This window comes from Cantharellus anzutake, assembly GCF_015039405.1.
Source record: "Cantharellus anzutake strain C23 chromosome Unknown EI90scaffold_83, whole genome shotgun sequence".
Classification (NCBI taxonomy): Eukaryota; Fungi; Basidiomycota; class Agaricomycetes; order Cantharellales; family Hydnaceae; genus Cantharellus; species Cantharellus anzutake.
The window spans coordinates 14,761-75,708 of record NW_024067033.1 but is presented as its reverse complement, the minus strand read 5'-3'; the positions used below and the strand labels follow the sequence as shown (position 1 = coordinate 75,708).

General features: G+C 49.2%; 7 protein-coding genes across 7 annotated transcripts; 3 read left to right on the top strand and 4 right to left on the bottom strand.

The window, feature by feature from the left end:
* Positions 1 to 699: 699 nt before the first annotated feature.
* Positions 700 to 2,982, top strand: EI90DRAFT_3080894 (uncharacterized protein; the record flags this gene model as incomplete). The annotated part of the gene is made up of 10 exons (XM_039061919.1): positions 700 to 816; positions 849 to 863; positions 964 to 1,121; positions 1,746 to 1,864; positions 1,902 to 2,060; positions 2,117 to 2,364; positions 2,436 to 2,570; positions 2,628 to 2,712; positions 2,763 to 2,803; positions 2,844 to 2,982. The coding sequence occupies exons 3-10, from the start codon at positions 968 to 970 to the stop codon at positions 2,980 to 2,982; spliced, it is 1,080 nt and encodes a 359-aa protein (XP_038910270.1). The 5' UTR covers positions 700 to 816; positions 849 to 863; positions 964 to 967.
* A 2,150-nt stretch (positions 2,983 to 5,132) lies between these two features.
* Positions 5,133 to 5,668, bottom strand: EI90DRAFT_3080880 (uncharacterized protein). The gene has a single exon (XM_039061918.1). The coding sequence runs from the start codon at positions 5,558 to 5,560 to the stop codon at positions 5,204 to 5,206; it is 357 nt and encodes a 118-aa protein (XP_038910269.1). The 5' UTR covers positions 5,561 to 5,668; the 3' UTR covers positions 5,133 to 5,203.
* A 9,090-nt stretch (positions 5,669 to 14,758) lies between these two features.
* Positions 14,759 to 17,319, bottom strand: EI90DRAFT_2609449 (uncharacterized protein). Its single transcript, XM_039053323.1, has 9 exons — positions 17,275 to 17,319; positions 16,985 to 17,194; positions 16,759 to 16,922; positions 16,218 to 16,706; positions 16,001 to 16,159; positions 15,686 to 15,943; positions 15,475 to 15,629; positions 15,324 to 15,417; positions 14,759 to 15,273 (listed from the first exon to the last, which is right to left on the bottom strand). The coding sequence occupies exons 2-9, from the start codon at positions 17,133 to 17,135 to the stop codon at positions 14,833 to 14,835; spliced, it is 1,911 nt and encodes a 636-aa protein (XP_038910268.1). The 5' UTR covers positions 17,136 to 17,194; positions 17,275 to 17,319; the 3' UTR covers positions 14,759 to 14,832.
* Positions 17,320 to 17,807: 488 nt separating this feature from the next.
* Positions 17,808 to 18,604, top strand: EI90DRAFT_3080848 (uncharacterized protein). Its single transcript, XM_039061917.1, has one exon. The coding sequence runs from the start codon at positions 17,897 to 17,899 to the stop codon at positions 18,230 to 18,232; it is 336 nt and encodes a 111-aa protein (XP_038910267.1). The 5' UTR covers positions 17,808 to 17,896; the 3' UTR covers positions 18,233 to 18,604.
* On the bottom strand, positions 18,383 to 19,307 carry EI90DRAFT_2609360 (uncharacterized protein). Its single transcript, XM_039053322.1, has one exon. The coding sequence runs from the start codon at positions 19,099 to 19,101 to the stop codon at positions 18,532 to 18,534; it is 570 nt and encodes a 189-aa protein (XP_038910266.1). The 5' UTR covers positions 19,102 to 19,307; the 3' UTR covers positions 18,383 to 18,531.
* Positions 19,096 to 19,495, bottom strand: EI90DRAFT_3080840 (uncharacterized protein). The gene has a single exon (XM_039061916.1). It carries the CDS (start codon positions 19,473 to 19,475, stop codon positions 19,320 to 19,322), a length of 156 nt encoding a protein of 51 aa, XP_038910265.1. The 5' UTR covers positions 19,476 to 19,495; the 3' UTR covers positions 19,096 to 19,319.
* Positions 19,496 to 20,429: 934 nt separating this feature from the next.
* EI90DRAFT_3020544 (uncharacterized protein) lies at positions 20,430 to 21,743 on the top strand (the record flags this gene model as incomplete). Its single annotated transcript, XM_039057513.1, has 5 exons — positions 20,430 to 20,562; positions 20,661 to 20,752; positions 20,805 to 21,203; positions 21,262 to 21,420; positions 21,510 to 21,743. 5 exons carry the CDS (start codon positions 20,430 to 20,432, stop codon positions 21,741 to 21,743), a joined length of 1,017 nt encoding a protein of 338 aa, XP_038910264.1.
* Between the last annotated feature and the right edge of the window lie 39,205 nt (positions 21,744 to 60,948).

Sequence of the window (60,948 nt, the reverse complement as noted above, 5' to 3'; positions counted from 1 at the left end):
CTAGCACTAGGAGAGCAGGTGATCCATTTCTATATAGGGAAAACAGCCACATGGGTTCGAATCCCACGCCACGCACTTACTTGATGACTAAGGAGAATGACAAGGACGCATGCTTGAACGTCGGAAAAAGAAAGCACATGGAGAGTGGTCCCTTGCGTCGTCTTATTTGGCAGATTCCGCCCGGGAAGGGGAAGAATGAAATCGGAATAGACAGGAGGAACCAAGCCACGACATGCTTCAGGCTTACATGCATGACACCGCACGGACGGAGCAGTAAGACGGATAGATCGATAATGAAACGAACAAGTAGAACACGAACAACGGTATGTCGTGCTCAGTGCGCACAACAAATCCTCCAGTTAACGTATCAGGTTCTGCAAGGGCCGACGGACCTGCGGCATCTGCCCGACAGGAATGGCCTTCAATTGCCTTCAACTGGAGATGCTCAATTTGGAAACCTCTTCCCAATGGCCGTCCGATACATCTTCTACTTGATTTCACCCGGAAACTACATGCAAGCGCATATCTCAGGCGCCCTCATGAAGCTTTGAGGAGTCGTGGTGTGAGTACTGATGCACATGCTCCGCCGTCCAGCTGTACCTTTCTCGGTACACTCAGTAATATTCCGCAGTGGGATTAAGTCCGACCTTCATAAGCAAATGAAGAGCTGCCAGCTTCCACGTGGCCGTTTCCCTAGTACACCTTTGCCGCGCGTCTTCTCGAATCTTCGCCTCTGCTCCGTAGACATTGCTCATCTCCCCCACCATTATCGAAGACTTTGACGGGATCAGACATCTCGGCAACGGACGGCTTCAACGCCACGCAACTTAGGGTCTCAAATTATTGAGGATAATCTGCAGTAGGTTGGTGCTCCCAACGGTAATGGCTTTGTCACGAGGCTGACAGGCCTAGCGCCTAGTTTCATTTCCAAGTCATCTTCCACCTTCGATCTCTTCCATCTAGAGACATGAACGTTCCTACATTGGTTCTTCCGGAGGACGAAGGCTCGGCCCAGACCTCTATTACACCTACTGCAACAACGCCAAGCCATCAGGACTCCGGGGATGCGGTTGCTGGCGCCGCTGGGAATACCATCGAAAATTCCATCGATCCCATCGATGGTGAGTGATTTATTTGCGGAGTCCTAGATACTTCCTGTTCAAACGTTCGACCTCCTTATCAGAAGCGATCTCTATGTTATTACCGTCTCAGCGTAGCACCGCCGAAGGATATTTCCATGACACGATCCCCTCCTTCGCTTCAAGCTCGACTTCGCCAAGCTTCGTGCCGGTAGCGATCGAGCCTCCTGCTTTCCCAGAACCAGCCTCGGTTGACGATTTCCTCTTCGAAGTAAGAATCAATACTATGATGCCTTGAATCCTCACTCATCCGAGTTTTAAAGCTTGATGAGGGAATCGAGCCCTCACTCGAGCCTCCCCTGCCCGATGACACATCTTCTACAACGCTCCGTGACCGGCTTAGCGTCCCATTTTCCTGGTCAACACCCACTTTATCCGATGGTTCATCCACAATCGCCCCATCGTTTACATCTTCTGCATCGTTCACATCGTCTTTAAGGAAGAAAGTTGCAAGCATTGCATCGGCAGGCGCTTTCTTCGCCGAATGCTTGGACTCGAAGCCATATCGAATCTTTTCTGTCCGAACGTTCTGCGAAAGCTTATTCAACAGTCGTCGTGCTGCTAATGCCAGGATCGTGTCTGTCCAACGATATGGGGATCTTCAAGGGGTGCCGCATCGATTCCTCATCCTGCATGTCACTCGAGCCGACGGAAGGGAATTCTATCTTCGGTTGGATCGCAGACGGGACCACAAAGTCCCGTTGTGGTTGTTTGGAGTACGGGATGTCTTTACCGCAGCTGAGAGGCGGTACTGCTCAATAGGCTGCTGTTTCTGGCAGACTCGACCACCTTCTTGATTTCACCAACACCAAGTCCGGCGTAGAGGCTGTCATGGTCTTCCCTACTCCTGCTCTTTTGATCGTGGCTGCGCAAATTCTGTATGCTATCGCAGCGGAAGCTCCTGATTACAAGCTAACCAAAGTGAGCGTCGGTGTCCGGCCCTGTTTCATCATCAGTTGACCATTAGTTCCATATAGGAAAATTGTTGGTTTTTCGCCTCCACCGCCCAGGAAATGTTAGTGCGGATGTTTGGGGCAAAGTATGAGAGAGGGTCTCTTAACCATCCCACAATCGGTTCTGAGAGACGAGAACGGATCAAAATCCTGACATATTCGCACATTACAAAAGGCATTAATAACAAATCAGAGACAATCCTAAGATTCGCTCGTTTAATCGCAGACTCAAAGCTAACGACGGCTGTGAAGTTCGTCCTTAACATCACCATGTGAGAGAGTGGCCCTCGTGTCGCATTCACTATAACTGATCCTGTTTGAACCATCAGTCCGCTTATCACAGTTCCCTACCCAACGCTTTCCAAATCTCCACATCCACTCAAGCACTTCTTGCTGTATTGCAGCGGACATTACACGAACACCTGCATGGAATCTATGGAATTAAAGGCGCACGGATCTTCTCAAACTATTTCACCGAGTTAGTAAATCTGAACGGCACTTTGTGCGAAATTCCTGTTAACTTTCTGTTTTCCAGTAAATTAGTTCAGATCATCCCATCGTTGGAACAACTTCGAGGGGGTGTTCCAATATCGAGTATCATAAACCTCTTGGAATTATCTGTATGTGAATCACGCTGTCGGAGTTGTGGACCATCTAATCTCCCCACCAGCTGCGGGAAGGTCTTGCAGTGCATCGCCGATCCTCAGTCATGTACGATTCGCTCAAAAGTGACCTCAATTCATTCTCCAAGCCCTCTCCGGGGAAGGACATGGTGCTCTTCTCGTTGGAGCTGCTTGGGAGATGTGCAGTGCTGGATCAGTTGCCAGCGCTATGGCGTTTCCAAGCAGATGCAGAAATTCCTGATCTCCAACCTGATTTTGAGAGGCTGATGACGACGCAGCTGAAGTTTGTGTGTTGCCATTGGATTACTCTCCTTTGTGAGTCGGACGGGTCCCACGATGGTGAAATAATAAAGGCCCTTTCCGACGCTGTTCCGGCCCTTCCCCACTGGATTGCGGCAATGGGAATCATGGGTGAAATTGACCAAGCGTGCCAAGGCATGAAAGAACTACAGCCATGGCTAGTACGTCAAATATTACTTGGATACTAGCGTAGGGCTCACTTTGGCGTTTTGAAGGTCGGCATTCAAGCAGTCAATAGTATAAGTCACGTAATTCGCGACCTGCTCTGTCTAGTCGAGCGATCCCGGAGTGCATTAGCGGCCTCGTCCTTATCTATACTTGGAAGTAGCCATCCATTTATTCCATCAGGTAGCGCGTTGGATGCAACATTTCCAAAGAAGTGGGCTGCTGAATGCCGTATTGTTTCTCATGGAATGGATAGCAGCCAATCATGGTCACTGCAAGCGGGGATAATCCAGAGCCCAAGTGAACCCTGCTCTGCGGCATTTTCTCCAGATGGCTGTCATCTAGTTTCAGTCTGTGCGGATGACATCGTGCGGATCTGGGATGCGGCGACGAGAGCGCTTCTTCGGGAAATGAAGGGACATACTGATGGGGCCGATTCCGTTGCATATTCACCAGATGGCATTCATCTGGCCTCGGCATCGGATGATTGTACTGTGCGGTTCTGGGATGCGGTAACGGGAGCATGCCTTCGAGAACTGAAGGGGCATACTGACGTGGTGAGATTTGTGACATTTTCCCCTGATGGCCTTCGTCTGGCCTCGGCCTCGCACGATCGCACTGTGCGAGTTTGGGATACAGCAACAGGGGAGCCCCTCCGGGAATTGAAGCATAACTTGGTCTATTCTGTTTCCTTTTCACCAGATGGGCGTTATCTAGCAGCAGATGGTATGCATGTGCGTATCTGGGATGTATCGACAGGAGCGCTTTTTCGAACACTGGAGGGACATGCCTTGGGCGTCCATTTTGTGAAGTTTTCACCAGATGGATGTTATCTGGCCTCAGGTTCGTCGGATAGTACCATACATGTCTGGCATGCGGCAACAGGAGTCCTGCTTCGAGCACTGAGTGGACATACTACTAGAATCAACTCCCTGGATTTTTCACCGGATGGCCGTGACTTGGCCTCGGCTTCAGATGACCACACAGTGCACATCTGGGATGCGGCAACAGGAGCACCTCTTCGAGAGCTGAATACTGGTCGGGTTTGGTCCGTGAATTTTTCGCCGGATGGTTGTTATCTGACCTCGGCATCTCGGGATGACACTCTACGTGTCTGGGATGTGACAATGGAAGCACCCCCTCGAGGGCCAAAGGCAACGAAAGGTCATGTTGGCACCATTTCCTGTGTGGAGTTTTCGCCTGATGGCTGCCATCTTGTTTCAGCCTCCAAGGGTGGCAGAGTGCGTGCCTGGGACATTGCCGACAGGAGGTGCATTGGGCAGAAACAGCTCAATTTTCGTCCCTACCATATTTTATTTTCCATCGATCCTTAACACTCCACATTCAAGGTCGGAAAGAGACGAAACATTTCAGCTTCCCGGAGTTGGGCGACGTATCCAACCCAAGTTCAACATCCTTCCGCAAATCTTCACCATCCCATCTCTTTCTTCATCACACTGCTCTTTGCATTGAGCGTGAAAACCTTGCCCTGCACATTTGTTGGCTACCCGACTACTTCAAGCCTAGCTCTGTAATCGCGGAACACGGTAATCATGTTAGCATTGGTGGAGAGAGAGGGATGATCGCATTCCTCAATTTAGATGGACTTGTACCCCCCTCCGTTTAGCACTTGCGTGGTATGACCACGTTGGTTTTAACTTTGCTGGGCATATACAAGGATCGCAACTGCCAATACTAATTTCCAACTTGGCTAATTTTTAACTTTTAGCGATCAGAGGCGAACCTTTCAGAGTTTATTACATATTAGCAGGCTCTTGGGATATGCATGTAATTGCTCCTTTTGACGTGTTGAATTGACATCATCATTTCCTTGCGTCATCCCAATGTCCCGTTCATGATGACCAATCCTGATTATCCGATTCCCTGTGGACCTGAAATCACTTAATGAACACTTAGCCTCTCATCGGGCATTATATAAGATCCGCACTCGGATACCTGAACAGGTAAATCTACCACTGGGCTAACTTACAGGGAGTGTGAGAGACGGTAAAAATGGAGGAAATCATGCATATGAATATTGAGAAGGGTACGTAAGACCCCAATTTGATGTGCAGAACCTAGGAATTTGTGTAGGATCCCTTGCGGATGGTCTGCAAGCGAATATGGGGTAGAATGGAGATGTTCCACCGAGGGGTGTCATGCAGCATCCATACCGTGCCACAGGTTTATAGGAGGGCACATAGTGATTGAGAGTGGACGATACTGGGACGAAGAGGTGGAGAATAACTAGGAGTGGACTCGTGTACCGGAGATTGGCCAGCTTGCATAGTGGGTCTATCATGGAGTATCCAGGAGGTGTTGAACCCAACGCCCCCGGGCTGATCAAGCACAGCATGCCGAGATTCGCGCTGGTGTTCATACACTCAGTCTGCTCGCAGCACACAGTGGACTTGACAGTGACAGAGGACGGGCTTGGCCCCTGTAGCCTTCGTGGGATCCGGCTCAGATCTCAAGTGCTTGGCATGGCTGTGGCTTTCAACTGGAGATTCTCGATTTGGGAACCTCTTGCCATTAAATGGCTGGCCGTCCAATACATGTGTGTTACTCGATTCCGCACAGACACTACATACAGGCGCACATCTCAGGCACGAAGCTTTGGTGTGAGTATGGATATGCTCTGCTGCCTAGCTGCAGTACACTCAGCAATAGGATCAAGTCCGACAGAGCTTCTTCCCTGCCTACATACATTACCAATGTAGTTCCACACCCTCACCGTGCATCTTCTCAAATCTTCGCCTCTCTGCTCCGTAGACATTGCCAATCTCCCCCCATCATTCTGATAAATATCAAGAATTTTAACTGGACTGGATATCCCGACCACAACTTCGACGCCACTTGAAGACTCAAATTGTTGAGGATAATCTGCAGTCGGTTGGTAGCTTTTGCTCTTTTTCCTGTTGGAGGAACAACCTCGAAGCATGTATTTACTATTGTTTTGTGGTAATACCTTCCTAAAAAAGAGTCCACTATATTCTCGTCCAGCCGCCCTCAACTTGTTTCTCTCTATATTTCCCTCTGCTTGGCTCCCAACGGTGATGGCCATATCACAATGTTGACAGCTCTGGCACCTAGTTCTATTTCCAAGTCATCATCTTCTGCCTCCAATTTCTTCTACCTGTCAGAACCGTGCAAAGCTTCGCCGATGATAGCCATCGGCAACCGAACATTGGCCACTAATGATACAGGCATCCTACTCATGACCAAGCTTTAGTGAGGATTAACCTCACTGATCTCGAGGCCAAGGCTACTTAGGCGAGTGGGCCGGGATTTCAGCTTCAACGACTCAGGGAGGAGTGTTGTGCCTCGTTCTCGACGCGGTCCCGATACTTCAGAAGGCAGAGGTAGCACACCAGTTAGAAAACACGGCAGACGAAAAAGTCGCCGAAGCCTTGGTGGAAGCACCAAGAAAAGACGCCTTGGGGAAATACACGAAAGTACCCAAGGAAAACAAGGACAAAGGGAAGAAGGACCAAAAGTCCATCGAAACCCAGTCCCCCTTGTTTGATGCGAAATTCCGCATCTCAAAAGACGCGGGAAAATACCCTGCAAACAGACCGCTCTCAATGAAGAGAATGCTAACGGCTCACATAAAAATAGCAGGCATAAAAGCCTATGTGCTATTCGATAGTGGAGCCGAAACGGATGCTTTATCGCCGGACTTTGTCTGCGCGGTCCACATCCCAATTCTCCAATTGGAGAACCCAGTCGTCCTTCAAATGGGGACGAAAGGAACAAGATCACAGATCCTGTTCGGAACCAATGTGGACGTTGAAATCAATGGCCACATAGAAAAACACTACTTCGATGTAATAAACATTGACAGATATGACGTCATCTTCGGTGCCCCCTGGTTAAACAAAAACCAGGTAAGCTTAGACTTCCGGTCCCACAAAGTGAGAACGGCAAACAAGGGCAACATAGACACCCTTGGAATAAGCGAAGACTGTGTGACGAGATCACGCGGATGGAAAACTTGAGCAAGAGCCCGAGAACAACCAAAAAAGAAGCCCCCCTGACAGGGAGGCGGGATCGAAACACACCTCAGGGTAATCACAAGAAAATACCCTGAAGGTTGGCCCAATCCTAGTCCGGAAGGACTAGAACTTCCAGACGTACCACACCTGGAAGGTCTCTCCATGAACAACCCCGAGTTTGAAATACTCAGGGAGTGGTGGAGAGAAAAATTTGAAACCGTAATGGTGCCAGCGCCATTAGAAATGCCCCCCCTGAGGGAGGTGAACCATCGAATCCTGTTGAAGGATCCGAACAAGAAATTTCAGGAAAACACCCCAGGATGTCCCGCAGCACTGCAGGAAGCACTAGCGACCAAAATAGATCGCTATGTAAAAGCAGGATGGCCCCAGCTGCAGTCGTGTCGTCCCCGTGATCGCATCCGGCCTTGGGGCTGCGCCCGCTTCGGGTATGGAGGGTGGTCGTGCAGCACTTGACCTCTGGGCCATCGTCTGCGTGCCTGCACTCTGACCTCCGGGCTGCGCTCCTCCGGGTATGCGGGTGGTAGCGCCAAGGTAGCGGCAATAGTGGGAGAGTCCCAGGGGATCCGGTAGGGTCTACACCCCGCTCCTCACCCTCCCTCTAATGCCACTTCGCCCCGAAGTGGCTAAACCTCAAAAACCCCCTCTCCCCTCCTCTGCACATGGTGGTCCGTTGCCTAGGACACTGGGCTCCTCTTCAGGGGTGGATGGGGAAAGTATGGAAAGGAAAAAATTTTTCGGGGTGGGTAGCGGGTATGCGGTAAAGATAGTCGGGCCCGAGACTGGGCCATGCGGGGTCGCATGTGGAAAACAACTCTCCCCCAAGTGCATCTTGCACACTGGGGAGTCCGGGTGCGTGGACAGTGGGGCTACCTGATGTGGGCTGAGCACCACCCTCCCTCTGTGCCGCATTCCCAAGCGGTCACAGCAGGGGACCTTGGGCTCCTTCGTCAACTCCTATCCTTCCTGTCAGGGCCCGGCCTTTGTCCGGGGGCGGCCCTACCTCAGAACTGGACACTTGCGGTGTCCCAGGCAGCCAGGTGCTGGATCTTACCCCAAGCTCCTCGAACTCAAGTTCGTAACGTGACTAAGGGTAGGAGCCGAGCATGTTCCCGCGATGTGGAAAAGGTGTCACGTGGGTTAAGGCGAGTTGCTCGCCTTGACCCACGTGATTTTTCCTGCGGGTTCGCGTGCGGGCTGTAGTTGCGAAAGGTGTGTGAAGATGGGAGGATCAGGGAAGTGGGGGGAGGTCAGGGAAGGTGGTTCTGGGGTTGTATGGTCAGGTGTGGTTGCCCTGACACTTCCCTTCTCATGTCCATCCTCCATTGAAATTCTAATGTCAAACTCTCTCCTGGGTGCCCGGCACCGCAGGGAGTCGGGTCCGTGAGCCATAGCGGGTCCGTGATGCGGCTGGGATACACAACCCTCCCTCTATGCCGCATGCCTAAGCGGCCATAGCAGGGATCCTGGGCACTCTCACCAGCGGCATCCATTCCCTCTCATGCTCATTCTCCGTCATGAATCCAAAAAATGCGCTTGCGTGTGCATGCGACTCTCAGTCGCAAGTGAAAGCGGGGGTGGGTGGTCTCATCCAGGTTATCTTGGGCATCTGCGGTTACGAGGCTGGCAGCGGGTGGGTGACCCCGTTTCCAGAGTGCTTTTCGGCCAGTTCGTTGGCAGCAGTCGGGCGGCTTTGTCTCCCTAGCGCATTCAGCGAGGTGTCCGGGTAGCGGTGGGATAATGTGGGGGACCGGGTGGGTAGTCTCTAGTGGGTCATCATTCTTGCATCTGCAGTTACGAGGCTGGCAGTGGGTAGGTGACCCCGTTTCCAGAGTGCCTTTCGGCCGGTACGTCGGCAGCAGTCGGGCGGCTATGTCTCCTTAGCGCGTTCAGCGAGGTGTCTGGGAAGCGGTGGGATGACCCTCAACTCAACCTCACAGATTGGAACACAATCTGTGGGACAGCGTTGCAAGGGGCTGGGATAGGGAATGGGAGTGTGGTTGTATCGCAGGTAATGAATGTGTAATGGTCTGGGGGAAGTGATGACGTGGCATGGCTGCCACTCGAAAATCGCGTGTTCGGCCCGTGCCCAGCTCCGACTCAGTCCGGGCTCTCATGGCCCATGCGGGACATCCTAGGTGGGCAGGGGCGAAGGTTGAAACCTTCTTCTGCTGTCAGGGGACGGACCCTGGGTCCCCATGACCCCTCTCTCTATAGCCCACAGCCCAACCCGTAACAGCCTAGTCTCAAGGCAAAGAGCTACTGTGGGTAAGAAAGTGATATAAACAAAGGGGCAAGTAGATACACTTGCCTACTGTGGGTAAGAAAGTGAGAAGAAGGTTAACTTCTCACTTTCCCACAGTGGCCCCAATATGGCGAAAACTTCCGGGGATACCCGGAAGTCACATGAGGTGGGATCCGGGGTCGGATCATGCGGCGCACGGAGCGTGCGGCACAGGAAGTGTGCGGGAAGTGGAGCGGGTCCGGACGCGGGTCCGGGTCCAGGCTAAGTCAGGGTATGTGCCCTGACACGCACCCCCGCCTCCGCTGGGCAATACACTCGCCTGCCCTGCAGAGCCCACCTTCGGGCCTATCCCTCCTTTCCATTTCTGGGTTAACGCCTGCCTTTCCGCTAACCCCGCGAACCGACTTGTTGGTAATATTCAGTCGGCTAATGTTTAAACCCCGTTAGCTCCGCTCCGTTCGGCTCCGCCAATTGCGGACCCATCCCCGCTGTAACCATATATATATCCCACTTGTACATAGGTTACACCCCAGTAGTAAAATCAACTAGAGTTACCCCCCTAGGTTCTAATTGCCAGTCAGTAAGTTAGGGCATGGACGTGTCACTAGGCACAGCGCTCTTGGCAGAAGTCGCTGAGGCCGAAGCCCTCCGTTACGGAGACATTCCTTTGTCTCAAATCTGGTCTCTGACAAATGAGGGGGGAATGAGGGGGGATATAGAGGGAAATGAGGAAAATTTGAAAAATAGGGACTTCTAAAAAGTTGAAAAAAATAATTAGGGAAAAAATCAAAAAAATTCAGGAACTGTAGTGCCTTTGAAGTGCTTTCAGGATATATAATTATTTGCAAAATCAAGGAAGAAATGATGGAGAAAAATGGAAAATACTTTTGGAGACCCGAGAAATAATGAGAACTGAATTGATGGGAAAGTCTGAAAATTGAATAGGAAAGTGAGGGGAAGCCTTGTAGCATTGTTATTTTCTGCTGTTCTGATTTTTCCCGATTCTTCTTGGTCTCATTCCCAGCTGCTCCTCAATACTCCAGGAAGCTCCTGAAAGCTCCTGGGAGGGTCCAGGAGCAGCTGGGAGTGAGACCAAGAACAATCAGGAAAAATCAGAACAGCAGAAAATAACAATGCTTACAAGGCTTCCCCTCACTTTCCTATTCAATTTTCAGACTTTCCCATCAATTCAGTTCTCATTATTTCTCGGGTCTCCGAAAGTATTTTCCATTTTTCTCCATCATTTCTTCCTCAATTTTGCAAATAATTATATGTCCTGAAAGCACTTTAAAGGCACTATAGTTCCTGAATTTTTTTTTGATTTTTCCCTAATTTTTTTTTCAACTTTTTAGAGACCAAAATTTTCCTCCCACTGCTCCTGGCACATTACATACTCCTCACCACTCCCAGCTGCTCCTGAACCCCCTCCCAGGACTATTGGCTCCAGGAGTGCCCAATCTGCTGTTTTGTCTCCCACATGCTCCAGCCACTCTTGATGCTCTGGAGCATAACGGACTTTTGCTGATGTGTGATGCCGACACAAGTCTGCAAAGGGATGCAGGAATCAGCATGGTGCTGATGAGTCTGCAACAGAGGGTGGTCTGTCAGTGCTGTCATAAAAGGACAGCATGATGGCCAGCAAGATACGGAGGGGAGTGTTGACCTGACCAGAGGTGTCAAGGACAACCAGAAATGGACAGAGGTTGCAGAAGGTGCGGAAGCGGTGCATGGTCGATAGAACAGACATCGGGTTGGGGCTGGTATGGATGGGTTCAGGTTGGCGGAATCGCCTGTCGGCATTGATTCGCCGCTGACGGAGCCCTGGGATTTGTCAGTTGTGACAAGTGGCCACTATGTATCGAATGGTCCCTGCACGAAGGGCAGCAAGGACTGCTTGACGGTCACTGTCATCCATTTCTGCGTGAAATGGAGATACCATTTTTGTCGCTGCTTTGCAACACTGGGTCACATCCATCCAAGGTAGTCCCTCTGCTAGTTCCACCACAAGCCACTGACAAAGTGTCATCACTTTTTCAATGGTACGGCACGCAAACAAGGTCGGGGTCAGATCAATCGGTGAATTGATAACTTGTGGAATGACCCAAGCAAGGTCCGGAAATGTTGTGCTTTCGGTGGAATTGAGAAGGAACCGAGCACAATATTTCAAGTCAGGGCAGTCAATCGGTAGTTTAATGTTATGGAACTGATTCTTCTTGAACCCTAGGATCCCCTGGACTTTGGTGCGGGAGTCCTCATGAAGGGAAGCTGACATCGCAAGGAAAGTGATGCGTGTGGGTAATCGCATGCGCAGTTCACATAGTCTCAAGTAGTCCTTTCGGAATGACAATCCCCATTGAAGTACAAGGTGGACTTCATCTATGAAGACAAACCCGAGCTTCCGTATGAAACATTCATTGCGGAATAGTTTGGCCACTGGTGGGCTCTGAAGCATCTCTGGGCCCATCCCAATCACATCCCATATTCCATCGCTAATTTCCCTCCACAGATCCCGTCCTTCTCTGGCAGCCATTGAGGCTAGGATGCTTGCACTCACTCCGATGAAGCGGACACCCTTCTGACGTGCCTTGAACTCCTAGATTTCTATTTGGTCCGTAAGTGCGGCATGATATTGAAGACAGATACTGACTTGGTCAATTATTAGTGACTCGGTTGGGTAGATGACAATGGCAATGTGATCCTTTCCTGCGACTTCGCGGGCAATAACCGGTGCTAGGGTGAGGATTGACTTCCCGCTTCCAGTCCTAAATGTAAGGAACACTTCCTGTCCTTTGAATAGGTCGAGGGAATGTGAAATTTGCCATGGTCGGGGCTCCTTAATTCCCAGCCATTCCGCCAATATTGCACCCATCCATTCTTCGGAGCGAGTCTCAAATCGTCTCAAACTCTGACGGAGCTCATCAAGCTTCTTGTCATACTCATTACACTTGAGAGATGATGCATCATGGAGGATCAAAGCACTCATATGGCAAATTTTCGGCGTGAGGAGAAATGAGAACCCGAGATGTCCCGACACGTGATCTTTTGTATTGGATAACAAACTGGGAAATGGATACAAGAGACCCTTTACGAGCCTTCGCAACAATTCAATAAAAATCCGCATAGTGAACCCATCAAGTTAGTCCCAGACTAAGTCCGCTCCTAGTTATTCTCCACCTCTTCATCCCAGTCTCGTCACTCTCAATCACTATGTGCCCTCCTATAAACCTGTGGCACGGTATGGACGCTGCGTGACACCCCTCGGTCCATTCTACCCCGTCATATTCGCTTACAGACCATCCGCAAGGGACCCTACACAAATTCCTAGGTTCTGCACATCAAATTGGGGTCTTACATACCCCTCTCAATATTCATGTGCATGATTTCCTCCATTTTTACCGTCTCTCACTCTCCCTGTAAATTAGCCCAGTAGTAGATTTACCTGTTCAGGTATCCTAGTGCGGACCTTATATAATGCCCGATGAGAGGCTAAGTGTTCATTCATGAGGTGCAGGTCCCCAGGGAATCGGATAATCAGGGTTGGTCATCATGAACGGGGCATTGGGATGACACAAGGAAATGATGATATCAATTCAACACGTCAAAAGGAGCAATTACATGCATATGCCAAGAGCCCGTTAATATGTAGTAAACTGGTTCGCCTCCGGTCGCTAAAAGTTAAAAATTAAAAACACCGGTTAAGTTAGAAATTAGTATTGGCAGTTGCGATCCTTGTATATGCCCAGCAAACGTGGTCGTCATACCACGCAAGTGCTAAATGGAGGGGGGTACAAGTCCGTCTAAATTGATGAATGCAATCATCCCTCCCTCTCCACCAATGCTGACATGGTTACCGTGTTCCGCGATTGGACAGCTAGGCTTGAAGTAGTCGGGTAGCCAACAGATGTGCAGGGAAAGGTTTTCGCGCTTGATGCAAAGAGCATTATGATCAAGAAAGAGATGGGATGGTAAAGATTTGCGGAAAGATGTTGAAATTGGGTTGGATATCCCGCTTAACTTTGGAAAGCTGAAATGTTTTGTGTCTTTCTGACCTCGGACGCGAAGTGTTGAGGCATCGGTGGAAAATAGCATTTGGTAGGGACGAAAGTTCTCATTGAGCTGTGTCTGCTCAATGCAACTCCTGTCGGCAATGTCCCAGGCACACACTCTGCCATCCTTGGAAGCCGAAACAAGATGGCGTCCATCAGGCGAAAATTCCACACAGGAAATGGTGTCAACATGACCTTTCGTTGCCTTTGGCCCTCGAGTGGGTGATTCCATCGTTGCATCCCAGACATGTACAGTGCCATCCAAAGATGCCGAGGCCAGATAACAACCATCTGGCGAAAAATTCACGGAGGAAACCCAACTAGTATGCCCTTTCAGCTCTCGAAGAGGCGCTCCTGTTGCCACATCCCAGATGCGCACTGTGCTGTCGTCTGAGGCCGAGGCCAGATGATGGCCATCCGGCGAGAAATCCAAGGAGTTGACATCACTGGTATGTCCCTTCAGCTCTTGAAGCGGGACTCCTGTTGCCACATTCCAAACATGTATGGTATTATCCGATAAGGCTGAGGCCAGATAACATCCATCTGGCGAAAACTTCACAAAATAGACGCTGGAGGCATGTTCCTCCAGTGTTCGAAAAAGCGCTCCTGTCGATGCATCCCAGATATGCACGTTGGTACCATCTGAGGCTAGATAACGCCCATCTGGTGAAAAGGAAACAGAATAGGGAATGGCATCATGATCCTTCAATTCCCGGAGGAGCTCGCCTGTTGCTGTATCCCAAACTCGCACAGTGCGATCGTACGAGGCCGAGGCCAGACGAAGGCCATCAGGGGAAAATGTCACAAAGCTCACCACGCCAGTATGCCCCTTCAGTTCTCGAAGGCATGCTCCCGTTACCGCATCCCAGGACCGCACAGTACAATCATCCAATGCCGAGGCCAGATGAATGCCATCTGGTGAATATGCAACGGAATTGGCCTCACGAGGATGTCCCTTCATTTCCCGAAGAAGCACTCTCGTCGCCGCATCCCAGATCCGCACAACACCATCCGCACAGGCTGAGACTAGATGACAGCCATCTGGAGAAAATACCACAGAGCTGGGTCCACTTGGGCTGTGGATTATCCCCGCTTGCGGTGACCATGGTTGGCTGCTATCCATTCCATAAGAAACAATACGGCATTCAACAGCCCACTTCTTTGGAAATGTTGCATCTAACGGGCTACCTGATGGAATAAATGGATGGCTACTTCCAAGTATAGATAAGGACGAGGCCGCTAATGCACTCCGGGATCGCTCGACTAGACAGAGCAGGTCACGAATTACGTGACTTATACTATTGACTGCTTGAATGCCGACCTTCAAAACGCCAAAGTGAGCCATACGCTAGTATCCAAGTAATTTTTGACGTACTAGCCATCGCTGTAGTTCTTTCATGCCTTGGCACGCTTGGTCAATTTCACCCATGATTCCCATTGCCGCAATCCAGTGGAGAAGGGCTGGGACAGTGCCGGAAAGGGCCTTCATTATTTCATCGTCCTGGGACTTGCCCGACTTACAAAGGAGAGTAATCCAATGACGGCACACAAACTTCAGCTGCGTCGTCATCAGCCTCTCAAACTCCGGTTGGAAATCAGGAATTTCTGCATCTACTTGGAAATGCCATAGCGTTGGCAACCGATCCAGCACTGCACATCGCCCAAGCAGCTTCAATGCAAAAAGTACCATGTCTTTCCGCGGGGAGAGCTCAAAAAATGGAACCAGGTCATCTTTGAGCGAATCATAGGTAACTGAGGAACGCCGATGCAGTGTAAGACCCTCCTGCAGCTAATGGACAGATGAGACGGTTCGCGACTCCGACAGCAAGATCTGCACACCGATGAATCCAAGAAGCCTATGATAGATGATATCGAAGTGATGATATCATCTTCTTGAGGTTGTTCCGGGGACGGGAGCATCTGACTCAATTCACTGGAAGACAGAAGTTAGCATTGCGTGAAAAGTGCAGTCCACACCATGTTTACTAACTCGGCGAAACTGTTTGCGAATATCCGTGCACCTTGAATCCCATAACATCCATGGAGGTGTTCGTGTAACGCCTGCTGCAGCGCAGCGTGGATTCCTTGGATGGACGAGAGGACTTGAAATGCATTGGGTGGGGAAAACCTCTGATATGCAGACTCCTGCCTCAAACCGATCAGTTACGGTGATTAGCATGGCACACGGGCCATTCTCTCACATGGTGATGTTTTATAGCGTCAAGGACGGACTTAACAGTCTTCGCCAACGTTGAGTCTGCGATTAAACGAGAGAATTTTAGAATTGTCTCTGAATTGTCATTAATTTCTTTCGCAATGTGCGGATATGTCAAAACTTTGATGGGGTTTCGTCTCTTAGCACCGATTGTGGGATGGTTAAGAAGCCCTTTCTCATACTTCGCCCCAAACATCCGCATCAACATTTCCTGAATGATGGAAGCGAAAAACCAACAGTTTTCCTACACGTAGTGAGTGGATCAACAGATGATAGCACAGGGTCAGACACTGGCACTTACTTTGGTTAGCTTGTAACCAGGAGATTCCGCTGCAACAGCATACAGAATTTGCGCAGCCGCGATCAAAGGAGCAGGAGTAGGGAAGACCATGACAGCCTCTACGCCGGACTTGGTGTTGGTGAAATCAAGAAGGTGGTCGAGTCTGCCAGAAACAGCAGCCTATCGAGTAGCACCGCCTCTTAGCTGCGGTAAAGACATCAAAGGGTTTGTTAAATACCGTATCTATCGCGTGTGACGTTCCCAAATCCCGTACTCCAAACAACCACAACGGGACTTTGTGGTCCCGTCTGCGATCCAACCGAAGATAGAATTCCCTTCCGTCGGCTCGAGTGACATGCAGGATGAGAAATCGATGCGGCACCCCTTGAAGATCGCCATATCGTCGAACGGACACAATCCTGGCATTTGCAGCACGACGACTGTTGAATAAACTTTCGCAGAACGTTCGGACAGAAAAGATTCGATATGGCTTCGAGTCCAAGCATTCGGCGAGGAAAGCGCCTGCCGACGCAATGCTTGCAACTTTCTTCCTTAAAGACGATGTGAACGATGCAGAAGATGTAAAAGATGGGGCGATTGTGGATGAACCATCGGATAAAGTGGGTGTTGACCCGGAAAATGGGACGTTAAGTTGGTCACGAAGCGTTGTAGAAGATGTGTCATCGGGCAGAGGAGGCTCGAGTGAGGGCTCGATTCCCTCATCAAGCTTTAAAACTCGGATGAGTGAGGATTCAAGGCATCATAATATTGATTCTTACTTCGAAGAGAAAATCGTCGACCGAGGCAGGTTCTGGGAAATCAGGAGGCTCGGTCGCTACCGGCAAAACGCTTGGCGAAGTCGAGCTTGAAGCGAAGGAGGGGATCGTGTCATGGAAATATCCTTCGGGGCCACGCTGAGACGGTAATAACATAGCGATCGCTTCTGATAAGGAGGTCGACGGCTTGAACAAGAAGGACCCAAGGCTCTGAAAATAGCTGACTCACTATCGACGGAATTGGTGGCATATTCGGTGGTGTTTCCAGCGCCAGTAACAACATTTCCGGAGTCCTGGTGGTTTGGCGTTGTTGCAGTGGACGTACTAGAAGTCTGGGCCGAGCCCTCGTCCTCCGGAAGAACCAATGTAGGAACGTCCATGTCTCTAGATAGAAGAGATCGAAGGTGGAGGATGATTTGGAAATGGAACTAGGCACGCGCTAGGCTTGTCAGCATTGTGACAAAGCCATCACCGTTGGGAGCCGCAGCGGAGGAAAAAAAGAGCAAGGTATCAACCTACTGCAAATTATCTGAGACCTTAAGTTGTGTGGCGTTGAGGCCGTCCGTCGCCGAGGTGTCCGATCCCGTCAAAATTATTATCAGGAATGGTGGGGGAGATCAGCAATGTCTACGAAGCAGAGGCGAAGACGTGCGGCAAAGGTGGGGGTATTAGGGAAATGACCACGTGGATGCAGGCAGGGAAAGAAGCTCTTCATTTGCTTGTGAAGGTTGGACCTAATCCCATTGCGGAATATTACTGAGTGTACCGAAAAAGGTACGGATGGGCGGCGAAGCACATGCATACCCACACCATAACTGCTCAACGGTTCATGAGGACGCCCGAGATATGCGCTTGCATGTAGTTTCCGGGTGCAGTCGAGCAAGACATGTATCGAACGGCTATTGGCAAGAGGTTCCCAAATCGAGCATCCCCAGTTGAAGGCCACAGCCATTCGTATCGGGGAGGTCCGTCGGCCCTGGACCCAAATAACACCCAACAACTAACCGCAACGTTAACTGGAGGATTTGTTGTGCGCACTGAGCACGACATACCATTGTTCATGTTCTACTTCCTCGTTTCAGTATCGTCCGTCGATCCTGCTGTATGGCGTCATGTAAGCCTGAGGCATGTCGTAGCTTAGATGCCGCTCTTCCTCCTGTCTGGGGCCGCCCTCCCGTTCGAAGCAGATGCGTTTCGATTTGATTCTATATCGTGCTCCCCCTTCTCAGGCGGAATCTGCCAAACAAGACGACGCAAGGGGCCACTCCATGCGCTTTCTTTTTCCAACGTTCAAGCATACGTCCATCCTAGTCATCGACTAACCGTGTGCGGAGGCGGCGTGAGATTCGAACCGATGTGGCTGTTTTCCCTTCAGGCTCTAGACGGATCACCTGCTCTCCTGACGTCTTTTCCTACTGAAAGCGGTAGTGGTCCTTTGCATACCACGCTGATCAGCTGTCCAAAACATCGGCTCTGAGTGGTTCAACCGAGTAGCATCGACATTATCAGCGCATGGCTGCAGTGCACGCGTATTTTGAGATGCTCGCTACTTCTGGTGCGCCATGACACATCCGGCCCATTGCTTCGCCGGCTCCACTCGGCGGTTACAGTGGCGTTGAGTGGAGTAGAGTGGCGCTACAATTTGGCTACAATGGCCCTTCTGGTCGACCTCGGTTAGCGTTTGCCAGATTAATATACACTCTCCAGGGTTGCCCTGTTGGACTGGCGACATGTACATGCTGTTCTGACCACGCCAAAGTCACTATTGGAATAGATTTATCTTACGCAGTCCTCATGTGCTGCCAAGTTGCCCTGGTTCTGCTTCATCGTGACTTTGACACGATGCTGGAAACCGCGACTAAGGATGAGGAGAGTGTGGCTTAATTCGTTCACAGCCCAACATCCCTCTAGTCCATGTCGCGTCCATGTACAATCCGGCGATTCCTCATGACATGCCACACATATTACAATTTGACCCTCTCTTCCTCTGCACCCCCCTTTGGTGAATGTTTGTGCAACATTAACCCAGACCCGGGGCTCAAAATATTCATACCATGAATATCCATACGCCCCCGAGGGCACACTCCCTGGCACCTTGCCACTTGGATCGATTGCGATGCGTTGCGCATGTTTGATATGTCTGATGAGATAGTTAGATTCTGCGTAGTGAATGATACGATCTTTCGCGCCGTGGATGACTAGGATGGGAATCGATAATGGTATGGAGGGGAGAAGAGGGCGAGTGTCAGTGTTGCGGACCTGAAATGACAATGACATCAAGAGAAAGTACCGATAAGGCCTGGCGAGCTGCACGGCAATAACAAGATGAAGATGAGTCACCCTCATGCGATTGCATCTTCCGCCATCGGTAACGTGGTAGTTTCTTCCCGCTTGCTCGTCTTCACTATAGAAGCTCCGAAATCTCTACATGAGGCCGGTCTGCATTCGTGAGCCATCAACTCGTTCATATAACCCATACCGGTGATCGAACACCAATACTAACACAGCGCATGAAAGCGAGCAAAACGCCATTAGAAAAAATTAACAGCCTACCAGGTCTCAATTTACTGAAGCATGCTGAGAGTTTCCCAATCTTCATATCGCCCTAACATACCATTGATGAGGACAATGGGGCGGACACCTCTCTTCAGGTGATCGGCTCCTAGTATCTCGTACCCCAACTGCGCTCCATTCGCAAGAGGAAAAACCTGGGGTGTCATGATGTTGACCCGCGGCAAGGCTATTCCCGGATATTCCCATGCCTCACCAAATCATGTGGCCGACACTATCAACAGAGCTGTCAGTGTCAAAGCTCCGAAAGCAGGCCTCGCGAATCCACCCTACATCAAGACCACGTAGTGTGACGGGTAAGTGCGAACATAGTGATATAAATGCTCGTGTCGGTATATACTCTACTGGTATGAGTCATACCAGATGACCTGCTCTTGAATTGGACCGTCTCGCGTGTAAAAACCGTGAATTGTGAATCATGCGCCCAAGATAAGGCCCCGAACAATATGGAAACCCTGAGAATTTACTCCTTCGCCTCCCTATCCATAATCTCTTTCGTCTTTTCTATTCTAGGCGGATGCTGTCCTTTCCCGTCTTCGGACAGGGGCAGTGATTGTTGAATGGGTTCCCACGGGGATGAGAGTGGTCAAACGGGTCAATATTTAGTGAGCGCACCAGTGCAGTTACTCAGACGCTTATATACTATCTAAGACGGTAGGATGGCTGGTAACCCCAGACACCTCTTTATATTGACTAAGTCACGAGTACTAGGTTAGGTGTCCGAGATACAAGTATCCGCCGCCCAGCTTGGTACACTCAGTAATATTCCGCAATGGGGTTAAGTCCGACCTTCATAAGCAAATGGAGTACTTCTTCCCTGCCTGCATAGCCTTACACGTGGTCGTTTTCCCAATACCACCCTTACCGCGCGTCTTCTTGAATCTTCGCCTCTCTGCTCCGTAGACATTGCCGATCGCCCCACCATTCCTAATATCTCGACGACGGACGGTTTCGCAACTTAAGGGCTCGGATAATCTGTGGTAGGTTCGTACCTTGCTCTCTGCTGCGGCTCCCAACCGTGATGGCTTTGTCACGATGCTAACAGACCTAGCCCCTAGTTTTATTTCCAAGTCATCTTCCACCTTCGATCTCTGTCTAGAGACATGGACGCTTCTATATTGGTTCTTCCGGAGGACGAGGGCTCGGCCCAGGCCTCTATTACACCTACTGCAACAACGTCAAGCCATCAGAACTCCGGAAATGCTGTTGCTGGCACTGCTGGGAATACCATAAATAGTGAGTGATTTATTTGTGGAGTCCTAGGTACTTCCTGTTCAATCCTTCGACCTCCTTATCAGAAGCGATCTCTATGTTATTACCATCTCAGCATTTAGCTGCCGAAGGGTCTTTCCATGACACGATCCCGGCAGCCACCGAGCCTCTCGCTTTTCCAGAATCAGCCTCGGTCGACGATTTTCTCACCGACGTAAGAATCGATTTTATGGTGCCTTGAGCTCTCACTCATCCGAGTTTTAAAGCTTGATGAAGGCATCGAGCCCTCACTCGAGCCTACTTTATCCGATTCTTCATCCACAATTGCCCCATCCTTTGCATCTTCTACGATCAAGAAAGTCACAAGCATTGCATCAGCAGCCGCTTTCTTCGCCGAATGCTTGGACTCGAGGCCCTATCGAATTTTTTCTGTGCGGACGTTCTGCGAGAGCTTAGTTAACAGTCGTCGTGCTGCTAATGCCAGGATCGTGTCCGTTCAACGATATGGGGATCTTCAAGGGGTGCCACATCGATTTCTCATCATGCATGTTACTCGAGCCGATGGAAGGGAGTTCTACCTTCGGTTGGATCGCAGACGGGACCGCCAAGTTTCCTGGCTGTTGTTTGGCGTACGGGATTTGGGAACGTCACGCGCGATAGATACGGTGTGTAACGAACCCTTGGATGTCTTTACCGCAGCTAAGAGGTAGTACTACTCGATAGGCTGCAGTTTCTGGTAGACTCGACCACCTTCTTGACCACACCAACAAGAAGTCGGGCGTAGAGGCCATCATGATCTTCCCTGCTCCCGTTCCTCTGATCGCGGCTGCGCAAGTTCTGTACGCGATCGCAGCAGAATCTCCTGATTACAAGCTAACCAAAGTAAGCATCAATGTCCGACCAGGTGCCATCATCAGTGATCCACTAACTACGTATAGGAAAATTGTTGGTTTTTCGCTTCCGTCATTCAGGAAATGTTGCTGCGGAGGTTCGGGGCAAAGTATGAGAGAGGATCTCTTAACCATCCCACAATCGGTGCTGAGAGACGAGACCGCATCACAGTTCTGACATATTCGCACATCGCAAAAGACATTAATGCCAAAACGGAGACAGTCATAAAATTCGCTGATTTAATGGAAAATTCAAGGCTAACGAAAGCTGTGAAGTCTTTTATCGATACTGTAAACTACCATGTGAGAGAATAGCCTGCGTGCCGCCATTCGCCGTCACTGATTCGGTTGGAGCTATCAGCGTGCTTATCACAGTTCCCCACCCAACACATTCCAAATCTCCACATCCACCCAAGCTCTCCTTGCCGCATTGCAACGGACATTACACGAACACCTACATGGGCTCTATGGAACCCAAGGCGCACGGATCTTCCGAAACGATTTCACCGAGTTAGTACATTAATTGGTTATTCCACTGTGAACGGCCTATTTTACGCAACTGCCGCGAACTTTCTGTTTTCTAGTAAATTAGTTCAGATCCTCCCATCATTGGAACAACTTCAAGAGGATAATCTCACTACTCCAATATCGAGTATCATACACCTCTTGGAATCATCTGTATGTGGATCACACTGGAGTCGGAGTTGTGAACTGTCTAATCTATCCACTAGCTGCAAGAGGCTCTTGCACTGCATCGCCCTTCCTCAGTCACCTATGATTCGCTCAAAAGTGACCTGGATCCATTTTTTGAGCTCTCTCCAGGGAAAGACACGGTGCTTTTCGCACTGGAGCTGCTTGGGCGATGTACAGTGCTGGATCAGTTGCCAACGTTATGGCGTTTTCAAGTAGATGCAGAAATTCCTGATCTCCAACCTGAGTTTGAGAGGCTGATGACGACGCCGCTGAAGTTTGTGTGCCGTCATTGGATTACTCTCCTTTGTAAGTCGGACGAGTCCCACGACGATGAAATAATGAAGGCCCTTTCCGATGCTGTCCCGGCGCTTCTGCACTGGATTGCGGCAATGGGAATCATGGGTGAAATTGACCAAGCATGCCAAGGCATGAAAGAACTACAGCGATGGCTAGTATGTGAAACATTACTTGGGTACTAGTGTATGGCTCACTTTGGTGTTTTGAAGGCCGACATTCCAACAGTCAATAGTGTAGGTCACGTAATTCGGGACCTGCTCTGTCTAGTCGAGCGATCCCGGAGTGCATTAGCGGCCTCGTCCTTATCTATACTTGGAAGTGGCCTTTCATTTATTCCATCAGGTAGTGCATTGGATGCAACATTTCCGACGAAGTGGGCTGTTGAATGCCGTATTGTTTCTCATGGAACGGATAGCAGCCAACCATGGTCACCCCAAGCAGGGATAATCCACAGCCCAAGTGAATCCCACTCTGTGGTATTTTCTCCAGATGGCTGTCATCTAGTCTCAGCCTGTGCGGACGGCGTTGTGCGGATCTGGGATGCGGCGACGAGAGCGCTTCTTCGGGAAATGAAGGGACATACTCGTCAGGCCAATTCCGTTGCATATTCACCAGATGGCATTTATCTGGCCTCAGCATCGGATGATTGTACTGTGCGGTTCTGGGATGCGGTAACGGGAGCGAGCCTTCGAGAAATGAACGGACATACTGACAGTGTAAATTTTGTGACATTTTCCCCTGATGGCCTTCGTCTTGCCTCGGCCTCGAACGACCACACTGTGCGAGTTTGGGATACAGCAACAGGGGAGCTCCTCCGGGAATTGAACGGTCATAATTCTATTGTTCGGTCCGTTTCCTTTTCACCAGATGGGCGTTATCTAGCCTCAGATGATACCAACGTGCGTATCTGGGATGCATCGACCGGTGCACTTGTTCGGACATTGGGGGAACATGATTTCTGTGCCTATTTTGTGAAGTTTTCACCAGATGGGTGTTATCTGGCCTCAGGCTTGTGGGGTGGGGCTGTACATGTCTGGAATGTGGAAACAGGAGTCCTGCTTCGAAAACTGAGCAGACATACTAGTAGTATCAGATCTCTGCATTTTTCACCAAGTGGGCGTCACTTAGTATCGGCTTCAGATGACCACACGATGCGCATCTGGGACGTGGCAACAGGAGCACCTCTTCGAGAGCTGAAAGGGCATACTAGTTTGGTTTGGTCCGTGAATTTTTCGCCAGATGGTTGTCATCTGGCCTCGGCATCTGGGGATGGCACTCTATGTGTCTGGGATGTGACAATGGAAGCACCCCCTCAGGGGCCGAAAGCAATGAAAGGTCATGTTGACACCATCTCCTCTGTGGAATTTTCACCTGATGGATGCCATCTTGTTTCGGCCTCCAAGGATGGCAGAGTGTGTGTCTGGGACATTGCCGACAGGAGCTGTGTTTTGCGGAAACAGCTCAATCGGGGCTTTCACCCCTACCAAATGTCATTTTCCGCTGACACCTTGATGCTCTGCATCCAAGGTCGGAACGCAACAAAACATTTCAGCTTTCCAAAGTTAAGCAATGTATCCAGCCCAATTTCAACATCCTTCCATGAATCTTCACCATCACATCTCTTTCTTGATCACAATGCTCTTTGCATCAAGCGTGAAAAACTTGTGCTGCATGTTTGTTGGCTACCTGACTACTTCAAGCCTAGCTGTCAAATTGTGGAAAATGGTAACCATGTCAGCATTGGTGGAGGGGGGGGGATGATTGCATTTGTCAATTTAGACAGACTTGTTCCTCCCTCCATTTAGCACTTACAGTCCTAACCCAGCCAATGCACACCCAATTTTACCTTGTGTTCCCACGGTGCTCACACATCGACAACAACACCAATGGGCATGATTATTGGAGATAATGTACATTAGATAGTTTTCCAAATAATATCAAAAGTTGGAGATCAAGTGATAAAAAATGGAGTAAAGTGTGAATCTTTACCATGGTGCATTTTATATTGAAAAGTGCATTCAATGCAACAAACTACTTGCCATCATCCTCTGAAGTGAGTCCATACTCACTTGAGCCCCCTGGGGCCCCGAGTCCACCATTAACACTCCCTTCAATCTCTTCCTCCGAATTCAGGGTCCATTACTAGTGCCCAAACCTCTGTGTGCATGGCAACATGTGGCCTCTGTGGAGGTTTCTCACTGTCATATCCCAAATCTTCCACCTCCCTCTGCCCTATCCCTATATGACTCCTATGACCTCCACCAGCCCTCCCAATCTCTCTCTCTGCTGCCTCTGGTCGATGCCAATGACCCTAGGACTACCTCCTCCTTTGACTCTCTCCCACTCTGCCTCCCATCTACGTCTGCATCACCTCTGGACCTCCACCACCATACCTCCACCTCCTCAGACCCCTTGTTCGAAGGAGATGTGCCTGCTTGTTGTTGATAAATCTCAACTTGCCTATCCCCATTCCTATATTACCTCCAGTCTTGATAATCTTTATTGTTTTATCATTTGATATTTTCTACAACCCCAATCTTTTGGACTACAACTTCCGGGTTCCAGACCTTTCCGGATGCCTTTCTCTGTAGTTCCCTGCTTGTTCATAGACATTTCCAGACCTTGCCATTCAGTTGGCTTTTAATTCTCTCACTCCACAAACCTCAGATGTAATTCAGGCTTTTTGCCTATTCCTTATTTGTCTTGTGGATTCTTTTCTATTTACTTCCCCTTCCCCTTGGTAACCTTTGTTTACCTTCAGATCCAATTGTTTCCACTATATGTATGTGCATACCCCTCTAGTAAATAGTTCTCCCCCAGTTATAATATAAACAGTCTTGAGCCCCTCCAAACCCTCCTCCAGGATGTCTATTGTGTTGAAAGAGGGCTCACGGCTCTCTATGCCGACACAGCTTGTGGGGGACAACTCTCCCTAAACTCTACTTTCTCCCTTGACTTCGCTATGCTCGATCCTTAACTCCGGTGTGGGTTCTCCAGGATTTCCCCAAGGTCTGGGCTCAGCGTCCACTACTCACTCATTGTGAGCTAGACCACTCCCCTTATTCCTACTGTTGGAATTCCACTCACTCACACCCACTCTAGCATGTCCTAGCACCTTAGAGAAATTGGGGGAGGGGAGAACTTCTTTTCAAAAATCTGGTATGTATGTACAGGATTATATCTAATAATTATTTTTAGAAAGAATAGATGGCAAATATTGGTGCCATATGGCACCTGGGTACCTGATTAGGCGAAATAATAAAAAAGGGTAACAGTAACAATAAAAGAATATCAATCAATAACTGAAATGATGGCAAAATATGAAAATATAAGAAAATAAGCGATTTCTCAACGTGTCATATCCATACAATCCTGACCTCCACTCCGGGCTCCTGGAACTCCAAACTCCGACTTCCGGAGCCCTACTTCCCTTCCGTCACCTTCTCCTTGCCGACTCCCAAGAGGTTACCCCACCTCCGGCTCCAACACCACCTTCGGTCCAACTCCGGAACATTCCAGGTCCGACCCCAACCTCGACACCTTCCAGACGAGTATGCAACACCTATGCTCCCAACTCCGGACCTCTGCTCCGGAATCCCGTTTGCATCTCCGCCTCCGGAACCTCCGGTCTTAGCTCCGACCTCGGACTTTGACCCCACCTCCGCTTATACCCATTGTATTGGTTAGCTCATTCCATTTAATTACGTTTGCCAATATTCCGGAGTTTAACCTCCGAGTTCGGACTTTCCAGACTTACTCCAGACCTTGCAACTATTGCATTGTCCATTTCAATTCTGCTATTCTCCCTCATTCCTATTTGGGCTGCTGCTTCCTTTCTATTCAGTCAGCTAGCCATTCCCCACTCCCAACCTCCTTCCTTCCTCCTTGGGCCTTGGCCCTTCATTCCTCCTTTGAGAAACACCATTGAGTCAAACCCTTGACCCTTGGTGTTGTTCCTCTTTCCATCTCCCTTTGTCTCCTTTCGTCCTACCCTCACTCCTTTTGATTCCGGACCCCTCCTTATATACAATGTACATAGTAACTTGTAACCTCAGTCCGAAATCAACCTGAAATGCCCCCAAGAGACTTTCCCTCTGCTAGATCCGAAATTAGGGACCCCCAGGACAACCAGCAATGGCACAGCGCTCCGCCTGAGTCGCTGAGGCCGAGGTCCTTCCATGCTAAGTCTCCGATTCCACTCCGGAGTTGTCCGAATCCACCTGGTTCTAACAGTGGCCCCTTTTCTTGTCCCTCCACCTCATTATCAACCTCGTTCACAATTTCCCAATCTTTTACCTTGTCCTTCAGGAAAAAAGTTGCAAGCATTGTGTCGGCTCAGCAGGCACTGTCATATCCTGGATCTTCTGCCTCCCTCTGCTCTATCCCTACATGACTCCTATGACCTCCACCAGCCCTCCCAATCTCTCTCTGCTGCCTCTGGTCGATGCCAATGACCCTAGGACTATGTGAGGCCCCAGCCCATGTCTATATTCCACCCACAACATCAATTGATGTTGTGTTGTCTGATAATTATGTCATGATGCTAATTTAGCATCATGGAAGCTTCTTTATTTATTTGTGCTGAGAATGCATTAGATTGTATATAAACCCTCGGGGTAGCTGTAAAAGGCAGATCAGCCTTTACTTCTACCCCATTAATATACAGCCCATCAAAGTGTATACTTAGACAGACTCTCTGAGGCCTAAGGTGAATGGGGGAATGGAACATACCATCCCCAAAACAAGTAAGCCCCCTTTCACTTTTTTACACTATATTTTCTTTTCCATTCTCGGCACCGCATTACCGGTGCTGGAACCCCATTTGGCAATGCACATGTTGTCAGCCCCTGACAATGCGTGACTTTGATCAAGTTCTCACACGAACTTGTTGAACAACTTGACACATCCTCTTGATGTCATGGAGATACAACACCAGGAGCACGTCTAACGCTCCTGCCAACATGGCCAGCCCCTCCACTGGCTGTAGGGCAGAAGACAACACCACCTCAAGTGATGGTGGTGATCTGGGCCTGCAAGGGCCCAGTGATGTGTCTCAGACATGTCGAACCTATATGAGGGACGTTGACCAAGTCACAACGTCTGAAGCCCTCATAGCTGAGACTCTCATGGCATACGTCCCAATGCGAGCGTTGCATCCTCCATCCCCAACCCACTCCCTTGCATCTGAAATGGCGCAGGTATTACGAAATTGCGTTGACCAAGTTGATGAAGACATCGCTGACTTGAGGGGCGATGTCCGTAACATGAATACCCAGATCTCTGGGAATAGCGATAACATCACTCATTTAGATTGCAACATCATTAAGGTGGAAGAAAGACTAAATGAGAAACTAAACAAAATTCTCCTTGCACTCTCTTGATGCAATGAGCCAAAGTGTCATATCCATCCCCAGCCATCGACTTCCACTCCCTCCGATCCCTCTGGTCTACCTCCACTCCTTCTTCACTAACCTCAGACCTCCCATATTCCGCAATCACCTCGGTACCCCTCGATGGTCACCACCCCCTCTTTTCAATTTATTACCTATGCCTCCCTAAGTACAGAGCCCCAAAGGCTTCCGGACAGCTCTGACGTCCGCTAGCGCACTCCCACCTCTGCTGGGCAATACACTCGCTTGCATCATGCCCTCGAAAAATCCCTCACACAGAAACGTGTACCCAGAATGCCCCCATCAAGAGGGCACATCATGTAGATGACAACTCTTGTCCACACCCTGGACCAGCCAAACTGGCCCGTCCTCAAGTACCCATTACTGACCCAATGGTGAGCCATAGGATCCAATCTAATACATCCAATGTTACAGATACGGAGTCTCCAACGACCATATCCATCACATGGTCAAAGACTTCCCCTCTCTATCGTTCCTCCCCTCTTTCTCCCTTCCGTCCTCTATCCCGATACCCTATCCTCCTTACCCGTTCTACCCCTTTCCCCCCCTCGTGCAAAGCTTTCCCCATTGGGGTTTTGGTGCTGGCCGAGGTTGTTTGTGTTTCGCAGGATTTCCTGCGACCTTACCATTTGTAGATAGTCACACGTCTTGTACAGAAACTGCCGAAGGCGGTTCCCGCTAACTAACAACTGCTCTACAACTGTCTCGTGTACCGTCTTCTGTAACAACCCTCCCTGTGACTCAACTGAACCTGTGTGATTGTAAAGCTCTCAATATGTCTTATATGTCTGGTTATATCGAGTCCTCTAACGGCCCTCGCCGTGAGAACTCGATGTTGCGAGTCGAAGACTCTTGACATGTATTTCGTCCTATGGAATCTGTACCCTATGGGTCCTCCTCACTACGCTCTCCCCCCACTACTCAACACACGACTTCCCATCACGATCATGGAGATCGTGAATACTCTGAGGCCCGCTTACCCGTGATGCCAGCACGTTCGCTACGCGAATGCCAAGTAGCTGCCCATCCACCGTCTGTTACTTCCTTCGCAGGTCATCATACTTCCCCGCCATCGGTACGTTCCCTTTGGGAACGCCAAGTCACCGAAGGCCCTATTAGTCAATCCTCATTACATGCCTATGATATCAACCCACTACCAGTACGTTCGCACTGCGAACGCCAAGTACCTGATAGCAACTATACGAAGATCTCATCCATCTCACAAGTCGCGACCTCGCACACAGTACGCTCCATTGAGGAGCGCCAAGTATCCGTGGCTGACCCGTCTGTCCTGGTATCTCCGACTACCTATCATCAATCCCTTAATGGCTCACTACATCACCAACCGCGATCGATGGGAATTCGATCGTCCGCTCCCAGGCAAGACTGGGATCACTCATCGATTACACATCCCATTATGGTACAGACTAGACACGACCCTCGTCATCCCACTATAAGAACGGATCGAGGAATGGGGAATTTCCCCCATCCCTGTAACACCTGAGCTTCGCAGATCGCCTTCGGCACTTTCACCGCTTGTAATGTATCTCTTGCATTTACCCCTCATCCCTATTTGGACTACTGCTTCTTCCCATTCTAGCCAGTTAGTCATCACCCCCACTTCTCCTCATCCTCCTGCCCCTCTGGGCCTCGCCCTCCCTACCTCCTTTCGGACGTATCACAGGTCCTTCCTTATGACCTTCGGTACCGCTCCGCTTCTTCTACCCTTTGTTCCCGTTCGGACGTCTTCATTCCGATTCGGTTTCCCTTTGTTTTCCTTGTGCTTTTGCCCCCTCCATTATATATATTGGCGCTTGTACATACTCGTTTTGGTTCAGTCCGAAATCGACCTGAAATGCCCCCTAGAGACTTCCTGCTCACCTACTGTGAAATTAAGGACCAAATGGACAAACAGCAATGGCACAGCGCTCCGCTTGAGTCGCTGAGGCCAAGGTCCCTCCACGCTAAGTCTCCGATTCCACTCCGGAGTCGTCTGTATCAGCCCCATTCTAACAGTACCTGGAGAAATGGTACAAAAAGGCCATAAGAATGGCCAAAGTGAAAATACTCACTCCCTACTGTCATATCCATCCACGGCCATCGTCCTTCACTACCTCTGGTCCCTCCAGACTACCTCTGCTCCTTCTTCACTAACCTCGGAGCTCCCATATTCCACAATCACCTCCACTTCCCTCGATGGTCACCACCCCCTCTTTTCAATATATTACCTATGCCTCCCTAAGTACGGAGCCCTGAAGGCTTCCGGACAGCTCCGACATCCACTAGCGCACCCCCACCTCCGCTGGGCAATTCACTTGCTTGCCCTGCAAGCCCACCTTTGGGCCTATCCCTCCTTTCCATTTCTGGGTTATTGCCTACCATTCCGCTAACCCCGTAGCCCGACTTGTCAGTAATATTCAATCGGCTAATGTTTAACTCTGTTAGCTCCACTCCACTTGGCCCCACCATTTACAGGCCCACCCTTGCTGTAACTATATATACTCAACTTGTACATAGGTTACACCTCAGTAATAAAATTGACTAGAGTTGACCCCCTTTTAGTTCTCGTTGCCAGTAAGTAAATTAGGGCATGGACATGTAACTTGGCACAGCGCTCCTGGCTTGAGTCACTGAGGCTGAAGCCCTCTGCCACAGAGACAATCCTTCATCTCGATCCGGTCTCTGACACCTACCCAGAGGGAGTGAAGCCAGAAGCTCTAAAGAATGGGCTGGCTTTCCCTGACAAGAAATGGTCAGGGGAGAACAACATGGAGTTGTTCTGGCAGTGGTTCACAGAACTACTGGGATTCCTCGCCTCACGAGGATGCAAAGGTCCCCAATTCGATGAAGTCCATCTGGACTGCTTGATTTGCAGATTAGGGGGACCTGCATTCAACCTTGGAATAAGACTCCGAGATGAAACTCTCCTCAGAGGAGATGAGGGCATGTTCCTTGAAGTTCTCAACTGTCAGGGACAGCTCCGAAAGCGGCAATGTCCTGGTGCGAGGGACCCAATGGGACAGGTGTCAGCTGTGCATAGCGGCGATCCTGTCACAGGGTGAGCATCCCTGACCACTTAGTCTGAAGTGGGAAGTTGAGAAGAAGGCTGCTTCTTCTGTTCCCACCCCAGGTGCTATTATATACATGCGGTTAGGATCACATGGGGGGGAGCCACGTCATCTCTGCACACAGCCAGACCTCTCTGGGTGTCTCCATGGGAGATCCCGGAGGTGTACCGCTCTGTAGGCGGGAATGTGCATGGTGGGTGCAGCTATCAGGGGAGTGGCATTAGGTGTGTAATGATACATAGAGAAAAGGGAAGTCAACCGTGGAATAGAAATAGAGAGAAAGCAGAAAAAAGGAGAGCAGGAACAAGGAGTGATAGCGGGGGGAGCAGAGTAGGGCAGGGCAGTGCAGGGTGCGGCGCCAGGTCAGGCGGGGTGTGCCCTGACATCAACATACTGATGAGAACCTTCATCAAAGCCTCTACCATGTTAAACATGACAAAGAACGTTAAATACGAAGTGGAAAAAGGCCTAAAACAGTTCTACTTAGAACTGTCTAAAGCAGTGTCCCCAGATGGTGATGCCGCCAGACCAGGCATTCTTCAATGCCAGGTTTCTAAACAACATTCCCCTCGAATGGAAGAGGGAAATGATTGCTCATGACAGAATCAGAGTGGACTTCTCCTCAAACAAGGAGATGTTAAAAGCAATATCTCGTGTAGACAAGATAATCAATGGGCTGAAGATGTCTTCAGCCTACAAATCGGGATATTATACCTGAACAACCACCATGGCAACCACAGGCCGAGGTAGAGCTCTCCCATCAGGAAAGAAGGCTGAAGAGCCCAAACCCAGATGGAAAGAGGATATATCCTCAAAGAATTCGAGGAAAACTCAGTCCCAATTTGCGGCAAATGTGGCAAAATAGGGCAAACAAAAGATTGCCCAAAGCGTCATGCGGTGAGCGGTGAAAAGCCAAGGCACATAGCCACCATGGAAATCGTGAATGCATCAGAAGAAGAGTTGGAAGACTCATCAGACAAAAAACCAGAGAACAACTCTGGTGACTCTGGAGCATCAAGCTTCGAAGTAGAGGACCCATATGAGGGACCTCAATACTCGCCTGATTCAGAGGGTGAGGAAGTTAATGTTGGGACCATAAGGATGGGCCCAATGTCAGTTGTTGACCACAACGACATAAATTACAAAATCAAACTGGCTGTGGCATGTGAGTTAGAAAACACAGCAGACAAGAAAGTCACTGAAGCCTTGGGGAAATACACCAAAAATACCCAAGGAACACAAGGAGAAAGGGAAGAAGGACCAAAAGTCCATCGAAACCCAGACCCCCTTGTTTGATGTGAAATTTTGCATCTCAAAAGACACGGGAAAATACCCCCCAAACAGACCACTCTCAACAAAGAGAACGCTGATGGCTCATGTAAAAATAGCAGGCATAAAAGCCTATGTGCTATTTGACAGTGGAGCTGAAACAGATGCAATATCACTGGACTTCATCTGTGTGGTCCACATCCCAATCCTCCAATTGGAGAACCCAGTTGTCCTCCAAATGGGGACGAAAGGAACAAGATCACAGATCTTGTTTGGAACAAATGTGGACATTGAGATCAACGGCCATGCAGAAAAACACTACTTTGATGTAATTAACATCGACAGATATGACGCCATACTTGGTGCCCCCTGGTTAAACAAAAACCAGGTAAGTTTAGACTTCCAGTCTCACAAAGTGAGAACGGTGAACAAGGGTAACATAGACACCCTTGGAGTCAGTGAAGACCATGCGACGAGATCACACAGGTGGAAAACTCGAGCAAGGGCTCGAGAACAGCCAAAAAAGAAGCCCCCCTGACAGGGAGGCGAGACAAAAACACACCTCAGGGTAATTGGAAGAAAATACCCTGAAGGTTGACCCAGTCCTAGTCCAGAAGGACTAGAACTTCCAGACACAACACACCTGGAAGGTCTCTCCATGAACAACCCTGAGTTCGAAATACTCAGGGAGTGGTGGAGAGAGAAATTCGAAATCATGATGGCACCAGCACCATTAGAAATGCCTCCCTTGAGGGAGGTGAACCATCAAATCCTGTTAAAGGATCCAAACAAGAAATTTCAGGAAAACACCCTGAGATGTCCTGCAGCACTGCAGGAAGCACTAGCAACCAAAATAGATCGCTATGTGAAAGCAGGATGGTGGTATCTCGTGAGCAGTGAGTGAGCATGCCCGCTACTGTGCATCCACAAAGCAGATGGATCTTTGTGCATGGTAATCAATGTGAGAAATTGTAATTCGAACACGATTCTCGATGCCACACCAATGCCAGACATGCAACTGATCCAAGAATCAGTTGCCAGAGCAACATACTGATCCAAGATTGATATGTCGGATGCATATGAACAAATACGTGTGGATCCAGATGATGTCCATAGGATGATGTTCTCTATGCCCCACAGGATGTACAACTCCAACATGATGCAGCAAGGAGACTGCAACGCTCCCTGTACTTTCCAGCATGAATTGACCTGGGAACTATGAGGAGAAGTAGGCAGACGCCTACACATCTGGTTTGACAACATCTTCACCAGCACAAGCTTGGTGGAGAACCACAATAAAGCATTATTGTGGTTGTTTACTCACCTCAAGGGGGCAAAGTTCTATATAAGCCAGAAGAAATTCCAGCTGTTTGCTCCAATCCTAGACATTCTAGGAAGCTGTGTGGATGAACAAGGCATCCATGCTCAAGCAGACAAAATGGAGAAAATCTGCAACTGGTGAGAGCCAGTAGACCACACAGGAGTCCTACAATTCCTGGGAATGGTAGAATATCTGTCGATATTCATGCTGAATGTCAGTGGCTACACAGGGCCACTGCAAACAATCTGCTCCAACAAGCAGACATTCAGGTGGACACCACTCCACCAGAAATGCTTTGATGAGATTAAATGTCTTGCCTGCAGGGCTCCAATTCTGAAGCCCATCCAGTGGAATCCACCAGAAAACCTCTCAGAAGAAGAGAGGAGTAAACTCCACATCTGGGTCATAACAGACGCATGCCCAGCAGGCATGGGCACACTAATTGGACAAGGCAAAAGTGGCAGACCTGCTGCCCAGCTGCATTCATGTCCAAGAAGTTTACCAACACACAATGTAGGTACTTCACCTATGAACTCGAGGCACTGGGCATCCTTGAGGCACTCATGAGATGGCAAGATGATCTCATGGGAGGCCATGAATTCATAGTAATCACAGATCACAAAGCTTTGGAGTATTTCAAAGCAAAAAACCACAACTCAGGTAGACACCTGAGATGGAAAGCCTTCTTTGCAAGTTTTAATTGCGAAATAAAATATGTGGAAGGCCACAAGAACAAAGTGGCAGATGCACTTTCATGGTACTACGACTCGTCAACTGACAAGGATCTGCATTTCGACGACTATGTGTCAGTGGATATCCATCTGGATAAAAATGCAGAAGACATCATCCCCAACAGAGTCAAGGAATATAAAGAACTGCTGCTAAGCAGTACTCTGAGTAAAAACTCAGAGAAAAAGAGACTCGCAGCAATATGTGTGGGGAATACCCTAGAGGAAGCTCTAGGGGGGAGCGACAACCTAGAGGAAACTCTAGGGGGGAGCACCCAAAACCTGGAAGAAATCATAATTCCAGAAGAGAACCTTCGAAAACAATTCGAAGGAAAAGACCTCATTGAGGTAATAAAATCTGGATACATGCAAAGCCAGATCCACCAGGAAATCCTAGAGAAACCCGGAAAATAGTAGTCCTGAAAGGGAACTACAAAAGGAAGTCCATTTGAGGAATAATCCTCAAAAACGTCCACAAAACACTTGGACACCTAGGATCCAAGGTGGAAACCCTCCATTGATACTTCTGGTGGAAGTTGATGAGTGTGAGGCCCCAGCCCATGTCTATATTCCGCCCACAACATCAGTTGATGTTGTGTTGTGTAATAATTATGTTGCGACGCTAATTTAGCATCGCGGAAGCTTCTCTATTTATTTGTGCCGAGAATGTATAAGATTGTATATAAACCCTCGGGGTAGCTGTAAAAGGCGGATTAGCCTTTACTTCTACCCTGTCAATATACAGCCAAATCAAGTGTATACTTAGACGGACTACTGAGGCCTGAGGCGAACGGGGGAACAGAACGTTACCGTCCCCAAACTAGTAAGATAACCTTTCAATGAGGAAGGACACCCACAAGTTCTGCAGGTCTTGTGGAACTTGTCAGACAACAAAGAAAAGCACCAGGAGAAATCCCGGACTGCTTTACCCACTCCTGACCCCGGAAACACCGTGGTTGTCAATAGCCATGGACTTCACAGGTCCGTTCCCAACAAGCTTGGGATATGATTACCTCTGGGTAATTATCTGCAGGTTGATGTCCAATGTCCACCTGATTCCAATAAAAACAACAACAAACACATTAGAACTAGTGTTTGTATTCCTTTGCAAAGTTGTAAGACTTCATGGTCTACCACACTCAATCATATCAGATCGAGACTTGAAATTCATGTCAAAATTTTGGTGCAAACTTGTCAGGGCACACACCCTGACTAGCCCGGACCTGGTCCTGCATCCGGACCCACTTCCACCCACCACACTTCCCACATGCACACACGCTCCACACGCCGCATGCTCCAGGCCCAGTTCCTACCCCTTCATGTGACTTCCAGGTATCCCCGGAAGGTTTCCTGATATGGTGGCCACTGTGGGAAGATGAGAAGTTAGCTTCCTTCTCATCTTCTTACCCACAGTGGGCAAGTGTACATACTTGCCCCTTCTTTTATATCATCTTCTTACCCACAGTAGGTTGTGCCCTGGATAGGGCTGGTTACACCATAGGGCTGTGGACCATAGGGGAGGGTCATGGGGACCTGGGAGTCATCCCCTGACACCCCTAGGAAATTGCAACAACCTTGTCCACCTGGACGAGTACCTCACATTACAAAATGTGAGGGAACCAGAAAATCTCCCTATCAAAGAAGATAGGGAACTCTCAGCATCACTATGCCCCCCAAAAAAAAGTGAAGCTGAAGGGTGATTGCCCACAGCCAAGAGTGTGGGAAGATTCTGGGTGAGCAACTCACCCGGACAGCCACACCATGTGCTAGACATCACATGGGCTAGGAGTAACCTACCTAGATCACATGAACCACAGGCTCACATGTAAAACCACACACACTTGCAGTGAATCCCATGCATGCAAGAACCTAAACCCCTCCCACCACCACGAGAAACAAAACAACGAAAATCTTGTTCTCTGGGGGAGGCAACCCTCAATTCAATCGGAACAAGCCACTGGACATTGAGATACAACAACCTGAGGAGCAAGGCTCCTCAGAACAATGACAACACCAGCAGATAAGCACCATGGACTATACAACACATGCAGCACAAATAAGTGCTGCAAACCAACAACCTCCCACAATGCCAATCGGCACTGCATACCCCCAGCCTCAGGGCTTCCAACCATACATTGTAACAGGGATAACCCTGTGTACTGCAAACCACCAGCCTTTGTGGGTTTCACACCCTAGCCTGGGTTCCTCATTCTTCCATAATTACTTATGTACATACTAGTCACAGCTCATGATCCTGTGACTGCACAGCCACGAACAAGAGAGTTGTGGAAGTCCAGAGAGACAAGTGAGAACACCTGAGGGCAGTCTGAAAGCAGGAAAAAGGGCAGATAGTTGGCTCACACAGAGAGTGGGTAGCAACTAGTCTGAGCCTGGACCTTGAGGATACCTGGGGTTCTCAGTGCAAGACATTCTGGGAGACATCCCCCCATGAGCCTGAGTGGCATAATCAGGGCAGTTTCCCTTTGACAACGTGGTGCAAACTGCACCGATGGTGCAACAAGCACCATTCCAGGGGCAGCATTTGCTGCTGAAGCCCCAGGCATACTCCCCAGGGAACTTCCCTGGCCAAATCACCCCCTGGATTGGCCAATTTGGCCCAGGTCCAACAACACCCCAGCCAAATGTAGGCTGGGAATCAGCCATCACATCAGTGGTAGCTGCTCAGACAGGTCAACTCCATCAGGAGTTGAAAGAGATGAAGTCCCTTGTAGGAGGGAGATGAGGGAGCGACAGCGGCTCCTCATCCAGGCCATCCAAACAGGCATGGTCTGATAGCTCGAGGGCATCAGATGATGCCTGCGATAATTGCACCCATTGGAGGCACGAGTACAACAGAGCATGAAGAGATGCCAAGGGCATCTTTGCCTCTCTGAAAGATACAGAGAGAGAAGTCGATCTCCAAAAGAGGGAGATTGAATTACTAAAACACAAGCTCAAAGAGGCACATGCACTGGCAGACCTCACTGCCAAACCCATCATGATGGGGGCCTCCCAGGTCAGGGGGGGGGATACAGTGCTGGGGAATTGACTATCCCACCACCCTGTCCGGGTTGCATAAGGGCCCACCCTCAGAATGTTGATGAGTGACACTTGATCTTGGAGCTGGACTGTAAGCAGGAAGCTCAGTCTCAGCTAATATGCATGAAGAATTAATATATTACTTATAAGCGGGAAGCTGAGGGTAATGTACATATTGTAAGTTACAATAGTAAAGGAAATAGTAATAAAGGAATGTAACTAACCTCAGTCTCAGCTAATATGCGTGAAGAACTGAGGGAAAAGGAAATGAATTCAAATGAATGAATATATCCGTGGCCTGGCATGGTGTAACGGGTCAATCGCCTTGACTTGAGACAGAGAAGAGGGGGAGGGTTGTAGTGTGCACGGGTGTGGTTCGTGGGGCCAGGTTTTGGTCGTGGGGCGCTACTGGGTCTGCAGGAACCTCAACTAAACACTCACCTATGTCTCTCTTGGACGTCAAAGCTGAGAGTTATGAGCAGAGGGATCTTAGACGTAAGCAACAAGCTCAAGGGGGGTGTTAGGGTCGTGGATGGCATCTTTGCCACTTGGATGTAACTCTTTCTTACCCTTCATGGGTCTATTCAGTACTAACTTGTTATGTACAAGCTATTATCTATTTTATATGAGTTGGAAATGGAATGAATGGAATGGGGGGATGTAAACGGGCCGTTAGGCAACCGTAAATGATGAATATCCAATTGGGAACAAAGAAACAATAAAAGAAATATGAATGGATGGGGAATATATGATAATGGGTCTGAAATGGGAATTGTGAAAGTTAACTCCGCAACACTTGGCCACAGCGCCCGCCTATCCTCCCGTCAGCAACCTCCTCGTCTCCAGCTTTCCAACGAGCCCTTATTCGTTCCATTTGGTGCAGTAGTTCTTGAGATGTGGCCATTGACAGGTGCTGTCAAGACCACGTGAGACCCTATACCATGCTGAACCATCCGAGTATGGGGTTTCCATTCTGGGAAATGTTCCGTGGGTAAAGGAGGAAGGTATAGCATCACTATCGGGTAGAAAAACGGCTGGGTTGTATGTGTGGTTATGGAGATCTGGAGAGGGGGTGAAATTGGTGGCATGGTTGGGCATGGGAATTTTGCTTGGGGTTGTCGGGAATGATGGGGAAAATAAGGAAAAATAAGGAATGAGTTTATGGAGTGTTGGATAGTGATAGAATGAGCATCGGGAGCATCAGTGGATATGTAGTGAGTGTTGGTGGGAAAATTCTGCAGAATCTGATTTTTTACCGTGCATGGACTTGTCCCTGCAACAACGGGTTAGTCCAAAATAATATAAAAGAGGTGTTGTGACTAAGTAGTCACACTAGCATGGGAATGTGGCTGTCCGGGTGAGTTCCTCACTTGGATGTGGGAATGTGGCTGTACAAAAACTTGTCCGGCCTCCCATAGCACACAGTTCCTCCAACACAGAAGGGCAAACCCATGTCGAGGGGAAGAGGGAGAGCAGTGGGCAACCGATGGCAGACCCCAAAATGGGGACCACTGCCAGAGGTGGCAGGCTGCTGAGTACCTCAGCACCCTAAGGGCAAGCTACCCTGCAGGGAAGTGTCCACATGTTATACAAGTCCGCTGAACTCAATGAGTTCAGCAAAGTCGAAGCTCCTATCGATGTAACAATTGACCCCAACTTCCCCATGAGGAGAATAGCAGGGTCAGAAGTGGTGCATGATGCCGCATACGCTTGGTGTGTTAGAGATGGGTGGATTCAGACGACTCCGGGGTGGAATCGGAGACTTAGTGTGGAGGGACCTTGGCCTCAGCGACTCAAGTGGAGCGCTGTGCCATTGCTGTTTGTCCATTTGGTCCTTAATTTCACAGTAGGTGAGCAGGAAGTCTCTAGAGGGCATTTCAGGTCGATTTCGGACTGAACCCACGAGTATGTACAAGCGCTGATATATATAATGGGAGGGCAAAGGCACAAGGAAACAAAGGGGAACCGAATCAGAATGAAGACGTCTGAACGGGGACAAAGGGAAGAAGGAGTGGAACGGTACCGAAAGGTCATAAGGAAGGACCTGTGATACGTCCGAAAGGAGGTAGGGAGGGCAAGGCCCAGAGGGGCAGGAGGATGAGGAGAAGTGGGGATGATGACTACTGGCTAGAATGGGAAGAAGCAGTAGTCCAAATAGGGATGAGGGGTAAACGCGAGAGATACATTACAAGCGGCGAGAGTGCCGAAGGCAATCCGCGAAGCTCGGGGGTTGCGGAGCTTACGGGGGTTATGGAAGCGGGGTTGAAAGTCCGAGGGATATTGGCAATGGTGTTTACGTAGTATGAGGTCACCAATGCAATGGACTAAGACCGAGGTGGAGTCAAAGTCCGAGGTCGGGACTATGATGGAGGCTCGGAGCGGAGATATGATCGGCATCCGCATAGGAAGTACGGGACAGCAGTGGAAGGTTGTAACTTGGTGGAAGGGTGGCGGAGGAGTACCAGAGGGAGGAGAGAGGGGAAAGGTAAGGGGGAAGGAGTGGCGGAGAGGAGGGTTGTCAGGACCGAAGGCGAGTATCAGAGCGGACGGGGGAAGCGTAGGAGGATTACGGCAGGGTGGAGGCGTTGCGGAGGGGGGAGTGGAGTAGGAGGAGGAGGAGTAGAGGTGGCGTGGGGGGTAAGGAGGAGGTGTGTCGCCAAGACCGAAGGTGAGTATCGGAACGGCAGCGGTAGGTTATGACTCCGGAGGTGAAGAGGGTGGAGGTCTGGGAGTCAGGTCTGGGTCGGGTATGCACGGATATGACAGTGGACAAGCGTGAGTGGGAAAGAATACGTACATTAGTACAAACAGGCTGAAGCCACCTTTAAAAGCGGCAAGGTACATAGAGTCCTTCACGAAAAAGCAAAGGAAACCGAGAAATATTTCTCGGGACTCCCAAGTATTGCAAAACTCATGGAGGAGTACAATTCCCTGGAGAACAAGGGAAAAATCTCCTGGGAAAGTCTAGGCAAAGCTGCCTATATAAAGTCCCAGTTCAAACCACTCAGGACTCCTGAGGAATGCGCCACAAGAACTGCAGAGTGGGAAGAGGCACAGGTTGCAGCAAACTTGGGAGTGATAGACATCTCGAAGATGTAAAGGAAAGGGGGAAATGTCGTCCTGGCGAAAGCTTCCAAATACTGGGAAAGAGACACAAGTCTCCGTCCTGGACAAATGGGCCAGCGATCACCCTTCCCCATGGGAAGAACAGTACACTTACTGTACTCTACACCTGAGCCAAGTAGCTCAGGAACACAACAACCCACTCCCACCCAGGGAGCGCTGAAAGAGGGCTCGCAGCTCTCTATGCCGACTAAGCTCATGGGGCCAAACTCTCCAAAATCCTACTTTCTTGACTGAACTTCGCTATGCTTGATCCTTAAACTCTGTGGTGGGTTCTCCAGGATTTCTGCAAGGTCCGGGCTCAGTGTCCACTACTCACTTGTTGTGAGCTAGATCACTGCCCTTATTCCTACTGTTGGAATTCCACTCACTCACACCCACTCTAGCGCATCCTAGCACCTTAGAGAATTTTGGGGGAGGGGAGAACTTCTTTTCCAAAATCCGGTATGTACAGGATATAAGGAACAATTATTTTTAGAATAATTAATGGGAAATATTGGTACCATATGGCACCTGCATACCTTATTAGGCGAAATAATAAAAAAAGGGTAACAGTATCAATAAAAGAATATTGATCAATAACTGAAATGATGCAAAAATATGAAAATATAAGAAAATAGGCGATATCTCAACGGATTTACGGAATTAAAAGCCTAAATTGGAAATTTAGGCGGAGATAACTCTCACGCAGCCAATGAGCATTTTTACCAATTTATTAGACGCCGTGGGAACGAGTGAGGCTGGAATTCTGGGTTGCCACTTGAGATTCCCATGCCTGCACATACTCGTGACCTGCCGTGCCTAACATAGAACTCTGTCAATTCTCCACCGATTGGGACATTCTTGATATCGTCGGAATCGTACGAATTAGAACTATTTTTGGATACCAAATCTGTACTGAGTCATCGCATGAATGGAAGTAGATTTCTGAATGTTGGAAGCGGGTATCTGAGCCGGCTCTGTGTGTGGGCGATTATCCCGCCTACAGCGCCCACTTCATCAAGCCCACAGCTCAACAATGTAGCTCAGGCTACGTCATTGCATCCAATGCAGCAATCAGATGTCCAGATGCACAACCTGGAAGAAAACCCTCCTCTGGGGCAATAACTCTACCCTTGAGGAAAGGGAAAGTGACATGGTAATACGCCATTGAGGTGCCTGTGAAAACACCTTCCCCCAACTCAAGGCCTCACACACAATATTGTATGCAAGGAACTGCAAGTAACAATTGTGGAAATCTCTACTCTGTGTCAGGGCACACATCCTGACTAGCCCGGACCCGGACCCGTGTCCGGACCCGCTTCCACCCACCGTGCTTCCCGCACGCATGCACGCTCCATGCGCCGCATGCTCCGGACCCGGTTCCTACCCCTTCATGTGACTTCCGGGTATCCCCGGAAGTTTTGCTGATATTGTGGCCACTGTGAGAAGATGAGAAGTTAGCTTCCTTCTCATCTCCTTACCCACAGTAGGCAAGTGTGCCTTACCTACTGCTTTATCTATTCATCTCCTTACCCACAGTAGTTGTTGCCCTGGACAGGGCTGTTCATAGGTCAGGCTGTGGACCATAGGGGAGGGTCATGGGGACCCGGGAGTCGTCCCCTGACACTCTGTCCAACCCACACCCACCACTGCTCATGTGTAAACACCATTTACACACGAATCCTCATGGAACAAGTGAGGAGGAATACCAAAGACATATAATCTTTGAGTCGAAATTTATTTTCGAAAAACTTCTTCTCCTCTTCATCATTTTTTCCCCTTCACAATACCCATGTATCACCATCCACCTCAAAGTGACAGCCCCACACCCATTCATTCCCTCAATTTCTCTCACCGACATGTACAAATCACCCACTTTAAAGTGGCGATAATAAAACACTCATTGATATTTTCAAACTCAATGTAACTTCCTTTTTTTTAATTTTATTCTCTTCATCATTGACCATGTATGTGTTGCAAATGGAACACGAGGGGGGAGAATGTCAGGGCAATAGCCCCAAACCCTGAGTCATATGTAATTACGAGGTACATACAGTCATGTGGGTATGCATTTGTAGGAGAAATAACAGTCACCCTATGAAAACTCATTATGGAAATATGCCAGATAAATCACAAAAACCCCCATATGACAAGTAGATATGAGAAAAAAGAAGAACCTGAATTTTAATGAATTTTAATGAATTATTACGACTACATATGATAAATTGAAAGAAAGAAAATTAATAAAAATACTTCAAGCTTAGCACCAAAAAGACAGAATGGTTGGGAGAATTTATAGCGAATATTAAACAAGGAACTAGGTCAATCAAGCAAGATTTGACTACAAAATCAACCAGAGAACCTCCACGGAAACTACTTTCCCATGTGTCATATCCATCCCCAGCCATCGACTTCCGATCCCTCTGATCCCTCCAGTCTACTTCCGCTCCTTCTTCACTAACCTTGGAGCTCCTGTATTCCGCAATCCCCTCGGTACCCCTCGATGGTCACCACCCCCTCCTTTCAATTTATTACCTACGCCTCCCTAAGTATGGAGCCCCGAAGGCTTCCGGACAGCTCTGACGTCCGCTAGTGCACTCCCGCCTCTGCTGGACAATACACTTGCTTGCCCTGCAAAGCCCACCTTTGGGCCTATCCCTCCTTTCCGTTTCTGGGTTATCGCCTGCCTTTCCGTTAACCCCGTAACCCGACTCGTCAGTAATATTCAATCGGCTAATGTCTAACCCCGTTAGCTCCGCTCCGCCATTTGCGGACCCGCCCTCGCTGTAACTATATATACTCAACTTGTACATAGGTTACACTTCAGTAATAAAATCGACTAGAGTTTACCCCCTTCAGTTCTGGTTGCCAGTTAGTAAGTTAGGGCACGGACGTGTTACTTGGCACAGCGTTCCTGGCACAAGTCGCTGAGGCCGAAGCCTTCCGCCATGGAGACACTCCTTCATCTTGACCAGGTCTCTGACACCATGCCCACACATGTAGCCAAGGTTGGAAGTTCCACAGAACAAGGGTTCCTTAGGAACCAATGCAAAATTCAAAGTTGTGTTTATAATAGGGAATGTAGATGTCTCCCAAACGGACCCAATGAAAGTAATTTCAGGAAAAACTACCCATAGATGACAGAGATATGAGCGAAATTCACGGAAAATGAGGACAATGTTCAAAAGGAAAGCGCAAAGAACAACCAGTAACGACCGAGACGAGCTTGATGGCCCATTAGAAAGGAAGGGATCTATTCTTAATCCACCCAAATTTTCATAATAAAAGGTTCACACATCAATGAGATATTCATTAACGGGATGAGCAACATTAAAGTCATGGCTCAGGGAAAAGTCGACGTTCATGTAAGATCTATATTTAAAACACATAACAAAATTTACATGGAAAATATGATAAATTAGAAACTATCGTTATGCAAAGTTTCAGCCCAAACGGTCCAGCCGTTGTGAAGTTACACCAACGATGGGAATATAGAATTCTGCACCATGCTTAAAGACATGTGAGGGTGGCAATGCGAAGGGAACTGGCTGTTGGAACCGAGATCTGCACTTCAGCAGATCGTGAAGACTAATATCTGTCCAAATAAGGAAGACCCCAGTCAAAACAAAGCACAGAAAGTACAAAAACACCTTAGATCATGAGGGAAAAATCTGAAATAAATCATGGAAGCCCGTATTGAGGATACAAACACCTGCACATACAATAAATTCCAAACAATTAAACAGAAACAGTGCATACAAATGAGTATGGGAACAACACACGTGATTACCAAATGTGCACATGAACTTTTGCTAACTTGACAAATACCGAGAGTGTTAGAACTGGGCGAGGGTGGACAATTCCGGAGGGGAACCGGAGACTTAGCAAGGAGGGACCTTGGCCTCAGCGACTCAAGTGGAGCACTGTGCCATTGCTGTTTGTCCATTTGGTCCTTAATTTCGTGGGAGGCAAGCAGGAAGTCTCTAGGGGGCATTTCAGGTCGATTTTAGACTAAGGCCTAAAACGAGTATGTACAAGCACCGATATATATAATGGGGAGGGCAAAAGCACAAGGAAACAAAAGGGATCCGAATCAGAATGAAGGCACCCAAACGGGAACAAAGGGATGACAGAAGCGGAGCGGTACCGAAGGTCATAAGGCAGAACCTGTGGTACGTCCGAAAGGAGGTAAGGAGGGCAAGGCCCAGAGGGGCAGGAGGATGAGGGGAAGTGGGGATGATGACTAACTGGCTAGAATGGGAAGAAGCAGCAGTCCAAATAGGGATGAGGGGAAAACGTGAGAGATACATTACAAGCAGTGAAAGTGCCGAAGATGATCCGTGGAGCTCAGGGGTTGCGGAGCTTACGGAGGTTATGGAGGTGGGTTGAAAGTCCGAGGGATATTGGCAATGGTGTTTACGTAGTATGAGGTCACCAATGCAATGGACTAAGGCTGAGGTGGAGTGGTCCGAGGTAGGAGCTATGACAGAGGCTCAGAGCAAAGGTATGAGCGGTGTCCGAGTACGAAGTATGGGACAGCAGTGGAAGGTCATAACTTGGCAGGGGGTCGGTGGAAGAGGACCAGAGGGAAGAGAGAGGAAGGAGGAAGGAGGAAAGGTGTGGAGGAGAGGAAAGGTGTCAGGTCTGAAGGTGAGTATCGGAGCAGATGGGAGAAGAGTAGGAGGATGACGGAAGGGTGGAGGTGTTGTGGGGAGGAAGCGGAGGAGTGGGATGAGGAGTAGTAGGAGGGTGGCGAGAGGGGTGGTGTTCGGTCCGAGGTGGGTATTGGAGCGGATGGAGATAGGACAGGAGAGGGATGGAGGAGTGGAGGTGGCATGGGAGGTGAGAGGAGGTGTGGTGCCAGGACCAAAGGTGAATATCGGAACGGACAGCGGTAGGGTAGGACTCCGGAGGTGGTGAAGGAGGAGGTCCAGGAGTCGGGTCGGGATCGGGTATGCATGGATATGACAGAGAGTTAGAGTACAACTGGAGTACCATTGGAAAGGTGGGAATAAAAAAAAATTTATGATGCCAAGAACATGAACAACCATTCAGAAATGAATGAGATACAAGGACATGAAGTTAGTAACCTGAATATGCATGGGATGACAACTTCTAGAGGTCCTGAGCCCCAAATAAAATACATAAAAATATGATATCTTTAAGGACGACCTAATATAACAACAAACAATACATACAAAGGACTAGGATGCAATAATACAAATGGGAATCAGGGGAGATGGATGAAATCCATGAAATCCACCAAACTACGATGGACCATGGTGGGAATTTTAGGGAACGATATACTAATAAAGCAGAGAGCTATAACACATTTGTTTGATCAATTCTGTCATATCCATACATACCCAATCCTGAACTGACTCCCGGACCCTCATCTTCATCACCTCTGGAGTCCTACCCTATCTCTGTCCACTCCGACATCTACCTTTGGACCAAACATCACTCCTCACACCACACTCCTCCTCTCACTCCCCATCTGTCCCTCTCCTACCCTACCTCCATCTGCTCCGATATTCACCTTCGGACCTGACCTCATTCCTCCTCTTACCTCCCCTTCTCATTCCTCCCCTCACTCCTCTCCTTCCATCACTCTTCCGCCAAACCTTAATGAAGGTGCAGATAAGGATCTCCAGTAGATCCCAGAATGGGGGAGTTACCCTGTTCTGCACTCCAGTGCGTATATAGTGCATTAGGAGGTCTTGCACCTCGCCTTCAACAGCGGTTGTCAAAGTGTGGACATGAAACTCGTTGTAAGCTTTGCCCTTCCACCCACACAATGACATATAGGCTAGCCAGGAGTGCAGCCAGTTGTGAAATATCTTTGAGTTATTTTCTCCAGACCATTTAATGGTTGGAGTTAGTCCCTGCATCTTTTTGAGCAGTTCTGGACGGACATCTGCAGGCAGTGGCTGCAGGATTCAAACTTCAGTGTGCAGATTCAAGAAGCTGAGCCATGAACTCAGATGGATCCGGCACTATTCATGCTGCAGGTGCTGCGTATGAATGCATGGTTGAGTCAAACAAACTGGGTTGTACAGACGAGCTGTTTGGAAAATTAGATGAGGGCTCCCATTTTATCTCAGTGCCAAATGGGTCAGGGAATGGTGGGTTGGGCCAGGACGAGCCACCCTCGCCACCATCCTTGTCATCACCATCCCCATTCGGACGGTGTAGGCGGGATAATCGCCCATGCGCAGAGCCGGCTCGGATACCCGCTTCTACGATTAGAAAACCCCTTCCATTCATGCGACAACTCGATACGGATTCGGTATCTAAAAATAGTCCTAATTCGTACGATTCTGACGATATCAAGAACGTCCCAATCGGTGGAGAATTGACGGAGTTCAATGTTGGGCAAGTTAGGCACAGCAGGTCACGGGCATGTGCGGGCGTGGGAATCTCAAGCGGCAACCCAGAATTCCAGCCTCACTCGTTCCCACGGCGTCTAATAAATTGGTAAAAATGCTCATTGGCTGCGTGAGAGTTATCTCCGGCTACATTTCCAATTTAGGCTCTTAATTCCGCAAATCCATTGAGATATCGCTTATTTTCTTTTATTTTCATATTTTGCCATCATTTCAGTTATTGATTGATATTCTTTTATTGTTACTGTTACCCTTTTTATTATTTCGCCTAATAAGGTACCCAGGTGCCATATGGTACCAATATTCACCATCTATTATTTCTAAAAATAATTATTTCTTATAATCCTGTACATACCGGATTTTCAAATAGAAGTTCTCCCCTCCCCCAAAATTCTCTAGAACGCGCTAGAGTTGGAGTGAGTGTGTGGAATCCAACAGTAGGAATAAGGGCAGTGATCTAGCTCACAACGAGTGAGTAGTGGACACTGAGCCCGGACCTTGCGGAAATCCTGGAGAACCCACCACGGAGTTTTAGGATCGAGCATAGCGAAGTCAAGAGAGAAAGTAGAGGTTTTGGAGAGTTTGGCCCCACGAGCTTGGTTGGCATAGAGAGCCGCGAGCCCTCTTTCAACGGCAGGGCCTTCTTCCTGAGTTAGACCTAACTTGGTCTACACACCTCTTGCTCCCTTCTGGAGCCGCAGGCGGTTGTGAGAATCGGTGGTAGTTATCCAGCACCCATCTGAGTGCTGTGCCATGGGACAGTCTTTTGGGGTTTTCACCGTTTGCCCCACAACCCACATTGTATATGAATGCCACATCTGTATCCAGACAGGCATTAAAGTCAAAAGTGGATTCGCTGAGACTATGCTCAGTGAAGATTGGTCTGACCTTGGCGGGCTGTCCACCAATGTCATCTACACGATCCTGGACATAGATCGGGCGCTTTTTCCATGTGTGATAATTGTATGGAACATTGACGACTTCCGCATCATCGTCCTCTTCCTGTATTGTCTCCACAGTGGCCTTCATTGGCACTGTTTTCTTTCTCCCATAGTCGGGAGGGAGATTATGCATTTGAGTAACATCAACGCGTGGTATTTTCACCCCACTGTTCATGGGTTGTGACGACAGAATGAACGGCGCGGGCACGAAGCCTGGCCTGAAATGGAGTGGAGAAATTCCACTCTCCCCCACAGTCAACGATCCAGCCAGTTGTCCTGGGTCGATCTCCCTACCTTTCCCCTTGGCATCAGTGGTTACTGGCACCGTCAACAGGGTAGGTGGCTTAGTTCCACTAAAGATGGGAACAAATCGTCCGTTGGGTTCTTGTACCTCAATGGATGGGCGTGAACTTGCCACCTCTGTGACAATGGCAGTGGCAGTGGGGATCCCTTCAGGTACTGGGACCCCAATAATTGGTTGACCTGTTTGATTAACAGGGACTACAGGGACCTCTTGGGGCACTTGTGCCTCAACAGTGGGTTTAATGATTGGTTGATGCATTTGATTAATGGGGACTACAGGGACCTCTTGGGGTGCCTGTGCCTCAACAGCGGGTTTTTTGGTCTGCTTAGAGACGACAATGGGATCCCCATCGGTTGATGGGTTTGCAGGTGGGTTTTCCACCATTGCTACAGGTGGCTTTGTGTCAGAGACCAGGTTGAGATGAAGGAGTGTCTCTGTGGTGGAGGGCTTCGGCCTCAGCGACTGATGCCAGGAGCGCTGTGCCAAGTAACACATCTGTGCCCTAACTTACTAAACTGGCAACCAGAACTGAAGGGGGTAAACTCTAGTCGATTTTATTACTGAGGTGTAACCTATGTACAAGTTGAGTATATATATAGTTACAATGAGGGCAGGCCCGCAAATGGCAGAGCCAAGTGGAACGGAGCTAATGGGGTTAGACATTAGCTGATTGAATATTACCGACAAGTCAGGTTACAGGGTTAACGGAATGGTAGGTGATAACCCAGAAATGGAAAGGAGGGATAGGCCTGAAGGTGGGCTTGCAGGGCAAGCGAGTGTATTGCCCAGCAGAGGTGGGAGTGCGCTAGCGGACGTCAGAGCTGTCCGGAAGCCTTTGGGGCTCTGTACTTAGGGAGGCATAGGTAATAAATTGAAAAGAGGGGGTGGTGACCATCGAGGGGTACCGAGGTGATTGCGGAATATGGGAGGTCTGAGGTTAGTGAAGAAGGAGTGGAGGTAGACCAGAGGGATCGGAGGGAGTGGAAGTCGATGGCTGGGGATGGATATGACACTTTGGCTCATTGCATCAAGAGAGTGCAAGGAGAATTTTGTTTAGTTTCTCATTTAGTCTTTCTTCCACCTTAATGATGTTGCAATCTAAATGAGTGATGTTATCGCTATTCCCAGAGATCTGGGTATTCATGTTACGGACATCGCCCCTCAAGTCAGCGATGTCTTCATCAACTTGGTCAACGCAATTTCGTAATACCTGCGCCATTTCAGATGCAAGGGAGTGGGTTGGGGATGGAGGATGCAACGCTTGCATTGGGACGTATGCCATGAGAGTCTCAGCTATGAGGGCTTCAGACGTTGTGACTTGGTCAACGTCCCTCATATAGGTTCGACATGTCTGAGACACATCACTGGGCCCTTGCAGGCCCAGATCACCACCATCACTTGAGGTGGTGTTGTCTTCTGCCCTACAGCCAGTGGAGGGGCTGGCCATGTTGGCAGGAGCGTTAGACGTGCTCCTGGTGTTGTATCTCCATGACATCAAGAGGATGTGTCAAGTTGTTCAACAAGTTCGTGTGAGAACTTGATCAAAGTCACGCATTGTCAGGGGCTGACAACATGTGCATTGCCAAATGGGGTTCCAGCACCGGTAATGCGGTGCCGAGAATGGAAAAGAAAATATAGTGTAAAAAAGTGAAAGGGGGCTTACTTGTTTTGGGGATGGTATGTTCCATTCCCCCATTCACCTTAGGCCTCAGAGAGTCTGTCTAAGTATACGCTTTGATGGGCTGTATATTAATGGGGTAGAAGTAAAGGCTGATCTGCCTTTTACAGCTACCCCGAGGGTTTATATACAATCTAATGCATTCTCAGCACAAATAAATAAAGAAGCTTCCATGATGCTAAATTAGCATCATGACATAATTATCAGACAACACAACATCAATTGATGTTGTGGGTGGAATATAGACATGGGCTGGGGCCTCACATAGTCCTAGGGTCATTGGCATCGACCAGAGGCAGCAGAGAGAGATTGGGAGGGCTGGTGGAGGTCATAGGAGTCATGTAGGGATAGAGCAGAGGGAGGCAGAAGATCCAGGATATGACAGTGCCTGCTGAGCCGACACAATGCTTGCAACTTTTTTCCTGAAGGACAAGGTAAAAGATTGGGAAATTGTGAACGAGGTTGATAATGAGGTGGAGGGACAAGAAAAGGGGCCACTGTTAGAACCAGGTGGATTCGGACAACTCCGGAGTGGAATCGGAGACTTAGCATGGAAGGACCTCGGCCTCAGCGACTCAGGCAGAGTGCTGTGCCATTGCTGGTTGTCCTAGGGGTCCCTAATTTCGGATCTAGCAGAGGGAAAGTCTCTTGGGGGGAATTCATGTCGATTTCGGACTGAGGTTACGAGTTACTATGTACATTGTATATAAGGAGGGGTCCGGAATCAAAAGGAGTGAGGGTAGGACGAAAGGAGACAAAGGGAGATGGAAAGAGGAACAACACCAAGGGTCAAGGGTTTGATTCAATGGTGTTTCTCAAAGGAGGAATGAAGGGCCAAGGCCCAAGGAGGAAGGAAGGAGGTTGGGAGTGGGGAATGGCTAGCTGACTGAATAGAAAGGAAGCAGCAGCCCAAATAGGAATGAGGGAGAATAGCGGAATTGAAATGGACAATGCAATAGTTGCAAGGTCCAGAGTAAGTCCGGAAAGTCTGAACTCGGAGGTTAAACTCCGGAATATTGGCAAATGTAAAATGGAATGAGCTAACCAATACAATGGGTATAAGCGGAGGTGGGGTCAAAGTCCGAGGTCAGAGCTAAGACCGGAGGTTCCGGAGACAGAGACGCAAACGGGATTCCGGAGCAGAGGTCCGGAGTTGGGAGCATAGGTGTTGCATACTCGTCTGGAAGGTGTCGAGGTTGGGGTTGGACCCGGAATGTTCCGGAGTTGGACCGAAGGTGGTGTTGGAGCTGGAGGTGGGGTAACCTCTTGGGAGTCGGCAAGGAGAAGGTGACGGAATGGAAGTAGGGCTCCAGAAGTCGGAGTTCGGAGTTCCAGGAGCCCGGAGCGGAGGTCAGGATTGTATGGATATGACAGCCACTGAGTCAGCTGTGAAGTGACAGTGCTTTTATGGAAAATGGGTTGTTGGAGGAAAGGCATTCTGGCCCTGAGGAGGAAGCAATAGATGGGGCAACTGCAGAGGATGCTGATAATGAAGTGGGGGAATGGGAAATGGGGGTGTTAAGTTGACTGCAAAGTGATGGTCCTTTCATGGAAAATGTGTTGTCATCATCTGAAGGGGGTTTGAGTGAGGGCTCGATGCTGGCATCGAGCTATTAGAGTCAAAATGAGTGAAAGTTTGAGATGTTACAAAACCCATCCTTCAAAGAGGAAATCATCGATGGAGGCTAGTTCAGGATATAAGGGAGGATCAATGGTCACAGGGCTTAGTGAAGTCTGTTGTAAATCCGGAGTTCCATATATGGCAACCTACTTCAGCGGTTCACTCGCAACCCAGATGTAATATAGAAAGAAGAAAAGAAACTGTAACTAAAGAACATATGGTGCTAAAGCACCCATATTTATACTATGCATTGGCAATCCAGAGCTTACTATGCATGGCACTTATGCAAGCACTTAGTCACATCCTCCACCTTATCCTCCACATTATCCTCCACATATGTCCCGGATATCTCCAGTGACTTGCCATTTCCAATAAAGTTGAACTGAAAACCAAAATGGTATCTGCATTATTGAAAGAGTCTCCAGCAATTGTGGGTTGGGATAGGGACAACACAGAGAGGGTTTCTAATAAGGGTATCTTGAAGGCTTGAACAGCAAGGCTTGCAGATACCACTCACTGCCAACAGAATCTACTGAACTTTCACTTGCATTCCAGGAGCTAGTAGCGCTGCCAGGGGTTCCGGTAGCCTGGTGTCATTGCAGTAGAGGTCTGGGCCGAACCTTCATCCTCTGGAAGAATCAAGGTAGGAAGGTCCATGTCCCTAGGTAGTGTCATGACCCGGTGTTCCCCAGAGTCAGGCGACCTCCTCCCCGACCTTTTTCCCATGCCTGAACACTCCCCACATGCTCCACTCACCACCCCTCACCACCCCTCACCATCTAACCCCTTCCTGCCACATCTCAACGACCCATCCCCTAATTGTCATTGAATGACCTAGCGGCACAGATGTGAGGTCTTAGGGTGGCTCAGCACACAAGGCTGTAAGTGATACAAGATAGTGTATTTTACGGTGGTGTGTAAGCGGTTACCCGGAGGTTCCCGCTTGCCCACATGACTATGTGTATCTAATTTACATGTGACTCGGGGTTCGGGGCTATTGCCCTGACATTCTCCCCCCTTGCGACGCATACAAAATTGATAGTAAATGAAACAGAGTTTTAATAGTTGATTTACATTGAGTTTGGAATTATCAATGAGTGTTTTTTGTTGTCGCCACTTTAAAGTGGGCGATTTTGTACATGTCGGTGAAAGGAAGAGAGGGGGTTTAAGGAATGAATGAGTGTGGGCCGTTACTTTGAAGTGAATGGTGATACATTGGTATCGCAGGGAGAGAAGAAGAAAGAAAGGAAAAAAAAAGGTGGAGTTTGTCGAAAATGAATTTCGACCCAAAGGTTGTATGTCTTTGGTGTTCCTCACTTGTTCTGTGAGGGTTCGTGTGTAAGTGGTGTTTACACACGAGCGGTGGTGGATGTGGGTCTTTTGACGGAGTGGAGATTTCTGCAATTGTTACTTGTGGTTCCTCACATACAGTATTGTGTGCGGGGCCTCGAGTTCGGGGAAGGTGTTTTCACGGGCACCTCGATGGCGTATTACCGTGTCACTTTCCCTTCTCTCAAGGGTGGATTCATTGCCCCGGAGGAGGGTTTTCCTCCGGGTTGTTCATCCGGACATCTGATTGCTGCGTCGGATGCGATGATGTAGCCTGGGCTACATTGTCGGGCTGTGGGCTCGACGAAGTGGGTGCTCCCTGGGTGGGAGCGGGTTGTTGTGTTCCTGAGCTGCTTGGCTCAGGTGTAGAGTACGGTAGGTCTACCATTCTTCCTGTGGGGAAGGATGGTCGTTGGGCTGGTTGTCCAGCACAGAGACTTGCGTCTCTTTCCCGGTATTTGGAAGCTTTCGCTTCCCGTTCCGCAGTTCTTGTGGCACGTTCCTCAGGAGTCCTGAGTGGTTTGAACTGGGACTTTAAGTAGGCAGCTTTGCCTAGACTTTCCCAGGAGATTTTCCCCTTATTCTCTGGGGAATTATATTCCTCCGCGAGTCTTGCAATACTCGGGAGTCCCAAGAAGTATTTCTCGGTTTCCTTCACTTTTTCGCGAAGGGTTCTATGTACCTTGCCGCTTTTGAAGGTGGCTTCAGCCTGTTCATACCAGTGTACAAATTCTTTCCCACTCATGCTTGTCCACCAAGTGTATGCGGCGTCATGCGCCGCTTCTGACCCCGCTATTCTCCTCATGGGGAAGTTGGGGTCGATTGTTATGTCGACTGGAGCTTCGACTTTGCCGAACTCGTTGAGTTCAGCGGTCTCGTATAGCATGTGGACAATTCCCTGCAGGGTAGCTTGCCCATAGGGTGCTGAGGTACTCAGCGGCCCGCCACCTCTGGCAGTGGTCCCCGTTTTAGGGTCTGCTGTCGGTTGCCTACCGCTCTCCCTCTTCCCCTCGACATGGGTTTGCCCCTCTGAGGGCAGGCCCTTATGCAACCTGGACAGGGTCGCCTGCCCACAGGGTGGCGGGATAGTCGGTGCCCCACCCCTTGATGCACTAGTCCCCATGTGGGGTCGTGCCTCATGAGGCCCGGAACCGTATCCCCTCCCCCTGACCTGGGAGGCCCCCGTCATGATGGGTTTGGCAGCGAGGTCTGCCAGTGCGCGTGCCTCTCTGAGCTCGCGTTTCAGTAATTCGATCTCCCTTTTTTGGAGATCGACTTCTCTCTCTGTGTCTTTCAGAGAGTCAAAGATGCCCTCAGCATCTCTTCGTGCTCTGTTGTATTCGCGCCTCCAGTGGGTGCAATGGTCGCAGGCGTCTTCTGACGCCCTCGAGTTATCAGACCGTGCCCATTTGGACAGTCTGGACGAGGAGCCGCTGTCGCTCCCTCGTCTCCCTCCTATGAGGGACTTCATCTCTTTCAGCTCCTCACGGAGCTGACCTGTCTGAGCAGCTACCGCTGACGCAATGGCTGATTCCCAGCCTGCATTTGGCTGGGGTGTTGTTAGACCTGGGCCGAATTGGCTAATCCAGGGGTTGATCTGGCCAGGGAAGTTCCCTGGGGAGTATGCCTGGGGCTGCAGCAGCAAATGCTGCCCCTGGAATGGCGCTTGTTGCGCCATCGGTGCAGTTTGCACCGCATATGGTTGGAAGCCTCTTTGGGGAGGCTGGGGGTATGCGGTGCCTGTTAGCAACGCAGATGGTTGTTGGTTCGCAGCACTCATTTGTGCTGCGTGCGTCATGTAATCCATGGCGCTTATCTGCGCCTGGTGTTGTTGTTGTTCCGGGGAGCCTTGCTCCCCAGGTTGTCGTATTTCGATATCCGGTGGTTTGTTTGGATCGAACCGAGGGTTGCCTCCCCCAGAGAACGACATTTCGTCGTTATGTTACTCATGGTGGTGGGAGGGGTTTTCGTTCTTGCATGCGTGGGATTCGCTGCAGTTGTGTGTTCTTTTTGCACGTGAGCCTGTGGTTCACGTGGTCTAGGCGAGTTACTCGCCTAGCCCATGTGATCTCTGGTACATGGTGTGGCTGTCTGGGCGAGTTACTCACCCAGAACTTTCCCATGCTCTTGGCTGTGGGCCATCGTCCCTTGGCTTTACTTCCTCCGCCTCCGTTTTTGGGGGCGTAGTGATGCCGAGAGTTCCCTGTCTTCTTTGATAGGGAGTTTTTCTGGTTCCCTTACATTTTGTAAGGTGAGGTACTTGTCCAGGTGGACAAGGTTGTTGCAATTTCCTAGGGGTTCCCATGTGGTGTCCCCCAGTTCCCATTTAACCTTAAACCAGAGTTCGTTGTGAACCCACGTGTGGTTTAGGATTTCGCGAACTACTGCTTCGCGATCGGGGTCTTCCCCAAAATCGTAGAATATGTTTACTTCCCTATTTGGGAAGGTTTTCTGGTCATTCGGCTCGTGAGGTGCGAGCTGGGATACATGGAATCTTGGGTGGATTCCGCGTTGTTCAAGTTGTGGTGGCAACTTGAGGACGTAGTTTGACGTTTCTGGAAATGTTTCCAGAATTTCATAAGGCCCTATGTATAAGGGCTTTAGTTTTCCTGCCCTGCCTTTGGGTAGGTTCAGCTTATCCGTGGATAAGTATGCGAGCTCGCCTTTTCTCAAAGGCGGGTCCAGGCATCTTTTCTTATTCGCCTGGATTGTTTGGGCAGTGCGATTATGTATTATCGCGTCATGTGCTTCCATGAGGTTTTCCTTCGCTTTTTGAGCGAAGTCATTTACTCCCAGGTAGTCCGAGAGTGGTGCTGTTAGGCACATCTTTGGCATATGGCCGTAGATTAATTTGAACGGGGCAAATCCTGTCGATGTGTTTGAGCTCGCATTGATCGCGAATTCCGCCATCGACAGTTTCGCTGCCCAGTTGCATTGGTCTGGTCTAACCATCGCGCGTAGTATTTGTACTACTTTTTGTATCATTCTTTCCGCTTGGCCGTTGCCTTGCGGGTGGAATGCAGTTGTGAATTTCAACTGTACACCGAGTATTCGGTGTAGTTCGTGCCAAAATTTTGACGTGAATTTTGAGTCTCAATCTGATATGATCGAGTGTGGTAGACCGTGGAGTCTTACAACTTCACGAAGAAATACGAATGCTAGTTCTAGTGCGTTCATTGTTGTCTTTATTGGAATTAGGTGGACGTTGGACGTTGAAAGAGGGCTTGCGGCTCTCTATGCTGACTAAGCTCGTGGGGCCAAACTCTCCAAAACCTCTACTTTCTCTCTTGACTTCGCTATGCTCGATCCTGAAACTCCGTGGTGGGTTCTCCGGGATTCCGCAAGGTCCGGGCTTAGCGTCCACTACTCACTCGTTGTGAGCTAGATCACTGCCCTTATTCCTACTGTTGGAATTCCACACACTCACACCCTCTCTAGCACGTCCTAGCACCTTAGAGAAAATGGGGGAGGGGAGAACTTCTATTCCAAAATCCGGTATGTACAGGATATAAGGAACAATTATTTTTAGAAATAATAGATGGCAAATATTGGTGCCATATGGCACCTGGGTACCTTATTAGGCGAAATAATAAAAAAGGGTAACAGTATCAATAAAAGAATATCAATCAATAACTGAAATGATGGCAAAATATGAAAATAAAAGAAAATAAGCGATTTCTCAACGGATTTACGGAATTAAAGGCCAAAATTGGAAATGTGGCTGAATGGAACTATTACGCAGCCGATGAGCATTTTTACCAATTTATTAGACGCCGTGGGAACGAGTGAGGCTGGAATTCTGGGTTGCCGCTTGAGATTCCCACGCCCGCACATGCCCGTGACCTGCTGTGCCTAACTTCTCCAACACGGAACTCCGTCAAATGTCCACCGATTGGGACGTTCTTGGTATCGTCGGAATCGTACGAATTAGCACTATTTTTAGATACCAAATTCATATCGAGTTGTCGCGTGAATGGAAGTGGTTTCTGAATGTTGGAAGCGGGTATCTGAGCCGGCTCTGTGCGTGGGCGATCATCCCGCCTACAACGTCAACCTACAGATGATTACCCAGAGGTAATCATATCCCAAGCTTGTTGGGAATGGACCTGTGAAGTCCATGGCTATTGACGACCATGGTGTCTCCAGGGTCGGGAGTGGGTGAAGCATTCCGGGATTTCTCCTGGTGCTTTTCTTTGTCGTTTGACAAGTTCCGCAGGACCTGCAGAACTTGTGGGTATCCTTTCTCATCGACTTCCACCAGAAGTGTTGACGGAGGGTTTCCACTGTTTTCTTGGATCCTAGGTGTCCAAGTGTTTCGTGGATGTTCTTGAGGATTATTCCCCGAATGGACTTCCTTTTGTAATTCCCTTTCGGGACTACTATTTGGGTCGTTCCTCCTTCTCCAAGTCAGGTTATCAGCCCATCTTTTATGGAGAAGTTTTTGAAATTCCCCGGGTTCTCTAGGATTTCCCAGTGGATCTGGCTTTTCAAGTATCCAGATTTTATTGCCTCAATGAGGTCTTTTTCTTCGAATTGTTTTCGAAGGTTCTCTTCTGGAGTTATGATTTCTTCCAGATTTTGGGTGCTCCCCCTAGAGTTTCCTCTAGGTTATCGCTCCCCCCTAGAGCTTCCTCTAGGGTATTTCTCGCACGTATTGCTGCGAGTCTCTTTTTCTCTGAGTTTTTACTCAGGGTACTGCTTAGTAGCAGTTCTTCGTATTCCTCGATTCTGTCGGGGATGATATCTTCTGCATTTTTGTCCAGGTGGATGTCCACCGAAACATAATCGTCGAAATGCAGATCCTCGTCTGTTGACGAGTCGTAGTATCGTGAGAGTGCATCTGCCACTTTATTTTTGTGGCCTTCCACGTATTTTATTTCGCAATTGAAGCTTGCAAAAAAGGCTTGCCATCTCAGGTGTCTCCCTGAGTTGTGGTTTTTCGCTTTGAAATATTCCAAAGCTTTGTGGTCCGTGATTACTGTGAATTCACGGCCTCCCATGAGGTCGTCTTGCCATCTCATGAGCGCTTCGAGGACACCCAGTGCCTCGAGCTCATAGGCGAAGTACCTACGTTGTGTGTTGGTGAACTTTTTGGACATGAATGCGGCCGGGCGGCAAGTCTGCCACCTTTCGCCTTGTCCAATTAATGCACCCATGCCCGCTGGGCATGCGTCTGTTATGACCCAGACGTGGAGTTTGGTCCTCTCTTCTTCTGAGAGGCTTTCCAATGGGTTCCACTGGACAGGCTTCAGGATCGGAGCCCTGCATGCTAGACGTTTGATTTCGTCGAAGCATTTCTGGTGGAGTGGTGTCCACCTGAATGTCTGCTTGTTTGAGCAGATTGTTTGCAGTGGTCCTGTGTAACCGCTGACGTTTGGCATGAATATCAATAGATATTCTACCATTCCCAGGAATCTTAGGACTCCTGTGTGGTCTACTGGCTCTCGCCAGTTGCGGATTTTTTCCATTTTATCCACTTGAGCATGGATGCCCTGTTTGTCCACTTGGCTTCCTAGAATGTCTAGGATTGGGGCAAATGGCTGGAATTTTTTCCGGCTTATGTAGAATTTCGCCCCTTTTAGGTGAGTGAATAACCACAATAGTGCTTTATTGTGGTTTTCCACCGAGCTTGTGCTGGTGAATATATCGTCGAACCAGACATGTAGGCGTCTGCCTACTTCTCCTTGTAGTTCCCAGGTCAGTGCACGCTGGAAGGTGCAGGGAGCGTTGCAGTCTCCTTGCTGCATCGTGTTCGAGTTGTACGTCCCATGGGGCATGGAGAATGTCGTCCTATGGACGTCGTCTGGATCCATGCGTATTTGTTCGTATGCGTCCGACATATCAATCTTAGATCAGTATGTTGCTCTGGCGACTGATTCCTGGATCAGTCGCATGTCTGGCATTGGTGTGACGTCAAGGATCGTGTTTGAGTTACGGTTCCTCGCGTCTATTACCGTGCGCAAGGATCCATCTGCTTTGCGGATGCACAGTAGCGGGCATGCTCGCTCGCTGTTCATGGATGAGGGATGCAGGCTGGAGGTCGCCGAGTCGCAAGCAGATGATGGAGGGTGCTGAAGGACCCAAATTTTTTTTCAGGCAAGTCTTAGGGGAGCGCCGCATATGCGGCAATGGACGACTAGTTTAATTTTTTTAACTTAACTCTTATTTTTTCGCCACCTTTTTAACTTAGAATAGTTTTACATTTCCACCACCACATCATCTCCCGCTCCCGCTCCCACCCGCTTTATTTTTTGTTTTGCTTTGTTCTAACCACTTGAGGGATGGGTTACCTGGGGACTAGGGCCACTTCGGGGCGAAGTGGCTTAGAGGGAGGGTGATGTCAGGGCACATACCCTGACTTAGCCTGGACCCGGACCCGCGTCCGGACCCGCTCCACTTCCCGCACACTTCCTGCGCCGCATGCTCCGTGCGCCGCATGATCCGACCCCGGATCCCACCTCATGTGACTTCCGGGTATCCCCGGAAGTTTTCGCCATATTGGGGCCACTGTGGGAAAGTGAGAAGTTAACCTTCTTCTCACTTTCTTACCCACAGTAGGCAAGTGTATCTACTTGCCCCTTTGTTTATATCACTTTCTTACCCACAGTAGCTCTTTGCCTTGAGACTAGGCTGTTACGGGTTGGGCTGTGGGCTATAGAGAGAGGGGTCATGGGGACCCAGGGTCCGTCCCCTGACAGTGCGCTAGCGGACGTCGGAGCTGTCTGGAAGTCCTCGGGGCTCCGTACTTAGGGAGGCGTAGGTAATAAATTGGAATGAGGGGGTGGTGACCATCGAGGGGTACCGAGAGGATTGCGGAATATGGGGGCTCCGAGGTTAGTGAGGGAGGAACGGAGTTGGACCGGAGGGATCGGAGGAACCGGAAGTCGATGGCCGGGGATGGATATGACATCATTCCCCCCTCATTCCCCCCCTCATTCCCCCCCTCATTCTCCCCCATTTCCCCCTCCCCCATATTCTGCCAGCCCGAAAGTGATTAAATTGCCAGATTAATCATATATCAGGCCATAAATTTTGATTGTGTATTGGTGAGTCTCAGTGTCCTTGATATATAGTATAGTGTTTGATCTAAATGTTAAGCAGTGTCTTGTTGTGTTAGTCTTGTGGTAGGAGGTATTCATGGGGGATCTTCCCTCTTTTTTTTTCCTTTTCATTTTCAAATGCTCCAGGAGCTCCCAGAAGCTTCTCATCCCTATACACTTTGAAGCATTTAAGTTGTATTTACTGGATATGTTTGTGCACAAAGCAATGCTCCAGGCCCTCCTGGGAGTGCCCTGGAGTACCTAGCCAACTCTGGAGGAAATGGGCTGTTCCTGGACTGGCCAATCTCCTCCTGATTCTCCCAGTGCTCTCGATACTCCGGAGCACTCAAGAGCATAACAATTTTTTGCTGATGCCACCGACCCCGCATCCTGATTTGCAGACTTGTATCGGTGCTGCATGCTGACCTCCACTTTTCCTCTGGCCATTTGTCACTTGGCAGCTTATCATTCATTCCTTGCCGAGTGCCATTTATTGTTTGCTTCCCTGCCAATATCGGCATTTGATCCCCTCTTTATTGGCACTAGGTTATTGATCTCATTCAGTTATTCATCAATAACCCTTGCCACTTATTGTTTATTGATCTGTTCCTCATTTCCAGTTCCCGGGCTCTTGTCCTTATTTAGTTTGACAATCCCTGCTTATCTCTGCGCCGGACCGCACCGGACTGACCAGCCTTTCTATATTCCCTCTTGCCTATTTATATACCTTGTAAATCCTTTTGGAGACCTCAGTCTGAAATCAACTAGAGTACCCCCCTGTCTGGTCTGAGTCTCTCCTTCTGCAAAGGGGGCTTCCCCCCTCTGAGTCCGTGCTTGCAGAGTCCGCGCTCCTCCTACAGGTCCGCTCCACCCGCAAGTCTTGTTTGAAGTCTGCTGTAAGTGTCAGTTTGTAAATACAGGATCTCCCCCAAACGTCAAGCTCAGGGCACAGCGCTCCACCTGAGTCGCTGAGGCCGTGATCCCACTCTGCTAACCTTGAACAGCGCTTCCGGACGCGCCGCATATTTCCGCCTGCATATCCGCGCGTGCACTCCAACAGACCTCTGCCACAATCTCCAACCCCAACTCAGACAGAACCCAATCTGCCTTCTGACAGTTTGTCCGACTCCGACAATATCCCAGTCTCTGACAGCAATCCAGATCTCTGACACCACTGTTAGTGCTAACGTTGGGATTGACATGACCGTTACCAATGTTGTCTGCGTTGATCTCCCCCAATCGATTGAAGAGTTGTCACAATGGGCAGGGCAAGCAAGTAGAGATGGCAGT

What these genes read in the sequence shown, in the direction of transcription:
- EI90DRAFT_3080880 (XM_039061918.1), bottom strand. Translation starts at nt 5,560, where the DNA reads ATGAACACCAGCGCGAATCTCGGCATGCTGTGCTTGATCAGCCCGGGG.
- EI90DRAFT_2609449 (XM_039053323.1), bottom strand. Translation starts at nt 17,135, where the DNA reads ATGGACGTTCCTACATTGGTTCTTCCGGAGGACGAGGGCTCGGCCCAG. An exon ending in TGCCACCAATTCCGTCGATA is followed by an intron (nt 16,923 to 16,984) that starts GTGAGTCAGCTA and finishes CCTCCTTATCAG; the next exon opens with AAGCGATCGCTATGTTATTA. An exon ending in CGTCACACGCGATAGATACG is followed by an intron (nt 16,160 to 16,217) that starts GTATTTAACAAA and finishes GCTACTCGATAG; the next exon opens with GCTGCTGTTTCTGGCAGACT.
- EI90DRAFT_3080848 (XM_039061917.1), top strand. Translation starts at nt 17,897, where the DNA reads ATGCCGCTCTTCCTCCTGTCTGGGGCCGCCCTCCCGTTCGAAGCAGAT.
- EI90DRAFT_2609360 (XM_039053322.1), bottom strand. Translation starts at nt 19,101, where the DNA reads ATGAGGGTGACTCATCTTCATCTTGTTATTGCCGTGCAGCTCGCCAGG.
- EI90DRAFT_3080840 (XM_039061916.1), bottom strand. Translation starts at nt 19,475, where the DNA reads ATGACACCCCAGGTTTTTCCTCTTGCGAATGGAGCGCAGTTGGGGTAC.